The sequence below is a fragment of the Miniopterus natalensis genome, chromosome 2 (genome assembly GCF_054644295.1).
Source record: "Miniopterus natalensis isolate mMinNat1 chromosome 2, mMinNat1.hap1, whole genome shotgun sequence".
Taxonomy (NCBI): domain Eukaryota; kingdom Metazoa; phylum Chordata; class Mammalia; order Chiroptera; family Miniopteridae; genus Miniopterus; species Miniopterus natalensis.
The window spans coordinates 123,250,592-123,322,680 of record NC_142082.1 but is presented as its reverse complement, the minus strand read 5'-3'; the positions used below and the strand labels follow the sequence as shown (position 1 = coordinate 123,322,680).

At 42.1% G+C, this 72,089-nt stretch overlaps 1 protein-coding gene and 1 pseudogene across 1 annotated transcript; one reads left to right on the top strand and one right to left on the bottom strand.

The window, feature by feature from the left end:
• The first annotated feature begins 54,783 nt into the window (after positions 1 to 54,783).
• On the top strand, positions 54,784 to 55,151 carry LOC107526847 (dynein light chain 1, cytoplasmic pseudogene; annotated as a pseudogene).
• A 12,111-nt stretch (positions 55,152 to 67,262) lies between these two features.
• On the bottom strand, positions 67,263 to 69,029 carry PHLDA1 (pleckstrin homology like domain family A member 1). Its single transcript, XM_087814530.1, has 2 exons — positions 68,220 to 69,029; positions 67,263 to 67,793 (listed from the first exon to the last, which is right to left on the bottom strand). Exon 1 carries the CDS (start codon positions 68,942 to 68,944, stop codon positions 68,246 to 68,248), a length of 699 nt encoding a protein of 232 aa, XP_087670656.1. The 5' UTR covers positions 68,945 to 69,029; the 3' UTR covers positions 67,263 to 67,793; positions 68,220 to 68,245.
• Between the last annotated feature and the right edge of the window lie 3,060 nt (positions 69,030 to 72,089).

The following is a 72,089-nucleotide window of genomic DNA, read 5'->3' as shown; positions in this document are numbered from 1 at the left end:
TGTTCTGGTCTCCATTCCCAACAGAAATTTCAACATTCATTCTTTCATTCAACAGATATTTGAGAGGCTGCTATACACTAGATATCATTCTAGGGCCCTGGCCACAGTGAACAAGACAATGGCAAAAAGATTCTTTTACCTTTCTTATTAAAGTAATAAATGCTTATTAGAGAAAAATTATAAAATGGAGATAAACTGAAATAAGATATCACCCATCAAAAAAAAGATACTGTTAACTACATGGGATATATAGTCTCCTTTTCAATCTATTTTCAATGTGTATAAACTTATATGTACATATTATTTTTCCAAAAATATTATACCGTACATAATACTGTGTCATAACTCTTTTCTCACTTGCCATATTGTTAGCCACACTTCCCTATGTTGCAGTTTAATTAAAGGCTAATTTTCTCATTTCAACAGTAGGAGTAGGAGCATTATTTTAGGAAATTCTAACCAGTGGGCTAGACTCAATAGAGGAAGAGAAAAGTAAATGGATCCCCAAGCCATCCATCCCTGAATGGATGAAGCCGGCATTACAGGGTTTCTGGGACCCGAGGGTCCATGACTCACCGTGGGAAAGGGGTAGAGATTTCTCAGAAGAGCTCCATGGGCCATTTTGTGTCCTTATATGGCTTTCCATTTCTGATCATGGCAGCTCGGGGTGTGTCCTTTAGCATGCTAATGTATTACAATGAGTGTCTAATGAGGCTAGGGGTTACCATTAGGTGAAATTAGCTGCCACGTTGGCTTGAGTTGGTCTCTGCCAGTTTTAAACCATAAATCTAATGGGGGTGATGTTACTATCTTCTTGACAGTTCCTGTAGCTTTTATTGATTGCGGCTGTAGAAAAAGTGCTAAACTCCCACAGTTCCCAGTTGACACAGGAAGGCTGGTGTTCCGCATTTGTACAGCTGATAGTACTACAGGCCCTGGCTCATAGCACTGGGTTCACCTGGCCCAGGCAGGAGAGTGACAGCAGTTTCATCAGTGGGTGTAACAACAACACACAGTGTGGAATGCTTGATCTTGCATCAGATTACCTGGGAGGGAGGTCAAAGCTTAACTGGGTGTAGTCAGGACTCTTATGAAGAGCTGCAGGGCAGGTGTGGGCTACTTGGCCCCTGAATAAGTAACATACAATTTCTTTCACAATATGTATCACTGAAAGCCAATCATATTCTTATTATTCAACTTAACACTATGCCTAAATTAAATCTACTGCACTTTGGCTAAGCTGCAAAGCTTAAGGCCTAAGTCTTTAAATAATTTAAGAGAAGTCTGGTGCCCAAAGAAAGAAAGCCTCCTTTCAAGGTGGGATTTGCTTATGGGCACTGGGTCCACACAAAGATGACTGATCCCAGAAACCAACCACAGTATCTTTTTTTTTTCTTTTAAATATGTCTTTACTGATTTCAAAGAGAGGAAGGGAGAGGAAGAGAGAGATAGAAACATCAATGATGAGAGTCATTGATCGGCTGCCTCCTGCACACCCCACACTGGGGATCAAGCCCACAACCCCAGCATGTACCCTGACAGGGAATCGAACCGTGATCTCCTGGATCCTAGGTCGATGCTCAACCACTGAGCCACATCTGGTCGGGCCACAGCATCATTTTTAGTAACTAACTCTTATTCCATTGTGACAGTGTACCATAGTTTATTTTATCAACTGTCTTTTTTTTAAAAAGAAAAATTTGTCTTGTGCTTTTTTTTCTTACGGTAACATTCCTGCAATGAATATCTGATTGCTAAATGTTTGTGCATTTGGTTCATTACAGCCTTTGAATAAATTCTTTCAAGTAGAATTGTCAATTCAAAGGGTATCTACATTTTCATGACTTTGCAGTCAAATCACCAAATTGTTCCCTCAGAGAAGCTGTACCAATCTTTATTCTCACCAGTCTTGCATAGAGGTATTTCCTTTCCTATAACTTTCTTTACATTGGGTATTATTATGAAACAATATGACGTGTGAAAAAATAATCTCACTGCTTTCTTTTTTATTCCTTTATCGCTAATAAAGCTGAAGATATTTTGATACGCTTGCTTGCTGTTCACATCTTTTGTGAAATAGCTATTCATATGTTCCCTAAGTATCCTTTATACACCAAGGACATTAATCCTTTGCATATATTTACTTTGCAGAGAATGAGCTTTTTTCATTTACATACTACGTACACCTTATGATTTTTGTTCTTTTTGCTCTGTAAGCCACTTCAATGATTTTCCCCCTCTATGGCTGCATTTATGACTTTCTTAATCATATGTCAAAAAGACCATATTATTTTGAAGGAGCTTGGTATGCAATCCATGCTGTGGAGTAGTCACAGGGTTATAACAAGCAATCTTTTCTAATTTGTATGTTTCAGTCTTGTGTTTTTTATTTTCTTTTATTGTAGTTGAAATAAGATATTTTACCTTTGTGATTTAGTATACATTCTGTGAGTATATATGTAAATATGCATATCTAAGTATGTAAGTAAACATATAAACATATAGGTATGCAGGTATAGGAGAAACAAGTTTTATTAAACAATAATATCCTTAATACCTGCCTGCAAACTGCTATCTTAGACTAGTTTAGACCCAACTAAATTGATTTCATGAACCATTAAGAAGATCCAGCCTCCAACTGGGGAAACATCCTAATAATTAAAGATGCTTGGGATCTAGGAAGCGGTATAAGCGTAAGTCTTCCCCTAGAAGATTCAGCCTTATGTTTTTGAAGTGCAATTAATTATCAGTAAGAATTATGATTTTCATAGCATTCTTGGGTGCTTACTATATGCTTATTAAGTATTTTATATGCAAACTCTCACAACTTTTCAATAAGGTAGGGATTACTATTCCCATTTTACAGAAGAGGAAACAGGCAGAGATTAAAAACCTGCTCAAGTTCCTATGACTACTGCAAAGAGCCATATTTTGAACTAAGCAGCCAAATTCTAGAAACCTGTTTTCAACTACTCTGGCTTTGCACTCTCTCTGAGACAGCCGATGTGAGTTCAGGGACTCACTAAACCCTAAGGGTAGAAGAAAACTAGTTGCAAAGTTTAGCATCAAAGCTATAGAAACTGATGGTTCTAATAAGCCTGGAAGAGGAAGGAGATGGGGAAACAGTGAGAGGTGAATAAGTTTCCACCATCATAGTAGTAGTGGACAGTCTGCAAAGAGCCTGCTGTGTTCCACAATCTTTTCTCTCCCTGCCTGAGGACAAGTAGAAGAAATGTGAAGCCCATATAAACCAAGTGTGGGAGGAATATTAGGGCATCAGGGCTAGTTACCAGTCAGCACTAGACAGAAATTAGAAATGAAACTTCACCCTAAACACATGCACACAGATATTTGCGTATCCTATTTTTTAAAGAAAATTTTAAAAATCTATAGTCTTTTAAAAATATATATCTTTATGATTTCAGAGAGAGGAAGGGAGAGGGAGAGAGAGAGAAACATCAATGATGAGTCGCTGATCAGCTGCCTCCTGCAGGCCCCCTACCGGGGATCGAGCCCACAACCCAGGGTTTGATTGCCCTGACTGGGAATCAAACAGTGATCTCCTGGATCATAGGTCAATGCTCAACCACTGAGCCACGCCAGCCGGGCAAAAGTCTATAGTTTTTATATTGTAATATACAGTGTGAGGGTGGAGGAAACAGGGGCTGAGCTTGTGAACAGGAACAGCAACAAAGGCTACTCCATGCAAAATTTGCTCTTTATGATGTTCACTGAGGCATCAACACCTTCTTGCTGCCCTGGTGTTAGCAGAGTCCAGAGTCTTAATAGAGAGCCTCCCAGAATTTAGATTTCCCTAGGTCAACTTCAACCCTCTTTTTCTTTCCTCTGACACTTTTCTATTTGTGTTTCAGTTGAAGAATCAGCTTCTTCTACTGAAGGAGGAAGATAGTTTGGCTTAGTGGTGAAAAGGGCTCCACAAAAACAGCAGGAAGCTCTCATCATGCAAGTCTTTAAAAGCTGCCACGGTCATTCAGCCAGCATTAAAAACATCATGACCAGGAATTCCTTTTTTAGATCTAATTTACATCCCTGTTGCTGCAACTTCTAAAGGGTACTTTGGCTTCCCACCTCAGCCCCAGAGTGCTGGGTGCCCAAGGAAAATTTAAACTGTAATTGAGTGCATATCAAGCCTACAGGCAGGTTCATTAATTTGCATACAATGCATGGTGATCACATATGTACAAAGCCTCTTTTTTTTTTCCCCTCACAAATTAGTCCCATAATTAAACTCCTGCTAATAGTAATTGCAAATACTTACTTCATTACTAAATAATTCCTATTCAGAAAAGAAAAATGCAGCTCATTTACTTATTTTATTGTTGCACAGATATGTACAATGGAGCTTTATCTAAAGACACAGGGCATGAGCTCTCGCTGAGATGAATTAGGAACAATGCTTTCAAAGCCTTTGCACCAGAGGAAAATGTGCTTCAGCTGCCCAGGTGTTGCTAGGAGGTGGGAGGACTGGGTTTCCTGGTTGCATATTAACTCTCTGACCTCCACTAGATAGCCAGGTGACAGCTGCAGGGAGGTTTCTTTGAAGTGTGACATTCTTTCGGCACTTCAAAGGGCTTTGGCCCCTGAGGCAGGTATGTTTGCGGGCCACACCTGGTACCTGCCAGCCTCACCAGAGCAGCTGGCCAACAGGAAGCTCCTAAGAATCAGCCCAGGACCGCTCTAAAGAAGTGCATCAACTGATAACGACACCAAAGCACCAAAGCTGAGAGCTAGAGAGTCGGGCGCTGAGATGAATCAAGCTTCGATCCTGGTTCTTTTCTGAGAAAATAATGTCTCCTCCATGCAGGTCAGATCTAAACAGCCCAGGAAGCAGCAAGTATGGCATTTTGACTAGAAAACGTCCTTTGTGGATCTCAAACCTCATTCACACAGGTGAGAAGTCTGAGCAGGGAAGCTTAGTTAAAAGTGAAATGTGAGCAGAATGCTAAGGCAGTAAATGCTGCTGGGAAAGGCGAGTGTGAAACTACCATAATAACTGAAGCCAACTGGCCCACGGGAGCACATTGAGGTCAGATCTAGAAAAGGAAAATAAACCTGACCTCAACCCAAGTTGGTTGAAAAGCATTCAGCACATACATTACGCTCTGGGCCACTGCCCATCACCTAAAGCAATCTCCTTTCAGTGGTCCTACTGAGAAATAACTTACCAAGGCCCTACTATTGTTATGAAGGTGAAGGTGACAAGAACACAATACCCCTCAAAGAACTTCCAGTCTGGTGAAGACTGTCAGCTGCAGACCTTATTGGACATTTGGCTTCTAAAAGCTGACATCCTGTGTTTGAGTCAGAGCCTTTCCATTTGCTCACTGTGAGATACTGGTCAAATGGCCTAGACTCTCCTGTCTCAGTTTCACCCTCAAAGGGTAGTTGAAAGGATTAAATGAGAGAATACATGTGCAATGACTAGGACAGGGCCCGGCACTTAGCAACAGCTCAACAAATATTACCTAATATTTTTAGTGCTTTGCAGAGAAGAAGGTACTAAGGTGGGATATGGCCCCACAAAAACTACCATCCCACTCAGCTTATGGATCACACTGACTGGCAATGAACCTTATCTGTACACATAGCTCGCTCATTTCTGGGGGAAGAGCCTACACCAGTTGCATGTGGTCCAGCAGAGAATGCCGGGAACTGAGTAAGTAACCAGAGTCCCCAGTTTAATTTCCTACTACATCAGTCCTGGAAGCCAGTGCAACAGACCCCACCCTGGTGAGGCCTGGCAGGGAGTTGGGAAGGTGCTTGTTCGAATCCCAGTCCACTGCATGCAGAGTGCTTAGCTCATGGGCTTGTGAGGATTAAATGAGATCATGAATGTGACGTTCTTAGGAGAGTGTCTGGCACATATTAAAGACTCAGTGTTCACTGCTTTTTTTGAATTAGATACAGCCATTGCCCCTGGACAGCAAGTGATTCTTTTCCATCAACGTATCCATTCGCATCTCAGAGCTAGCCCGTCCACATCAGGAAAGATCACTGGCACAAAGTGAGGGGCTTGTTTAGCTTTCAATCCTCACATGCATGAGAGCACTGGAAAGAGCACTGGTTGGAATTCAGGAAGACCTGAGTTTGAATCCTGACTTTACAACATATTAACCAAGTTACTTAACCTCTCTAAGTCTTAGTTTTCCCACCTATAAAATAGAGAGAGGGTTGTAAAAGTTAGGTGTAATGTATGTAAAATACCTAGCCCAGTGCCTGGTTTACCATGACTAATAAGATACGATCATGGCATCAACTTTCTCTGTTGGCTCTCTCTTTGTGCATATTATATATTACCTTTTAGCAAGTGCTTTGTAAGTTGTAAAGGCCCTGAAAGTTGGCAGTAAAAGGAGAATAAAATCACATGACAGACACATCAATTTTCACTGAAAAGAATGAGCTCATATAAGGGCTATAAAGCCCAGTGTGTTAGCATATCATCCATGCTTCCCATAGGTGGGCCATAGGGAAGGTCACAGGGCAGGCCAGCTTGTCAGAATGGAAAAATAGCAGGAATTTAATTAACACACACCCTTCCCTTTTTCCTACTACCTCCCCCCATGACTTTCTTCATCTTCATTACCTTCCAGGCCTCTAACACACACACACACACACACACACACAAAAACCCCTATATTATTGTGTTACCAGTGGAGATGGAGTTCTTGCAATGTCTCAAGGAAAAGAATTTCCTGGGACTCGAACAGGAGGATGAGTAATATTTATTCAGGCGGAAATAAACCCCTGAGTTTCCAATGTCCCATCTCCATCCATCTCACCATGGAAGAAGTCCAATCTCGTCTTCAGCAGGGCCAGAATAAAGGCCACTGCCCACAGTGTCTGCTCCATATTAAAGTCCAATCCAGTCCAGCATCCTGCATGTGGAGTCTGCATAGCCATGGGCCATGCGGCTGCTAAGGCCACATGGCTATGGGGAGAGAATGTGGAGTGCATGGGTGAGTGCGGGTCACTGAGCCAGAGAGCTCAAGAGTGAGCCTCTTTGTTTGCCTGGAATTATGTATTCTCAGGCTTAGGAGGAACCAGAAGCTAGCCATCTTTCTATCTTTCTATCTTCCTTTCCTTTCCCTTCCTTCCTTCCTTCCTTCCTTCCTTCCTTCCTTCCTTCCTTCCTTCCTTCCTTCCCTCTTTCTTTTCTTTCCTTCTTTCTTTCTTTCTTTCTTTCTTTCTTTCTTTCTTTCTTTCTTTCTTTCTTTCTTTCTTTCTTTCTTTCTTTCTTTCTTTCTTTCTTTCTTTTTCTTTTCCTTCCTTCCTTCCTTCCTTCCTTCCTTCCTTCCTTCTCTTTCTCTCTCTCTCTCTCTCTTTCCCTCCTTCCCTCCCTCTCTCTCTCTCTCTCTTTCTTTCTTTCCTTTCTTTCAATACATCTTCTATTGATTTCAGAAAGAGGAAGGGAGAGGGAAAGAGAGAGATAGAAACAACAATGATGAGAGAGTCATTGATCAACTGCCTCCTACACACTTCCTGCTAGGAATCTTGTCTGCAACCTGGGCGTGTGCCCTGACCGGGAATTGAACCACGATCTCCTGGATCCTAGGTCAATGCTCAACCACTGAGCCAGGCTGGCCGTGCCAGAAGCTTTTTCAAAATGACCAATTAACTTCCCAAACTTTCGTGGGCTTCTGATGGGGTTTACCCACTGGCCAACCCATTGTTCCCCAGGCTAGAACAGGCAAGCATCTTTCATGTGTCAGCAGGACTTCTACTGTGCCACTTCTCCTGCGCCTGTCTCCCCCTTCTCCCTCCAATAATCCAGTACCAGATGGGGGAAGGGAGAAGTGTTAAAACCCTTGGAGGCACAATGCTGTGTGAAGCTGTAGCTTCCTGGTGAAGCTTTCCAGGTGCTTCCCTTTGCTTTTTTTCCTTTATTAATATTAACTACCTAATTATGCCGATTATACTTGGACCTAGCTCCCCTCTTCTTTATGCAAAAATAAGTATATATTTATTTATAGCATATATGGCACAGTGTGGTAGAGATGGCCTGAGCTTTGAGGCCAGACACATCTGTGACTTCCCAAATGCCAATCTCCTGTTCAAACTGATCCAGTATTTCTAAGACCCAACCCCAGCTATTTCTACCTTCTTTGCAAAGGCCAAAGCATGTACAGTCTCCCAAACCTCTTAAAATAACCCGTTTGGACTCCACTCCAGCACAATTCTCCTCTATACCAATACTTTTTTCCCTCCCCCACTGAAAAACAACCCCATTCTGTGAGTATGGGAGCTATTAATGTTAATACTGCTGCTACCACTATAATGATAATTTATCTTCATTAAAACATTTTGCTAAGGGCTGTAGATATATTACATGGTTTTATTTCTTCCAACTGTAAAGTATTAGTTTTCCAGTTTTGCAAATAAGAAAACTGAGACTCAGAGTGTTTGGGTAGCTTACCCAAGGCCATAAAGCTAAAATATAGCAGCTCTGGGATTTCAAATAGGTTGGCTCATTCATTCATATATCCATCTATTTAGTCCCTCAACATTCAACAGATAGTTATTGAGTACATGCTTGGTGCCAGGAACAGAGCAAGGTACTGGTATATCAACAAGCGAGATGGATGCCATTCCTGCCCTAGAGAGACCTGCCTTTAGTCTGACACCAAATCCTATTTCTGTTTTTGTTTGTTTGTTTTGTCTTTTAATCCTCACCTGAGGATATCCATTGCTTTTCAGAGAGAGTGGAAGGAGGAGAGAGAGAGAGAGAGAGAGAGAGAGAGAGAGAGAGAGGGAGGGAGGGAGGGAGGGAGAGGGAGAGAGAGAGAGAGAGAGGGAGAGAGAGGGAGAGAGGGAGGGAGGGAGGGAGGGAGGGAGGGAGAGAGAGAGAGAGGGAGAGAGAGAAAGGAAAGAGAGAGAGAGAAGCATCTATGTGAGACACACATGGGTTGGTTGCCGGGGCTAGGGGTGGAGCCTGCAACTGAGGTATGTGCCCTTGACTGGAATCGAACCCAGGACCCCTCAGTCCATAGACCGAACCTCTAACCACTGAGCCAGACTGGCTAGGGCCCAAATCCTATTCTTAATTTTTAGATGTATTGCCTCCCAAATTACAGAGCAAAGAGTTGTCCTGGCACAGTACAGTGTACCCTAAGATGGAAAAGGAGAGAAACAAGATGGCGCGTAGGTAACAGCTGCACCCACCGCCTCCCACAACCACATCAAAATCACAACGAAAATACAGAACCACCGTCACTCAGAACCTCCTGAAATATGGCTGCACAGAAGCCCCGCAACCAGGGAACTGAAGGAACATCAAGACCGGTAGGAGGGGCGGAGACGCGGGCGGATCAGGGCTGAATCGGAGAGACACGGCCGCGGGCCCACACCCGGTGCCGCGGGTTAAACCCGGGAGGGAATCTCGGTGGCGGAGGTTTCCCGGAGGAGTGAGGACAGACCCCCAGCCAGGGCTCCAGGGCCAGGAAGAGACGTCCCCACAACTCCGGGCTGTGAAACCAGCGGGGACTGTCCCTGAGGGTCACGGAGGCTGCGGGAGCCCCAGCAGCTCCTCTTAAAGGGCCCAGCACGGACTCACTCGGACGCTCCCTCTGAGCCCAGCGCCGGGCAGCAGCCTGAAGGGACCTGGGACACTCGGGGAGGAACTAACCTGCCTGGGATCCGGGCGAGAGCTGGAGGGGCGGCTTCCTCCCAGGCAGAAGGGCTGGCACAGGCCACTGCTCCTTTGGTGAGTCCTCCCCGCACACAGCCGGCAGGCAGGCGCCATGTTTGAATCGCCAGCACCTGACTCCCACCTTTGGCCCCGCCCCGTGATTCCCGGAGGCCCCCCCCTCCCCACCTGCAGCTCATCCAGGCCATTTCCAGGGGCTTTTCTGTGCAAGTGGCCTCTCGAGCCTCATACTTAGGACTTTCCTAAAATCTCTCAAACAAGCAGCAGCGGGCCCCATTTGGCTTAATAAGTGGCCCCAGGCCTGGCACTAGCGGCAGCTGCATTGGCTCATAGCTTGGCCTCTCCTGGACACCTCCAAGTCCAGCACAAGTAGCAGCCAATTACGGTTTGCTGTGTAGCTCATGCTGGGTGGCCCTGGGCAAGGCACTGGCACAGGCTGACTTTGCACCTCCTGGGAGGCCCCCCGGTGGTCAGACTCGACCACGCTGGATTACAACCCTACCACATCCATGACTGACACACTCAAGGGGCACACTTGGTGAACACCAAAGCTCCACTGAAGTAAATCCTGATCCATAGGGGTGTCTCTAGCACAGCAGCTCTTAGGTGGTAGTTGCAGCTGGTCCTCACAGCTGATTGGTCAGGGGGTCAATTCCTCCCAGCAACACCAACAGCAACCAAGGCTCAGCTACAACAGGACAGTGCACACAGCCCACACAGGGGAGCACCTAGAAGGCCCACCTCAGGTGACTGGGGAGGCCGAGCCACTGGACCCTACAGGACACCTACTACACAAAGCCACTCTACAAATTCCAGAAGACATAGCAGCTCTACCTAATGCATAGAAACAAACACCTGGAAGCAGCCAAAATACGGCGGCAAAGAAACATGTCACAGAGGAAAGAACAGAAGAAATCTCTAGAAGAGGAACTAAATGAAATAGAGCAAAGCAAGCTAACAGATAGAGAGTTCAGAATTTTGGTTATAAGGATGTTTAAGCATATTATTAGGGAAATAACTGAGAAAATTGATAACATAATAAAGTACCAATTTGAAATGAAGGCTACAGGAACTGAAATGATGAAGAGTTTACAGGGAATCAACAGTAGAGTAGAGGATGCTGAGAATCAAATCAGCAATTTGGAACATGAGGAAACAAAAAACACCCAACCAGAAGAGCAAAAACAAAAAAGAAGCCAGAAATATGAAAATAGTATAAGGAGCTTCTGGGACAACTTTAAGAGGCCCAACATTCATATTATTGGGGTGCCAGAAGGGGAAGACAGAGACCAAGGAATTGAAAACCTATCTGAAAAAATAATTACAGAAAACTTCCCCTACCTGGGAAAGAAATAGACCTACAAGTCCAGGAAGCACAGAAGGTTCCAAACAAGAGGAACCCAAAGACCTCACAGCAAGACACATCATCATTAAAATGCCAAAGGTTAAAGACAAAGAGAGAATCTTAAAAGCAGCAAGAGAAAAGCAATTAGTTACCTACAAGGGAGCACCCATACGACTGTCAGCTGATTTCTCAATAGAAATCTTACAGGCCAGAAGGGAGTGGCAAGAAATATTCAAAGTGATGAAAAACATGGAACTACAACCAAGATTGCTTTACCCAGCAAAGCTATCATTTAGAATTGAAGGTCAGATAAAGAGCTTCACAGATAAGAAAAAGCTAAAGGATTTTATCACCATCAGACCAGCACTACAGGAAAAGTTGAAGGGTCTTCTTTAAGAAGAAGCTAATGAACAAAAGAATCTGACAAACTAAATAGATCCAGAGACACTGACGCATGCAACAGACGATCATATTTCTGAGGAAAGAGGGAAGGGGGGTGGAGGGTGGGAAGAGATTAACCAAAGAAGTTATATCCATATATGCATAACCCATGGACACAGTTAATAACGGGGTGAAGGCCTGGGGAGGAGATGGGAGCAAAGTAGAGGGGGTCAATTGGGGGGCGGAAATGAGACACCTGTAATACTTTCAACAATAACGATAAATTAAAAAAAAAAAAAAAAAGATGGAAAAGGACTCATAACCTGACTTACCTGGAAATTATAGCCTAATATACCAAATCATTACCCTTCACAAGCAAAAGTAAGACCTTCTACATAGTCTGGAAAAATCAGAGTATATTCTGGAGCACCACTCTAAAAGTCTGAGACCTTATATTTCAGTCCTGCTCCATTTGAATACAGCACTAACAGTAGAGGTCTATCAGTGTGTTTCACACACAGTTTGACCACATTCCTTTTTCTTTTTTATTAATTTTTTTTATTTATTGATTTTAGAGAGAGAAAGGAAGGGAGAGAGAGAAACATCAATTTGTTGTTCCACCCATTCATGCATTCATTGATTGACTCCTGCATGTGCCACGACCAGGGATCGAACCCATAACCTTGGTGCATCAGGATGATACTCCAACCAACCGAGCTACCCTGCCAGGGCAACCACACTCCCTTTTCTAGCACAGGCTCCCATCCTGCCTGAGAGAAGGAATTCCTAACAGATACTTCAGTTCACTTTCTTGTCAGGCCAGCTTTGCCTCCTTCTAGGATTGTTTCTGTAAGTCTCTCCCATACACAGCCAGCCTAGACAAGCAGGCTTCTAGTTAGCATTTTGTGTGATTTTAGACACACCAAGAAGCTAACTCTACAGTCTCCTTCTCCAGGATCTCTGCACTGAACATTTCCAGGAGCATAGAGAATATGGTATGGCAGATGCCCCACAAAACACTCAGTTCTTTACATACCCCAAATGCCCCCCAATGCGCCAGCCTTCCCTTCCACATTTGGGGAGAACATTTTAAATGTAAATACTCTTCTAAAAGGTCATATTCACACTGAGTCTATCTTTTTCTGATGACAGTTGGGAGTGGGAGTGGTAGGGAAGTGGAGGTGGAGTCCCTTGCAGCAGCCAGGACTGAAGGAGAACTTGGAACACAGGAAAAAAGTACTGAAGACACCAGGGACAGGCATTTCCCTCATATACCAAATGATTCCTTACACCAAATCTGGGCCTCAGTTTCAAATCACAAGTATCTCAAACCAAGGGTAAAGCAAGTTGAAAAATAAGACCCTGCTTTCTTTCCTTACTCTTCATTCATACCATGTCCCCACAGATAAAAACCTGGCACATTCTAGAAGGGGAAAAAAAAGTTTCCATAATACCAAACCACCATATATATTTCTAGTTTTCAGAAGATTTATTGTAATGTGCTGACGTGCATATCATTTTGAGGCAAACAGCTCAAGTTCCAGAAAAGAGGCGTTCCATGTAAATGTCCTTAAGAAATATAGCCTGCCTTCCACGAGTAGGATGGGTTTCATTTAATATTCATTAAAGTGTGACTTGCTTTCAGCTCATAAATCTTGAAAACAGGTCCTGCCCCACCTCCCCGCCTCCCTGTGTCCTGTTTTCATTGGCTAAGCCATTTTTAATTTCCCTTGACACATTACAGCTTGTGTTTAATATGAGACACAGATAGTTCTGCCAGTGGGGTTTCTGGTTTGGCTTTACAGGAAAATATAGAACAAAAATCCTCAAAGATTTACAACAGGTGGGCAGTTTTCTCTTCATAGTGAAATAGTACATTGTGTAGCAATGACAAGGGAATGACAAAGGTAACACAATGAAATACCCAACCTAGCAGGACAAAAATACAAAACTTGGCTGACTGGCAGTTTCAGAGCAGCTGCCATATTTTAAAGGGTAGGTATAAGCCTCTATAGATGCACTCAGTCTATCTGTCCCCTTTAAAGAAATTGCCAGTGTTAAGAATGTAAACTTGAAAAAGAATGTCCAAATTCACATAATGAAGAGAGTGTGTGACAGAATTTGTGTGTTTGTGCGTGTGTGTGTGTGTCGGGGGAAGGGGGGGTGATAGCAAGGAAATTCTTAACAGACTATTTTGAGAATGTACACCCTTTTATTTGGCTCACATGGCAGGTATGGACTAATAATATTCTATTTGGCCTAAAAACCAACCAAGTCAAGTCTCTATCAAGCCAGAGAGATGGAACAGCCAAGGATTTGAGCATAAAGGATACCATACTACTGTGAGAGCCAGCCTTGACTTGACACATGAGCAATGCCCTAGATGGAACTTAATTTTCAGATAGCTCTTTAAGGGAAATAATTAAAAGAAAGATGATGATGATGATAGCTAAGATTTATCAGCTGCTTAATATGAATTAGGCACTATTCTAAGTGCTTTACTTAAAGTAATATATTTAATCCTGATAACAACCCTATCTCCTTGTACGATGATTATCACCATTATAAAGATGAGGAAACTGAGAATGAGAGAGTTAAGTGACTAGCTCATGGTCACACAATTAGCATGGAATGAGCCAGGATGAAACAGCTAAAGAGGAAAGTTTTTGAATGGGCTCATAACTAGGTACCATGATGAATATTATCTAACTTCTTGTTTAATGTTCTCTGAGGTCAGGTGACAGGAAACACAGGCAATTTGGTAATCAAGAGAATTTCAAAAGGTCTTCAGAAATGTTTAATCTATCCCAAAATTTTCAGTTACTCTGCCCACACTAACCACTAATTACAGAAAGTGCCTAATAAACTTCTCTATGTTGCTGTAACTATTCTCAGCGCTCTAAATGCATCATTCATGTAAGCCTCACATGAACCCAGTGGGGTGGCTGCCGTTACAATCCCATTCACAGAGTGGAAACTGAAGAATGGAGAGGCTGAAGAACTTCCCATGTGTAGACGGCTGGTATGTGGTTTTCCCAGGATTCTAATCTAGGCTCTTCTGGGTTCAGAACTCAGGGAAAGAACACACCTGTTTTATTCACACTTCAGTCACATACCTGGAAAATATGTGTTGATAATCAATAATTGGTGTCCAATAATGTTTGTTGATCTGAGTTAAAATTATTAACAGACATGAACCTGGATATTCAAAGACTATCCTGTTTCCTGATTACACATAAATTTTCATCCCATTTGGAGCTGCAATGTCTCGCCATAAGAGATAATTCTAAGGAGAAAAATCCTATGCTCCTACCCAGCAGGCTGGAACTCTTTGTTCTTTCTGTCTGTTAAAAGCCTATTTACTGTTTCAAAGTCTAGTGTTTCCCTCTCTGGAAAATGTCCCTGATCACTGAGAGGCACAGGTTTAATTTTTCCCTCCTGTGAGTGCTACAAGCAGAGTTCCTCAGATTTTCATGTGGATTCAAACTACCTGGGGAAGTTGTTATGAGACATTCTGATTCCGTAGGGCTGGGATGAGGCCTGAGATTCTATATTTTTAACATCCAGTGATGCCATGTTTGGGTCATGGACCACACTGAGTAGAGCAATGTTCTACATCAGTTCATTGGGTATGAGGGTCGGTTGAGGGCCCCATTCACCTTGCTAGACTGTGAGTTCCTTGTGGGCAGCACCACTCTCTTGTCTTTATGACTAGTACAGAATTCTATTTTCAAGCACTATCAAAATCAGAGGAGCCTACTGACACTCCTCACCACAATCCTATGGAATCTGGAAAACCAACCTCATTATCCTGATAAGGAAACCTCAGGCTTGGAACTTGAACAACTCCCCCAGAGTCACCAGGTCATCCCAAGCTCCTGCCCATGGTCAGATTTCCGGGTTTGATAGGTGCAGATCCTGGATCCTGCCGTGGGAGCCATTCTTAGCAGTATGACACCAGGAAGTGGATGTGGGTGTACATGTTAGGTCCTGTCCCTCCCAAGACACACACACTCCCTTCCTTAAGCACCACTATTCTTCTGAAGCCCCCTGGCTACTCAGGACCCCCATTTCAGCCCCAAATGGGGGTAGAAATAGAGATGGGACTTTACCTCCCAGAGCTGAGTGCCCTGGTTTCTCTTCCTTTAACAAAATTCTCTTGGTTTATTCCTCTGAAAAGCTGCCACAAGGCCATAATACCCTCCCAGGGAACTTAACTTGTATTTTGGTAGGAGCCTTATACAAACATAATATCTCACTCAAAGAAAAAACTCAAAGGTATGGTGTTGGGGGGGGGGGGACTGTTACGTGCTAATGTGTGAGCCTTCTTTCTGGAAAGCTCTTTTCTCTTCAGACATTTGATGAATTCCTACTCATATTTTAGAATTAACCTCACATATCACATATTCTGAAGTTTTCTAGCCTCCAGCTCCCGATCCTTGCCCCACCAAAGAGACAGATCCTCTCCTCCATGGTTCCATTACAACCAGTACATGACTCTACTGCATTACATTATTCTTATTCCACTTTTCCACTTCCATGTAGAAAGACACCAACCCTTCAAAGGCTGTCATTCCTCTGACACATCTGGAGAAATTTGGGGCACAGGCTGTATCCAGCTTCCACACTCCTGCTAGTTTCCCATTGCCTTTGAGGTACCAGGTAACAGTCCTCAATTCCTGACATTTTATTATACAGAACAAAAAGCTCTCTAAATTTCATGCTGTCCTCCTAGACCACAGCTCCACTCTCAGAAGAGAGGAGGTCCACTATTCACAGGGAGGAGTTCAAGTTTAATTTCTGAGAGTAGAGCCATCACACCTGGGTAAATTATGCCAACATCCTGGTATGTGAATATGTGATGGTCATTTTTTGTTCCAATAACAATGTTTTCCTTTTGCCCTTACTTCTTCAATCCCCAGTCCAAACCACGCATAGATCCCTTGCCCAAACTAGACCAGGAGTTACTTGAAAGCAGGGATTGTTCCATAATCATTTTTATATCTCTAGGGACTAATACGGTGTCTGGTACGAAAGTTAGTGAGGAGGAAGAAGACTTGGGCTCCAAACACTTTTGACAACCTCCTTGCCACACCTCTTTGGCAACCAATCCCCCAAGTATGGGTAATTCTGGTCTGCCAGGAATTCTACTTGCCAGACCCTGAAGCAATCTGTGAGGTGAGTTGTGCCAAATTTGAGAGAAGACATATTAAAGCAGGCCTTGACTTCTACCACACTTGGATAATTACATTTAAATTTTGACCGAGATCTTTTTATGTAGTCCAAAATGTATATGTATACAAATCATTAAATCTTATGATTAGACCATATTTTACAACAGTGACATTTGCCCTCATAGTTTTGAATTTCTATCTATGAACAATGGAGCAAGCTTTGGCTTTATAACTTGCATATATGGTACAGCATTTGGTTGGAATAATTATGTTCCCTGTTTAAAACAAATGGAGATAATTTGGGACTAAAGGTCAGAAAGAATGATTTAGTCTTTAGTTTTAGTCAATCTTTAAATCCATTTATTACTGTATATTTAAAACAGCAGGGTATAAAAGTACAATATTTTGCATTGAGAATCTTTACCTCAAATAGAGTTGATATTTTCAATCTAAATTTCCATTAACTACAACTAGGCAGCCTGCTCTTATGAAAACCATGAGCTTTATAGTTCGACAGACCTGGGTTTAAATCCTGCCCTACCACTTCCTCCAAGTGTGACTCTGTACACAGGAGTTCCCCAATACAGATTTCTGGGTCATACCAACTTGAAAATTTCTAATTTAGTAAGTCTAAGAAGGGGCCTAGCAATCTACAGTTTAATTCCTAACTTTCAATTTTGAAATAATTTTAGACTTACCAAAAAGTTGCAAAAATAATACAGAGAGTTCCCATATATCCTTTACCCAGCTTCCCCTAATGTTAACATCTTGCATGACCATAATACAATTATCAAAATTAAAAGATTAACTTCGAGCCCTAGCCAGTTGGTTGGAGCATCATCCCCTACACCGAAAGGTCTTGGGTTTGATTCCCAGTCAGGGCACATACCCAGGTTGCAGGTTCCATCTCTGGTCAGAGTGGGTGCAGGAAGCAACTGATCAATGTTTCTCTCCCTCTCTCTCTCCTTCTCCCTCTAACTTCCTCACTCTAAAATCAATAAATGCATGTCCTCAGATGAGGATTAATAATAATAATAATAACAAATTAACATTGATACTATGCTATGCTTACTTGAAATGATACTTCTTCAGTTTTCAACAGTTTTTCCACTAATATCTCCTTTTGTTTTTCCAGGATCTCTCATCGCACTGAGTTGTCATGTACCTTAGATTCCTCTGAACTGTGACAGTTCCTCAGTCTTTCCTTGACTTTCATGAGCTTGACACTTTTGAAGAGTAGTGGTAGTTAATTTGTAGAATGTTGTTCAATTTGTGTTTGTCTGATGTTTTCTCATGATGAGACTGATGTTATACATTTTTAGCAAGAATACTGCAGAAGTGAAGTTCTCTTCTTAGTGTATCGTATCAGGGGTAAAAGACATCATTATATCTTATTACTGGTGATGTTAACTTTGATTGCTCAACTGAGGCAGTGTCTGCTGGGTTACTATTAATACTATTAATAGTAAAATTACTATTTTTCCTTTTCCAATTAATAAATATATTGAGGAAGATACTTTGAGATTCTGCAAATGTTGTGTTTGTCCTTAAACTTTCACACACTGATACCGGCAATAATTATTACTATGGTATTTTAATGGTGATTTTCTACTTCCCTCATCCCCGCTACATTTATTAATTGGATTTTTTTTAAAATCTTTACCTGAGGACATGATTAGAGAGAAGAAGGTAGAGAAGGAGGAAGGGAGAGGGAGAGGGAGCGGGAGGGGGAGGGGGAGAGAGAGAAAAACATCGATGGGTTGCCTTGCCACAACCAGGGATTGAATTCACAACCCAGTATGTGCCCTGATCAGCTTATAATGCCTACTGAACCAGCAACGTTTCAGTGCACAGGACAATGCTCAACCAACTGAACCACTCCAGCAGGCAGCTGGAATCTTTTTCTATGGAAGAACTATTCCTTCTCCTCAAGGTATTTATTTATTCAATTATTTAATGATATTGATATGGACTCATGGATATTTATTTTTTTCTGAGTTTTAATCCAATGCTCTCATTATTTAATTTGCTGTTCAAGATAATCTAATTTTTTAAAGCTGGTAAGGGAACCATTGACTTGGCTTCTCTGTTTCCTCATCTGTAAAATATAGATAATAATAATGCTGTTTTCCAAGGTTTTTTGAGGATTAATAATGTCATGCATATAAAGCCCTCAGTTCATTGCTTAGCATACAGTAGACTCTCAATATATACTAGCCATATTGTCACTATAGCCATTACGTAAATACATGTGTCAAGTACAAAGACAGCCAGTGGCACAGTGAAGTTTGTTCAGTTGTGGAGCAGATGCCGGGAAGACAAATCAGCAGGAATTTCATTTTGGAATCAGAATAGGACCAGCTGCTACTAACCAGCCACTGATGTTGGGCAAATCATTTCCCCACCTGGAGCTGATGCCTTGTGGATACACATTGGAGGTCCTACCCAGTTCTAACACTATGTAATACCAAACTACCTCAGATATATGGAAATATTTGGTAACTAGCACAAAGTCAGAAAATAAATCAATACTGTTCCTACAATGACTTGGAGAAGGGACTTATTCACAAAAACATAATCCAAAAATTTGCTGTCAATGTAGAAACAGCACGGAAAATGACACATGTGGCTACTTTTCATCAGGCTCATGTGCCATTTCCCAGTAAAATCCTCATTATTTCTCAGCATCTGAGTGCTACGTATGGCTTTTCTAAAAAAATTACTCTTATGGTGACAAATGTAAGCAACTGCTTTTCATAGCACTTGTAATTACATAATTATGTTTTAAAAGTTCATTGAAAAAAAAGGAAAACTTAAAATGAAAAGAACTGTGTTGTTCAATTGCATATCACCAGGCTCTATGACACTGCCTGGCACTTAGTGTGAGCTCAAAAAATGTTGGTTGATTAAATGAATGATCAAGAATGAACAACTTCAACGTACATATTACAAAGGAGGAAAAAGACTTTCATAAGAGGATAACAGCAGTGTGTCACTTCAGAGGCATTGTAGAGCAGAGCCCGGGTCAGGAAGAGTATGAGAAATTGTTCCTCATTGTGCACAGGTTAAAAGGTCTCAGACGTGCCCAAGTGGGAGCTGCCACCACTGCTCTCTCTCCAACTTCCTCCTCTGAAAAAATGCCCTTTAACACTGGGCACTAAACCTCATGTGGTACATGAAAGTCAATGGCACAAGGTCCTGGCGTCTGTGGCAGGCTCTGAGCTTCGTTCAGGTTCCACATTTAGTGTGACTCAGATGTTACACCCTCCCAAAGTTAAGGACATGGATTTGGACAATACATAAGCACTTCTGAAAATAACTTTAACATGCTCTGTTAATACCACCTCCAGACATACTGCCAAATTAAATCCTGTCTTGTCTCTTTTCCCAGCACCTGCTCTCCTCTCGTGGGGGAACACTGGCTACAGAAACCATACTGGGGAACTTCCTTATAGGCAAGACGTCAAGTCCTTGTGGTGCTTCAGCCACCAGTTCTTGGATAAGGTCCAGGATGGAATGAGAATTTCACCAAATTGTACTCTACAGCGAGTCACAGTGCAGCACAGTGGATGTGTCTGGAATAGTTTCACTCCATGCTGTCTTTGCCACCTTCTGCTTAGGTTCTCTCACATTGAGCTTATAATGCCTACTACAGCTACGGGCACCAGGTCACAGAGGCCAGACTTGTGATGTCAGGGAAGTGGCGTTGGATCAAACATGAGCTTCACAGACTGACTGTCCTTTCCCCCAGCCCTGATGCAGCCACCCGAAGTCCTTTATCATATAGGTTCGCAAGCTAAGAGCCAATGTTCTTAAGAAGAAAAATGTTTGGGACCTTGAACTCATTACTACCAATAAACCCAAGACATTTTCATTATGTCTAATAGAAATGGAAGTGCTTGAACAATGGTTGCCAAGGGTACGTTAAGGTCATCAAGCAAATGAAATGAGAGGCAAATTGATGAAGGAGGAGAACTTGGCTTTGGAGTCAGACCTTTGGATTGATTCCATTTCTATGTGATCCTGAATAGATACTTAACCTCTCTGCAACTCAGTAGCCTTCGTTACCAAATGGGGACAATAAATAACTATCCCATAGTGTTGTCAGTATTTAATAAGATAATAAACTCAAAAGCGCCTGGCACAACTTAGGGGAGAAATAAATATCAGTTTTCTTTCCCCTCACCCACAAACCTGCCTGAACCAATCAAGGACGTACAGGAAGACAGGATAGTAAAAATGGTTAAGAATCAGGATTTAAGCCTTATTTGCACTTTATCTATTTTTCTAGCTCAGCAGGGAATATGCTAGACCAAAGAAGGTCAAAGAATCCTTGGGAGGAGTTGAAATGATGAATGTGATGAAGTATTCCAAATGGCCTGCATGTTCTCACAGTAGGAAGTAAAGGGGGATAGTCCAGGACCAGTAAATGGGTCCTTTTCATGCCCAAGATCTGCAGGTTTTAGAACTTTCTGGGCTGTTTCTCAGGGAAATTAAAAAGGAAGAATGGTGTGAGGAGAGAAAGAGTGTTCCTATTTCCCATCACAAAACTATTTAACTCTACGTGCAGCTTAGGAAACCCAAAACGCAGAAGAGAGACCACTGAAAGTTTCGTGCTTATTTCACTTCTAAGCTGTCATTATTTCAAACAGGTGTCTTAGCAGGAGTATTGTTAGTTCACAACATGGTAAACACAGATAAGCAGTTCTGTGGGATTTTGGGGTGGGGGGTAGAACAGTACACATAAACAACTCCAGCCCAATGTCATCCTGTAGTCATTACTCAATACAAATGAGTTAGATAATGCCATCAGCAGCAGATAGAAGTGATATTGCTTTAGAAAATAATAACCTGGCATAAATAGGTGGTCAGAAAAGCAAGGAAGTGATGACCACAAAAGTCAGGATAGTGGTTACTTCTGGAAGGGAGGGAGAGGATGTGGCCTCCAAGGTAAACAAAGGAGGGGCTTCTGGGCTGGCAATGTGCCCTGTCTTGATTGAGGGGTGTTGACTTGGTAATTATTCATCATACTATACATTTATGTTTTGTGTTTGTATATTCTATTTCATAATTTTTAAAGGGTTAAAAAAGAAAGGAAATAATATCCCTCTCTTCCTTGAACAAAAAACACTTTACTTCAGAACTAGCTCTAGCTTTTAAACATATTTCTCAGCTGACATCCATGCTCCTCCCATAGATTGTTCCCTGGGAGAAAATGAGGAGGGTGGATCATTGAGGAGACAGGAGTAGACTGCTGTCAACACTACAGTATAGATGATACCCCAGAGATTGTTTTAAAACTGGAGGATGTTTGGAGTATAGTTTTAAGAATCCATTTACTCTAGAGTCAGAGTTCAGTGGGTCTCCACAAGAGACCAGAAAGTTCTCCAAGACGTAGGCAGCATTCACAAATCAGAGTGGTCAGACACAAAGAAAGTGGATGCAAAGGAGCTGATGAAGTCATCAGGAAAAATAAAAAAGTGTTAAGGAGATATTAAGAACTCATTTCTTCCAATTCAGGGCATAGTGGAGCCTCGGGGCCTCTGTGTGAAGAAAATCCCTCCTGTGTTTAGCATCTGGGTGACTCACCCACAAAACCATCTACGGCCTGCGTGCAGCAAGAAGGAAATGAATCATGGAAGCTTTTGACCTTTGCCCTTGTCATTGCTGTACAGGGAAACCACCCACAGACAGTCTTTACAGAGCTGGAGACAGGGCACTCAAACAAAGCACACACAAAAATGATGTAAATCCACTGGCAGAGGCGAGGAGAAGCAGGTCAGGAGAATGCAGCTCTGGGGTTAAGAATACAGGATAAGCATTGATTTTATGATACAGAAAACTTAGCAGTTGAATTGGCATCAAGCACAACTTGGCAGTGTCCACTGGCCTGTAGTCTTAAGCAGTTATCTGAGCTCCTTGCACCGTTCGCTAGGGTGGGGGGAGAGGGAGCAGCACAGAGAACAGTGACCTGATGCCTCTTGGAATCTTCATGTTATGTTTGGTATTTGGAGAATTTGTTTGGCTTGCTTAGAGGAGTCGGCCAAGCTCATGCGAGCATGAAAGTTGGAAAGAATTTGATGGAACCATTTACATTTAAGAAGATGGAAGACAATGTCTGCATTTGGAAAAGGCAATGAGTTTACAATAATGGGTTGAGGAGTCCTAACACAATCTGAAGAATTATTTACAGCCATGGTCCAATACTTCAAGTCGTGATTTCAGTTTTAAATAAAATCAGAATGTCTTCACAGTGCTAACCTGAAAGCTAAATATAGTTCATTCTAAAACATGTCAGAGTAAAAGGAAACCATAGAGAGGAGATGAAGGAAAACCTCTAATTGGCTACATTACTGAAAAACTGCATTCGGTGATCGGGCATGGAAGTGAGGTTGCTCTCAGCCTCTCCCCTCATCCATCAATGGCGAGGGAATAGATGACTACCTACTGAGCTGCAGAATTCAAAGGCATTTTCTTACCCTCTGAGGTGAGCTTTTAAATGCAATTTATTTCCTCATATAGCTCTACAAATGGTAGCACAGCTTGCTATATATCTTATTATAAAAAAATATACCATCCCTCAAAAAACATCTCCTAGGCCTTTATTGGGATGAACTTGGCTAAGAAATCTTGCCTTTGCTGGTTAGGAGAGTGGGAATTGGGCTTTCATATGCCACACAGCTAACTCAGAGCTCAGATCTGTGCTTGATAACTCAAGGTGATAAAGGATAATGAATATCAGACAACTTTCTAGTCATAACTCAAAAAGACAGCTTGGAGCTGACCTTAGAACCTTTCTTTCCCTTCCACCCTCACTTCTACTCTGACCTATTCACATTCTCTCTTCTTACCCACCATAAAATCTAATTATTAAATTAGAGAAAGGAGATTAGTCATTTCCAGGTCCACAAGCAGGACTTGTTGGCCCGCACCCTATTATTGCCCTCAACCTTTAAGATGGAAATCGAAGTGATTCAGTTCCCTCTTACAGCCCGAGATTACAGTACAATCCTTTGAACACTGTTAAATGATTTACATACAATGGGTATCAGGTAGTCCCCGTATTATCTTCCCACTCCTTTCGTGAACTTCCATCTTCATTTCTACCAGTATTTTCAACTAATGAACTAGTGTCTTTTCTACAACAACAATAATAATTTTTTTAAAACAGCTACCATCTATTCAATACTTACATATGCCAGGTACTCTGCTAAATATTTTACAGACATTAATCCTTTTGATCTTCATAGTAAGCATATTTTATGGGTGCTATTTTCATCCATACTTTATAGATGGGAAACCACAAGTTAGGGAGATTGTGTGACTTGCCCAAAATCAAGCCAAAAGGTGAAGGAACTAGGTTAAGCCCAGAGTTATTCAACTCTAGAATCTGAGCTCTTCACCACCACACCATGGTCCCTAGGAGGCTGGGAGCAGGGGAAGAATCAAGTCAAGTCAATTTGTTGCCACACTGATTTTGGTCACCTTTTCCTTATATTCAGGTAGGTAATCTTTGCAGGCAGTAGAAGGGAAACACAATAAAGTCTTATTTGCATGTAGACATCTACCTGTCCTCTGTAAATTTTCTGTATTTACTTCTCATGTGTAAGAAATTACATGGAAGAAACTTAGCAGCAGAATTCCTAGCAATTTCTAGCCTGATTTCCCTATTCTTTGATAATGGGGACTTTGACCTTTCTGAAAAGATGATCTTTCAACCTCGACTAATAAAAGTCCCATAAGAAACACCTCATCAAGCACACATGGAAAGAGGCCAATTGAGTTCAGTTTCTCATTTGGAATTCATCTTCTGACCTTCTGAGAACAACAGTAAAGATAAATCACTCTCTCATCTTCTGCCTCCATTTTTAACATGAGCCAACCTATCAACAACGCATTAGAATTATAACAATCACTGCGTAGCAATCACCGAAGAGTTAGACGTGTGTCTTTAATAAGTGGTGTTCCCAAAGCTTGTTATTTAGTAGGTATTTAGTCTATTGCTGATGAACAAAATAGTTGGTTTCTGATTCAGAACCTCATTATGCTCAAAACAATATTTTTTAAAAATCAGCAGCTTAGTCCTGGCTGGGTAGCTCAGTTGGTTGGAGCATCATCCCAATGTGCCAAGGTTATGGGTTTGATCCCTAGTCAGGGCACATACAGGAGTCAACCAGTGGGTGCATGGATGGATGGAACAACAGATCAGTGATCCTCTTTCTCCCCTTCCTCTCTCTCTCTCTAAAACCAGTTTTTTAAAAATTAGCAGTTTAGCCCGGTCGGGCGTGGCTCAGCGGTTGAGCATCGACCTAGGATCCAGGCGATCATGGTTCGATTCCCAGTCAGGGCATATACCCAGGTTGCGGGCTGGAGCCGATCAATGACTCTCTCATCATTGATGTTTCTCTCTCTCTTTTCCTCTCTCTGAAATCAATAAAGATATATTAAAAAAGAAATATATTTTAAAATATTAGCAGTTTAGCCCAGCCGGGCGTGGCTCAGCAGTTGAGCGTTGACCTAGGATCCAGGCGATCATGGTTCGATTCCCAGTCAGGGCATATACCCAGGTTGCGGGCTGGAGCCGATCAATGACTCTCTCATCATTGATGTTTCTATCTCTCTCTCTTCCTCTCCTTTCCTCTCTCTGAAATCAATAAAGATATATATTTTTAAAAAAGGAAAGAAAAAAAAAAGAAAAATTCAGTCTAAACCTGGTTTCCCACAGTTTGTAGAACTAACTTGGGCAAGTTATTTAATCTCTCTGAGGATCAGTCTCATTTGCCTGGCCAATGCAGCTCAGTGGTTGAGCGTTGACCCATGAACCAAGAGGTCCCCAGTTCAATTCCCAGTCAGGGCACATGCCCAGATTACAAGCTCAGTCCCCAGTAGGGGATGTGCAGGAGGCAGCCAATCGATGTTTCCCTCTCACATTGATGCCTGTCTCTGTCTCTCTCTCTCTAAAAATCAATCAATCAATAAAATGGGTTGTGAGAACTGAATGTATCTTCTATATAAAAGACTAGCAGAATGTCTGGCACAGAATAGGAGCTAGATAATGGCGGAAAGAAAAGAAAAAGAAAAAGGAAAAGGAAAAGGAAAAGGAAAAGGAAAAGGAAAAGGAAAAGGAAAAGGAAAAGGAAAAGGAAAAGGAAAAGGAAAGGAAAGGAAAGGAAAGGAAAGGAAAGGAAAGGAAAGGAAAGGAAAGGAAGAAAGAAAAATTAACATTGCACTTTTCTAATCAACCAATTTGATAACTGTAGGTGCCAAAGAGAGGATGGCCTACACAAAACAAGGCCAAGGCCAGCAGCACAATAAAGATTCACCACAAAATACAGGCTACAGAGCAGATTTTGCTATAAGAAAGGTCTTTTTAGGACCCATCCAAAGGAGGCTTAGTGATTATTGAGACACTTCTTTCCAAGGAAACTTGCCCATATTACATTTCCCATGGACCCAAAAGGGAAAGCCCATTTGAGACACCAGAGGATGAAGATGAAAACTCACCCTTAACTGAGCAGTAGAGTGGAAATTTGCCAAGATATCAACAATAACTGACATCAAAGAAAAAGGCTTTTGAATTCAAACCCAGCTAATTGGCAGAAAGAGAGGGTCAGACAAAGGGAGCCTGGGTACCATGTGGAACTAGAGTCTGAGTTCGACTTAACCCAGGGTCACCAAACAACTTCAACCACGTGACTTGAACCCTGTAGCTCCCCTACACCCAGATCTCTGGATCAAATAACTTCTTCCCAAAATAAAGCCGGTGGGAAACTTTCAGTGGAGTTTGATGATCTTGAAACAAAATATTAACGGCAATCGTTATATAGCTTATCCCAGCTGGCAGTCTTATCATGTAAGACTCACCAAAACTTGCCCAAATTGAATTCCATTATTAACGATGTAGAACTGATTTCTGAATGAAACTAAGAAAACTTCAAGTAACATAATGAAGTTTAAAAAAAAAAAAAAAAAGCCTTCATTCTGAGCCTTACTGATTAGGGTCAGATGGAATAAAAATGCAAACCAAACCTTAGTACATAACAAGCCATAAGAAATAAAGTAGGGGCGTGGAACAGAGGGAGTAAGCGACAAGACAAGGCAAAGAGAAAATTGCCAAGTTCTCACAGAATCTACGGTGAATGGGAGCAGAAAACAGAGAAGCTGACAGGAAAATATTTCAAGAAGGAAACTGTGGGAAAATGGGAAAGTGACTTGAGGAGGAGCCAAGTTTTAGAGAGATGAAATGATAGCGTCTGCTGGCAGCCTCAGGTCTGGGAGGAAGTAGCAGGAGGGTCCTTAAGACCCTGAAGAAAGGAGAGGGCTCTGGACCCAAGGCAAGAGGCTGTGCGGTGTGAGCGTCAGATGGAAAGAGCTCGTTCACATCACAGTGACGGACTAAAGACTGTGGCTGTGAACAATAAACAGAATGATAAGGATTTGTTTCACCCCTCTACAGAGATTTTTTTTTTCTTCTGAGATAATCTGTAGAGAGATGCCATATATTTTTCTCACGGCTCTGTACCGAGGGGAAATGGCAAGAAAGGGTTAACCTGTCCACATTACAGAAGACCGAGGGAGGGTAACTGAGAGGTGGTGGCATTCAGTGACTCAGCTAGGTCTTGGCAGCTGGAAGCATGGAGACGTGACATCCAGCTCAGCTCTTCCATCTGTCATCTGAGGGCTCTGATAGCCTGTATGCCCCTGGGATTTAAGAGATTGCCACGCACTGGCACCTGCCCCTAGTTATCAGCTCACTGAGACAGTCACAATCCTCAAAGAAGGCCCCAAAAGCAGGGCTATGGACATCCCCTTTTTCTATACAGTTTCTCGCCCATTCCTCACCCTCGCTCTCATTTCCCTTTTTCACTCGGGTGAAAGGATACAATTTCAGGTTTCGCTATTTGAAAAGGCATTAACTGCTGACCTGACATTGCTGCTTGATATCTCACAGAGATGATCAGACATCTCTGACTGAACACACCCGAAATAAACTCATAGTTCTCCCTGCCCCTGCACCCAAAACTCCTGCTCCACCTGAAGTTTCCTCCTTTCATTAAATGGCAGCAGCATCCGTCTTTGGCCCCTTCTCTTTTGCTTGCACCCTATGTCCAGGCCATCAGCAAGTGCTAATGGTTTACCATTAGACTATACCCAGACCCTCACCACTCCTCACCACGTCCATTCTCTCACCTGGATTTCTGCAAGAGCCTTCTAACTGATCTCTGTGCTTCGGCCCTTGTCCTCCAACAAATAACACAGCAGACTGACTGGCACTTTTTAACTTGAAGAAAAGTCATAGCACCTCTCTACGTGGACCCTCAGTCTCAGTTGGAATAAAAGCTCAAGTTCTTAGCCCACTCTGGCCCCTCATGCCTCTCTTCCCCTGTTTCTACTTTGCCTTCCTCATTCCACTCCACCCAATGGCCTCCTTTCTCTCCTTCAGATATACTAGGTATACCTAGAGTTGCCAGAATTAGAAAATAAAAATACAGTATACTGGTTTTTGTTGTTGGTTTTTTGTGGGGTTTTTTTGTTTGTTTTTTGTATAAGTGTGCCCCAAATACTGCATGGCACATACTTAGATTTTAAAAGTATGTGTTGTTTAACAGAAAGTCATACTTCCTATATGTTTTCTGGCAAGGCCAGGTGTACCCCAACTCAAGCCCTTTGTACTACTTGTCCCTGCTGCCTGGATACCCTTCTCTGATATTTGTGTGACTCATTCCCTCACCTTCAATCTTTTGCTCAAATGTCACCTTGGAGAGAAAGGCCCTAGTCACATGGAAAATTATAATCTGGTTCTTCCTATTGTCTTTCTCTTTATTTTTTTCTAAAACTTATGTATTGTTGGTCTCTCCCAACTAGGATGTAAACTTCATGAGTACAGGGCTGGTTTTTGTTGTTCTGCTGTGTTCACTGCTGTACCCTCGGCACCTAGAACCTCAGACAACCAGTTAATCATCAATGGATGCTTGCTGAATGAATGAATGAATGAATGAATGAATGAATGAATGAATGAACCTTTCAAAGCCGTTGATAATAAAATGGCCAACAAACTGTCTCTGATTCAAGGTTTTCTACCCTCTACTCTCCATCTATTTTGAAATTACTAAAAAAAGTGCACCTCACTCCCACCAGAGCAACCCCAAATAAAGCACCTTTCTTGGCTCCCCACAACAGGAATATCTCATGTGATATTGATTTTAAATACGAAAACTCCAAACTTCACAAAATGTGCATAATTCATTCTCTGACTTTCCTTAGTGCTTTACAGCATACAAAATACTTTCATCACATGACCCCTTTGGGAGGCCTTAAATTCAATAGAACCAGACTCACAAGGACCATAGTTTCACAATGGAAAAATCTGGTTTCCATCACAATAATTACATTTTCAAAAACAGTAATATCCAACCCAACCCAAAATAATTCAGCACAATCCCTGCCACACTCACCCTGCTGAAAATGTCCTCTTTAGATTCCAGCTGAAACTGACAATATTGTGATATATAACTTGTGAAAGTATATTAGCAGAGTGATAACTCATTGACTTTGTATGTATATATGTGTGCATGTTGCATGCATGTGGCTATTTTAAGAGACCACCAGCCTGCATCATTGACCCTGAATAATGCAAGCCAGATTCATTAAAAGCACACCTGGAAATATTGCTGTTCAGCTCCAGGCCACTGCAGTAAGACATCACGATACAGTCACTCATAACCTTTCTGCTGGTGGACGGTCTTGCCTTCAGTGTGTGAAAAAGGCAACACCTATGCAGCACGTAAGAATAAAGCACAGTAGAAAGAGAGGTATGCCTGTATTGAACATGTGACAGTTTTATAATCACCAAAGTCTCTTTGGTGTTTATATTAGAGCATGAGAAAAGTATACATTACTAAGTGCCTCAGAGTGAGCCAATGTACAAGTCCTTTAATTTTCGATTAGAGGAAAAAAGCCATCTAGAAACTTGACTCATTGACATACTGTAAGCCAGGTTCCTTGAATCCTTCTGGAAAAGGCTGCTGAACGCAGGTGCACCTTGGACTGTTCATGCAGCCGTGGTTCTTATCTATGCATTGGAATCACTTGGGGAGCATATCTAATATAACTGATCTGTGATGTAGCCTGGACCCAGGGGTTTTAAGCGCTCCCCAAGGTGAGTCTAATAAACAGCCAATGTTGGAGAACTACTATTTTAAAGTTTCCCAGAACTGCACAGTTTTCAATTTTCAGTAAAGAAGCCACATTTTCCAGATTTTCAAAGCTTCTCTCCAGATTATAGTGAAATAGATGAGTTTAAAAGAAAAAGAAAAATCCTCTCTGAGTTTATCTACAATCAGTGTGTACTGTCCAAGGGAAAAAATATCCATGCTTTAATATAAACAAAGGAAGTTTCAGTTCAGCAGCCTGGGAAACTCCCCGATTTAACATAGCCCTTCAACGGTTCTCACATGGCATAACTGCAGCAGCAGGAAAAATAACTGACAATATGCTCTTTATTCACACCAAACACGCCAGTGGACTTCAAAAGAAAAATCAACATTTACAGTTTAATTACTGTTTATTCTCTGTATTCAAATCAGCTTTCTTTGGCTGCCCCCTTCTAAATGCTCAGAAGGGGATTTAATCATCTGATCTAATTCTTCCAAAGAATAGAAAGTTATCATTATGATAGCATGATGAAAAAAATAATTAAACAAATGCAAAAGAAATTGTATAAAAGATAACCACACTGGGTATTTTTTAAAACCTCTGTAAGATAAAACAGTTCATTTTTAAAGACAATAATTTAGGGGTTAAAAAGGCTGATTCCTATTTTTTAACTGAATTTTAACTTATTATGTCTATGCTAGCAGAAGCATCAATGAAAAATATCTGGCCCTGGCCAGTGTGGTTCAGTTGGTTGAGTATCATCCCGTGAACTGGGAGGTCGCCCGCTCAATTCCTGGTCAGGGCACACGCCCAGGTTGGGGGTTCTATTCCCAGCAGGGTGCATGTGGGAGGCAGGAAACCGATGGGTGTTTCTCTCTCTCTCCCTCCCTCCCTCTCCCTTCCTCTCTCTTTAAAAAAAAAAAAAAAAAATTTAAAGGAAAATATCTATGCCTAAAGTCAATGTACTACCATCTACACCAGTGCTATCCAATAGAAATATAATGCAAGCCACTTAGGTAACTGAATTGTCTAGCAGATGTATTAAAAAGTGAACAAGGCCTGGCCCATGTGGCACAGTGGCTGAGCATTGTCCCAGGAACCAAGCTTTCACCGGTTAGATTCCTGGTCAGGGCACATGTCCGGGTTTGGGGCTCGATCCCCAGTAGGGGGTGTGCAGGAGGCAGCTGATTGATGATGTTTCTCTCTCATGCATCTTTCTATCTTTCTCCTCTTCCTTCCCCTCTCTCTAAAAAAAAATCACTAAACAAAAGTGAACGGAAACAGGTGAAATTAATTTTAATAATTTATTTAGCTTTAACCCAGTATATTCAAAATATTATCATTTCAACAAAATCAATATAAAAAGTAATCAATAAGATACTCTACTTTTTTGGTACTAAAACTGTAGAGTCCAATGTGTATTTTACATTCACAGCACATTTCAGTGCAGACTAGCCACTTTTCAGGTGCTCAGTAGCGACGTGTGGATAGTTGCTACCATATTGGAGAGTGCAGATCTACAGCAGCGCAGTAGCCTGAAAATTAAAGTGGATGTCTTCCCTTCTGATCTTGATGTTTTGGCAAAGCACCTTTTGCTGTGCTAAACAGAAAGCTGGGCTTCATGACAAAGGACACACGTTGCGCACTTTCTACAATTTACATTTTGTGTGTGGCTTTGCTAGAAATGGAAACTATAGTTTGGTCCTTTCCTGCAGTATCATAATTCATGTTAGCTTTTCATTAGCTAAAGAGGCAGAATCTGATTGAGCCTGGCTCTCACTGACCCTTGAAAATTAATAGCAATTTTCTCTACCATAGGACCTATCTGTGTAGACACAGTTGTTTTAACACCTTCCCTCCCTTTGTTAGTCATACTTGTTGATTACACTTGAGTGGATCACTCTACCTTTATAAACTGCAGTATTTGAAAAATGCTTCAGAAGCACCCATGAAGTAGGAGCAAACATTTTTCAAATACTGGGATTTGCAATTTTATTACAAGATCCTGACAACGGAGTCAGCCTCCCAAACAGTGCAAGGGACTACCATTGTAGACAGTATTTGTACAATGCCGGAGACACTTAAGCTTATTCTTAACTTTCAATGACCTATCCAACAGGACTTGTTCAAATTTAACCTAAGTCAACTTCCCATAATATCTAGAAGAGACCCAAGCAATCTTTATCTAAGCCTCTCTCCACATACTCTTTGAAGTTACATTATTTCTTAATCACCCTTCATCCATTGGTAAACACTCTGCCTTCTCCAAATCAAACACGGTCTCCATGTTCTCCAGCAAGTGGGTGATGTGAGGAGAAAAAAGGAAGCATTTATATTTATTCCACAAGTCAATACATCATGACCTTCACTTCAGCCATTAAGCAAATCAAATCAGATAACTAGAAATGGTATGGAGTTTGTCCCAGGAATAGATTTGAAGAACCTGGTTATCACTTTTGCCATTTACTAAGGTCACTGGAGTGTACTCCTTGCGTGCTGTGCAAATATAAATTGCCTTTTTGCAATGGCTTCATTTTTCCATGCATGAAGCTGTGCATTTTAAAGAATCTTTGCACATAGCAGAGCCATTATAAAAGGGATGTGGAATTCTGAAGGCTGAAGGACCTACCCTTTCCTCTTTTCTGAAGAATACAAACTCACCGTTGAAAATGGATTTATATTTTGATATATGTAATGTACAGGGTGTGGCAAAAGTAGGTTTACGGCTGTTTGCATGGAAAAGAATACAATAATTGATAAATAATAATACAAGAATAAACTCTGTGTTTTACTTACTCACAACTGTAAAGCTACTTTGCCCCACCCTGTATGTAAAACCAGAATAAGAATCTGCCGTGGATGCCGATTACTTACACACCAAACCCGAGCTCCTCCACAGTTGGACCTCACACAACCTGCCATGCTGTCTCACTGGTACTTGTTTTTTTATAACCTTCCCTCCAATCAGGATGGTTTCTCTCCTATCCCTAACTCAACCCTCTGACCCCCTTTACCTCCACCACATACTTATGCCTGCCTGCATGCCTGTACCCACAGTATTCCACATACCTGGAAGACCCTCAACCCACAAATGAAGCCATGAATACATCTCAGTGAAAGTGCTGCACTTTCTGCCCTATCACTTCCAGGTTTGGGTTTGCAAGGCTAAAGTTCCCAAGGCTCTTTTATCTCCCATCCTAGTAACCACTTCTTGACTTGATATTGTAATCTAATTAGCTAGGATTCCCACAGGAATACTTGACTGAATTGGAAGGAACACTTTTTCATTTCAACTATATTTTATAAAAGGATCTGTCTGTCCAAGGAAAAAACCAATTGCATACACACGTATTTTTTATGTGAAATGCCTGAGGGGGGATTATTGTGATCAAATATACATAACATAAAATGTACCATTTTAACCATTTCTGAGTGCACAGTTCAGTGGTATTAAGTATAATCATTGTTGTGAAACAACCACCATCCATCTCGTTTTCTCAGATTGTACTTATTAAATAATAATTCCCCATTCCTCCCATTCTACTTTCTGTCACATAAATTTAACTACTCTAGGTACCTTATGTAAGTGGAATCATATATTTGTCCATCTCTGTCTGGCTTATTTCACTTGGCATAATATCCTCAAGTTTTCATTCATGTTGTAGCATGTAGCAGAGTTTCTTTCCTTTTTAAGGCTGAGTAATATTCCATTGTCAGAATACAGCACATTTTGTTTACTTTTTCATCCATCATTGGGCATTTGGGTTATTTCCATCCTTTGACTCTTGTGAATAATGTTGCTATGAATATGGGTATACAAGTATCTATGCAAGTCTCTACTTTCAATTCTTTTGTATATATACCAAGAAGTGAAATTACTGGATCATATAATAATTTTATGTTTTATTTTTTTAAGAAACTGCCATACCGTTTTCCAGAGTGGCTGCACTATTTCACATTCCCACCAGTATATGTGTATATTTTTAATTTATAGCAAAATATAGAGAAATAGAAATGTAGGACTTCATTCATTGACGCTTTACTGATTTCAATCACTCTTTAATTTCATTCTTTTTTAGCAAAAAAAAGAATTTTTTGCTAAAAAACAAAACTTCGCCACCAATCGTGAATCTTTCGCAGAACTTTAGCTCTTTCACAGAACACACACAACTTTGGTGTTGAAGGGGCTCAGGGTATATTAGCATCAAATACTCTTGCAAGCATTTTTCTTTGGCTTTTACTTTTTTTTTTAATTTTCACTGGAAGATATGTCTTCATTGATTTTTTTAGAGAGAGAAGAAGGGAAAGGAAGAATGAGAGAGAGACATTAATGTGAGAGAAACAGATTTGTTGTCTCCTGTACCCATCCCAACCAGGGATCAAACCCACAACCTAGGTATGTGCCCTCACCAGGAATCAAGGCTGCAACCTTCTGGTGTACTGGACGACACTCCAGCCAACTGAACCACCTGGCCAGGGCTTTTGCTTTTTTTTTTAATAGCAGAAAGCAACTTTATCTGAGACAAACTTCAAAGTAAATGGCTCATTTTCCCTTTGAAGTTTCCTCTTAACAACCTCTGCTTCCCACTTCCCTCACAGCAAAGTAGAATTCCTATAATTCATTTTTTTAAAAATCAAGAATAATAGCAGCTTGCTATTAAAAGTTCACAAATAGGCCTTTTGAAAATTTGGAGAGTATTCTATTTCCCTACCCCGCTATCTCCCATTCTGATCAGTCTTGCCTCTGCTAACAATGAATTGAATTTAGTTTTAAATCCTAGCCACACTGACTGCTTTTCACTCAGCTGTGGTACAAGGCTGCATGTTACTGAAATCCCACTGGGTGACAAGTTAATTTCTTAAATTAACTAAGGTCGCCCAGCCAGCGTGGCTCAGTGGTTGAGCATCGACCTAGGATCCAGAAGATCAAGGTTCAATTCCCGGTCAGGGCACATGCCTGAGTTGGGGGCTCAATCCTTGGGGGGGGGGGGGGCATGCAGGAAGCAGCCGATCAATCACTCTCTCATCATTGAAGTTTCTATCTCTCTCCCTCTCCCTCTCTCTGAAATCAATAAAGACATTTTAAAAAACCAGCAACAAATACTAAGGGAGCTTTTAAATACCTATCCTACCTAATCACTTCTCATTTTACTTATTTCTCCTTTGGTTCATTTTTTTTTTTAATATATCTTTATTGATTTCAGAGAGAGGAAAGGAGAGGGAGAGAGAGAGGTAGAAACATCAATGATGAGAGAGTCATTGATCAGCTGCCTCCCGCACACCCCTGACTGGAGATTGAGCCCGAAACCCGGGCATGTGCCCTAACTAGGAATCAAACCCCAGTCGCCTGGATCCTGGGTCGATGCTCAACTGCTGAGCCACGCCCGGCCAGGCTAGTTCATATTTTAAAATTAGTTTTTTATTATTATTATTTCAAGGCTTTCCATGACAGGTAGCAATTCTATTCTGTATTATTATTTGTGTGTTTTTATTTTGTCTTTCCATGCAGGTTCTAGATCTGTTTCTTTTTATTCCCTATCTACACCTTTACACAGCGTTCCTTACTCCTTTGAGCCAGAGAAAATGCTTGTGTGACTGTTTAATTGCCTGAGGTTTACAGTGGCTCATGTTATGGGTTCTCAAAACATTAAGCAACAGTCTCTTTCTCCATAGGTTCCAGTGACTCATACTTGAATTTCACACTTTCTTCAAATATCCTGACTGGCTAATTCCAGTATCTAACTGGTGAACTGGTGATCACTCAGAGAGACAAAGCAAGGACGCAGATGAAGTGTGCTTCTTGCTCCCTTACACCTTGGGTGTGCTGCATTCCTGAAATTATTCAAATAGATGTTAACTGTCTCGAAATCACCAGACAACAAGCGACCATTAAATGAACAGCCAGTAATTCTGTAGGGAGGGGCCCGTTTTCAACAAGTCCACTTTGTGGGCAGGAAAAGAGGGAGCAAATGCCGAAGCACATACAACTTAAGTGAATGGAAACTGTGTATGCTTACGTGGCATAATCTATTTGCCCTCAGTGTGGAAATGTTCTCTTTGCTCATGGATGATGATGATAGCAACAATGACAACAAGTGACAACAGTGACCATGGCAATTACTGAGCCCTGAATTTGTACCAAGCAATTTGTTAAATCTCTTCTATACAATGCTTCTGCAAGTCAGGTATTAGAATGCCTATTTTACAGGTGAGGTTATTTATATTCAATACCATGTCCGCTTACTTAGGAGCTGTCCTGGTCTTTAATCCTAAATCCACTGGACTCCAAAGTCTGTGCCACATATTTCATCAGTCAGACTATGTCAGAGGGGCACGGAGAATGTGCTCTAACTTATACTGTTTCTTGGATGAAACATCAGCACTGGTCTTGTAGCCTTGAAAATTCTATTTAGTGGCCTATATCTCAAGGGTTTGTCTGAAGTACCATGAGAACATCATCTAACCCTAACATGACTACATAATTTACCATCCAAACCAAGTCCCTATTGTTTAGAATTAATTAAACCAACTTGGCTCACCAGGAAAACAAGCATTAACTAGAACTGTCCAAGACAAACTAAGATCTTTCTACATATTAGGTTGTCTTAATTAATTCAGCTATTTCTGATAGCAACACCATAAATTAAGTGACCAACTATTTGAAGTATTAAGTAGCTCAAGTATTTTTAAAGCTAGGTCAATTGAACTATAATTTGCATACAGTAAAAATTGACTTAATTAGGTATATGGTTCAATGAATTTGAACAATCATAATGAGTTGTGTAACCATCATCAAAATCAAGAAATAGAATATTTCACTGCAAAATTTATAGTTAATCCTCTCCCTAAACCCAGCCTGTCCCTATAGTGTTGCTTTTCCATGTGTTATATTAAAGGACTCCTATAATGTAGCCTTTGAGTCTGGTTTCTGTCAGCATAATATACTTGCAGGGATTGGTAGTCCATTCTTTCTTCTTGAGTAATTTCCATAAAATGGATGTACTATAATTTGTTCATTTATTCATCAGTGCATAGACATTTGGATTGTCTCCAATTTTGGCTGATTATGAATAAAACTATGTAGCAAACATTTATACATAGGTTTCCGTGTAGACATGTCATCATATGTCATCATAGATATTGTATAATACCTAGGAGCGAGAATACTGGATTATATAGTAAGTGTAGGTTAATTTATAAGAAACTGCCAACCAGTTTTTCAGGTGATTGTTCATTTTTGCATTCCCACCAGCAGTGTATGAGACTCCCATTAACTCTACATTCTTGTCAGCACTCAGTATTTCAGGGTTTGGTTTTTTTAAAGCCATTCTAAAAGTATCTCATCGTGGTTTTATTGTCACTTCTCTAATGACTATGATGTGATATCTTTTCATGTGCTTATTTGTCTTCTGTCTCTCTTCATTGGTGAAACATCAGTTTAATTCTTTAACCCATTTTTATTGGACAATTTTATTATTTATTCTCTTACTATTAAGTAGTGAAAGTTTTTCATATATTTTGGATAGCTTAAGTATGTTTTGAGGTTAAAAATGTATGATGTGATCTACTTCACAACAATGTAAATATACTTAATACTACTGAACTGTATACTTATAAAAATGGTTAAGATGGTAAAATTTACAGTACGTGTTTTTTAAAAACAATTTCAAAAATGTATGGTGGCTGAAGTCTCTCTTGAAGTCAGATCACAATGTATGATTTTCCGGGAAATCATTCAAGAAGTCAGTTGCTAATATTCCTTCCTACACTAGGGATAAATGTCTCCGACTCTAGTAAGGCCAGAGATCCTGTCCAGGCCCAGCCAAGATGAGCTGTTCTTGGAGATCTGAGGTGCTTGGTGCAAGGCATCGTGGGATATTCAAGATTGCTGGTACAAGCAATGTGTGATATACAAGATTCTTGGTGTGAGACACTGTGAGATATCCAAATCCTTTATTTTCATTTTTAAACAATATGAAGTTTCCTCAAAAAGTGAAGAATAGGGTTACCATACGATCCAGCAACCCCTCTTCTCGGTCCCCACCAGAAAAATCTGAAAACATTTATTCCTAAAGATATATGAACACCTATGTTCATTGAAGTGTTACTTTCAGTGCCTAAGAGATGGCAACAACTAAAATGTCCTCAATAAATTATTGGATAAAGAAGATGTGGACATGTATGCAATAAAATACTATTCATCCATAAGAAAAGATGTAATACTGCCATTTCCCACAACATGGATAGAGCTTGAAAATATTAAACTAAGGGATATAAGTCAGACAGAAAAATTCAAGAACCATATGATTTCACTCATATGTGGGATATAAAACCAAAAGGAACAAGTGAAAAAACAAGATAAAAAAAGAAACAAAAATTCTTAGACATAGACAACAGTCTGGTTGCTACCAGAGGGAAAAGAGGAGGGGAGGTAGTAACGGGGAAAGGGGGTCAAAGAGATGGTGATGGAAGATTTGACTTTTGGTGGTAAACACACAATGCAATATACAAATAATGTATCATAGAATTGTGCACTTGAAGTCTAAGTCTATATAATTTTATTAACCAATGTCACCCCAATAAATTTAATTTACTTTTTTTTAAGTAGAACTTTATTTCTAGCTGGGATAATAGGACATAGAAACAAAACAATACCAAGTTGCACACAATTAGTGCTAAATGAGTATTGCAGACAATAGGAGTTCCAGAAGTCCAGAGTAGCACTAGGGACCCCAATGGGCTTCATAAAAACTCTAAAAGTGGGCACATTTGGGAGGCAGTGAATAGAAAAAAGTTTGCTGGGTGGGACTCAGGGAGCTCAGATACTGTGCCTGAGAAAAGTATTATTTACCACATAGGGTTGCTAATAGTGATTTAACGTATATAAAGTTCCCTGTGGCTGGCACTTAATAAATGCCCTCAGAATGCTGGCTATCATTTCATAATTTCTTACAACCCTGTAGATATTATTTCATCTTTTTAAACTTTTTATTTTGAACTAATTTTAGGCTTACTTAAATGTCATAAAAAAATGTCCGGAGAATTTCCTATTTCCCTCTCACCCTGCTTCCCTAATGTTAACATCTTACATAACCATAGTATAATTATTAAAGACAGGAAATTAACATTGGTGCAATATTAATAACTAAAAAACCATACCATATGCAAATTTCACCAAATTCTCTACTAATGTCTTTTTTTCTGGCCCAGGGTCAACCCAGGATTCCAGCTTGCATTTCATTGTCATGTCCCTTTAGTCTCCTCCTGTGCCTGCTCCTCAGACTTCCCTATCATTCATGACCTAGACACTTCTGAAGAGTACTTGTCAGTTATTTTGTAGAATGTCTCTCGATTTGGGTGTATCTGGTGTTTTCTCATGATTAGAATGAACTTATACGTTTGGAGCAAGCATACTAGAAAAATGCTGTCATGTCCCTCTCAGTGCATTGTATTAGTTATTATCTCAATTTTCGAGGTGAAGATCTGAGGCTCAGAGGAGGGTACACAGTTGGTGAGTTGCAAAACCCATGTGTGAAAACAGGAGTTTGCCTTGGACACTGTCACTCGCTGCCTCTGTTCAGGACTAGTGTGAGAAACATTTGAAAAGGAATTTTGTGGAAGCCAGTGTGGGAGCTTTCGAATGCCAAGCAGATGAATTAGGCTCTATTCTGCAGAGGTCAGGTAACTGTCAAAAGATCCTGAGTAGGGAGGTAAGATGTCAAAAGCAGTGTTTGAGGAGATTAACCTGACCACAGTATAAAAAATGGATTAGCTAAAGGAGGAGCTAGTGGCAGGTGAATCAATAAGGCCATATCTAATGAGACAGCCCAAGCACAGGTGAAAAACACCCACCAGGTTTTCTCCATGTGTGGCAGGAGCAGCCACATCAGCACAATACCTGGGCCACACAAGAAATTTCCATTGAAGCAGAATCTCTGACTATGAGCCCAAGTATTTACATTTTAAACATGTTCTCCAGGTAATTCTTATACATCTTAAGTGATTTAAATAATTGCAGATATAAGGAAACACAACATCAGCTAAATCAGCGACTAGCAAACTTTTTCTGTGAAGGGCCAGACAATAAATATTTTAGGATTTGCAGGCCATACAACCTTGGTCATCTCGACCACCTACATGAGTTGCAGGGCCCAGTGAAAACTGAAAACGTGGGGTCCCTTGTTCAAAATTATTAATAACTTCAAGATGGCTGCAGCGGAGCACTAAACCAAGCCTGGGACCCTGTGTCAATGCACAAACTGCAGGCCTGTGAAGCTAGACCTGCCCTGTCTGCCACCACTGTTTGACTCTGCACCGTTACCCGGCCATGGTAACACAGAAAAAGCCATAGCAGCAAGTGAATGAATGGGCAGGTGGCAGCAGGATTTGATCCAGGGCTGTAGCCTGCCAACCTCTGAGCTGAATTATCTTCTAGCATATCAGCATGCTCACTAGTCAGAAAGCTAATGAAAAGCTAATAAAAAATAGAAAAAAACTGAAATTGCATATTTACTGAATAAGCACAATGTCATACAAGGGTTAAATTAGCTAGGTAAATCTTCAAGTGAATTTTATTTGTATTGATACTCTTACTTAATGCAGAAAAATGAACACAATGCATGAATGGAGAAAGAAACGGGGTGCTTAGACACCAAAAAAACACCCAGCAGTTCAGGACTTTCAGGATAGGAAGGGGACCAAAGTTTTGCCCCCCTTAAAATTGCCTTTTGGGATGTTGATTTTGAGCTGGCTATTAAAAAACAAATGACTCAGAAGCAACTTTTAACCCTCCCCCTTTCCTGCCTAAAGTATGACAAATAGAAAGGCTCCAAACAGGGCCCTGTCGACCGAATCACTCCACTGTAACCTACTGTTTCTGGGTTCCCTAGCAAGAATTTGCTTGCCACATGAGTTCTACTGTCCCTCAACTATCTATAAATTGCCTATTTCCTTTATAATCTCAGACCCCTGCCCCTCCTTTCTCTTTTGTCCATAATGGCATATAAACCTCAATTACGCAAGGCGATTAGGGCCTCATTTTTATATGGCACTCCCAAATGTGTATTCATATAATAAACTTAGGATTTTCTCCTGTTAATCTATCTCTGTTAATATGATTATTAGCCCAGCTAGGAGAATTTAGAAGATGAGAGAAAAAAATATTTGTCTAGCCCCCACAGACATAAGCCTTGTTTCTAGTTTATCACGTATATGCCACAACTCAGTTAAAATCTACTTCAATAAAATCTATGATTTGTTAAATTCTACAAGATTATCCAAAAAAGCAAAGACAGTTTTTGTGTTTGAGTCCAAAATCAGATTATAGCAATACAGGCTTTTCTGTCCAAATAACCTAAGAACAATTTAGAATCCATTTAAAATTGGGAAAGAAATAGCAACTTCCAACTGGAATATCCAATCAGCATTTTCCTTGATGCAACAGTCCGATTATAGCATTATATGCATCCTACTGTGTCTGATTTCATATTAATATCTCCTACCATGAAGCATGTCAGGCCTCAGCCTCTCTCTCCACTAATAAAATTAGAACCATTTTAAAAACCAGGATGATATATCTAAACTCAATCATGTATACGAAAAATGACTAGCTCAGATACATAGTAGGTGCTCAAAAAATGTTTGCTGTATACTCTCTTTAATGACAAAACCACACAAACCAAGAACTAAAAGGAAAACATCATCAATTTATCAGAGGAGGAAAAAAATGCTGGCATTTTTTCCAGCCTTAATTGTTCTGGTGCCCGTGGCCATGACTGTTTTAGTAAAACATATGCTGCACAGCTGCAAATGCAAACCTGATTACCTCTAAATTAATAACATGTAGGAGGCAACACTTGCAGCTGTGAGAGAGAAAGAGCCAAAGAGAACCCCCGTGCAATACAATCTCCCTAACAGTTGTAACTGTTTATTAGAAATATCTTTGAATAATCATAATAAAAATCCCAGAGGAGAAAGGAAGGACAACAAATACAATAACACTCACCATTGCTATTTCTTTGCTCTTGACCAGCCACTTGGGATAACTTTCATCTGAGGCCTGTTGGTTTCCTCTCTTGAGCCTCTGGGCTCTGAGGGCATGGAGTCTTTCAGCTGCTAAAGAAATCACAAAGGAGAGACTGCAAGTACCTTGTGGCATTTAAGGAGATAGCATCTCCAGTCTATACACCTCATGTCAAACATGGGAAGTTGGAGAAGAAAAATCACAGCTGGGAATTCCTGCTTAAGGTTCATTTTTCAAGAGCAAAACTAATGTACCATGTAATGGGAGGACTGAGGGAGTGGGGTGGGAAAGCTTCAGGCAAAGTGTATGTACACTCCTCAGGAGACAGCATTTCTTTCAACATGCACCAAGGGGGAGGAAAAGAAAGGAGTTTGTAGGTAATTTAGGGTCTGAAAAATCTTGGATTTGGCCTGAATAAAGGCTAATACCTAAGTTATAAAGATCACTTAGCACTTTCATCAATAAGAGTGTTGTTAAGCTCAGGTTCAAGTAATCCTGATGTTCCCCATCCTGTGTAAGATCTTCAAGGGATCTGAAAAACATATAGCATCCCCATGCTTGACCTAGAAGCTTTAGTTCCATTTTCGTTAGGGAAGCAAGACACGTTATTATGAAATCAGTGATTAAATACTAACTGATTTGGTAAAGATTGTAATACTATGGGATTGAAAAAATGAAGAGTAGTGGACAAGTTATAACTATAAATTAATGACTTCTTCACCTCTCTGAATTCAGATTCCTCAGAGAATATAAATTAATACAATAATGCTGATCTCATAGGGTTGTTATAAATGAGATTATAAAATGGCCCGGCACACAGTAGGCCGCAGGTATTAGTTAAATCTGAATCTAAATACAATTGTGGATAGTCTAGTAGGGAGTAATATGAGTCTGCAAACAAGGTACTTTTATATGGCAGCAAAGAGACTGGGCTGAAAGAAGCAAAGGATTTTTGTTAGGCTATACCATGAGGTTCAAGGAGCCAGGTAGAGTGGTCTGTAGTTTATCATGAAGGCAGTAGAACTCATTGTTAGTGTTTGAGCTGGTGTAGCAGAGGCTGCCAGCTCTTCTCCCAACTTGATGGTTTCTTCATCTCCTTGGACACAGCTAGACCACATTCCTAGACTCCCTTGCAGCTAGCTGTGGCCATGTGATGGAGAACAAGCCAATAAAACATGGGTAGAAATAATGTGTTCCACTCCAAGTCTTAGCTCATAAAAACCTTGTAGACACATTCTTTCTTGCACTTTTCCCCTTCTAGCTGACTTGGACAGCACCTCCATAGGAACCTTGAAAGTCATGTGTCAGAGGTGCCAGAACCCCTGTCTACTGAAGTCCCTCACTGACTTTGTAAAGCAAAGACCTACCTCCAATCTGGAAACATCCTGGATGGTTACAAAAAAATTTTTTTCATTGTGCTGATACTTTTAGGTCTTTTTGTCACCATAGTTTAAAATAACAATCCTAGCTAAACCAACTAGGGAGCCACATAAGGAAAGCAGTGCTTTAACAAAATGACATACCTGACGTTAAAGAATAATAAAATAAGAACTATCATTTATTGAGTACCTAGTAAATGCTTTATATGGTGATGATGATGATGACAGTAATAACAAACACATAATGTTTACTATGTGCCAGTAATGTTCTAAGCACTTTATGTATATTATGTCTATTAGTATGTATATACTAATTTTAATTCTCTGATCTCTATTAGGTGAGTACTACTATTATCCACATTATACACATTTCACAGATGGATAAACTGAGTCATAAAGTATTCAAATAACTTGCCCAAGATCACAAAGCTGTATATAAGATCTCATTTGGTTCTTTCAACAACTAACTCTATGAGGTAGATATTATCATCCCCATTTTGCAGATGAGAAGACAGACTGAAAAGACCAAAACATATCTGAGGACACAGTGGCAGGAAATTGGAGGTGCTGTGCTTGGCACCCAGGAACTTTCAGAGCCTGTATCCTTTCACCCTGCCACATATCTCCCAGACTTCTCTGAAGTCAAGAAATCAACTTGGAGTCTTCCTGAGAACTGAAGAGGCTAGAAAGAAGGCTTTATTTATACTTCATTGTCAGAGCTAATTATTCAGTGGGTTAATCTACCTCTCCATCTTTCATTAGACTTAATACTGCTTTTCAGTAAAACAAATAACAAGCTTAGATTTTGCCAATCCCTGGGAATCCCATGCATGTTACATTTCCTGAAGGTACCAAAGGCTTCTTGTATCTTTCTCCTATGAGAATGGCTATAATGGGTTTGGGGGCCTCCTCAGGCAACAATAGAGTAATGGTTTGATTAACAAATCTTTATGAAGCTACTTTATAGTAAGTTGCATGTTTTTTTAATTTGAAAGAAAATTGGTGCTAACAACACAAGAGAATATTACAGCCAGGCAGAATAAAAATGTTCCCCAACATCCACCCTTCCCAGGATGAAGAGACACAATACAAGGCACAGGTGGAAGGTTTGTCTTCTGGCACCTCCTCTGCAGCAACCATCACTCTCCACCTAGATCCCCACCCCTTGTCCTATATTTAAGTCAGGATGGATCGAAGTCATTCATTTTCAGTCACACAGATTGATTACACAGTAATCTGAATGCATTTCAATCTATTACTTCAACAACATTCATATTTTATAAGGTGTTTATCTATGTCTAATTTGAGGGCAAAATCCATGGCTCACAATGAACTGAATTTCATGTAGTCTCCCAAGGGTAGAGAGCTAATTATCTGGAAAGCTTCTACTAGACCCTTCAAGAAACATTTACTTGCCAGTGAGTTCATTTGGAGCAGAGACTGTATCTTACTCAAGTGTTTATCACAGGCCTAATCAAAGTTCCTGGCAAGTACAAAATATTCAATAAATGTTTGTTGAATAAATAAAATATTGAAAAATATTTATTTAATATGTATTAATCAATAAATGAAAGAGATAGGTGATGAGCTAGAAGCACACAACAGTGGTTTCCTGTCCCTCGAGTACTCTTAAACATACACATGCACAGAGACAAATACGCAAATACACTCAAATACCACATGCACACACACACAAGTACACACACAAACACACACACATCACTACTCACACAGTTTCCTAAGGATTGGCTGAGGAATAGCTACGAGGGACACTACTTGTGATAAGTGGTGACAAGAGCCACTAGTCCTTCTCACTGAATTCCTTCAGAGGCAGCCAGAACTGGAACCCTCCCCTTCCACCACCACCACCCCCAAGTAGGATCTGGGCAGGGCTCCTTCCTGCATTTCCCTGAGCCTCAAGTCAGCTCCAGCCCTCCTGCTCTTCAAGACTCTCAGGCATAGATTTTTTTTTTTTTACTGCATTTAAATTCCCTTCAATTAGCACTGGAAGTCTTTCTAACCCTTACTTTTGTCATCCTAAATTAAATACCATACTGCCACCTTCTCTCCTAACCTCACCTCTGGTAACAGAGTCTCTAACGAGATGTTGTACAAAAACTCCGTGGTAGCCTTCACGATGAAACTAATGATGCCCCACATAAGTAAATACAACAAGAGCAATAGGTGGCACGTTTTAAGCCTGTACTAGGTGCCAAGGCTACACATGCACCTCCTTGTTAAATCCTCTCAACAATTCTTTGAGGGAGGTATCATTGTTATTATTATTATCCCTGTTTCAGATGAGAGACTGAGTCTTAGAGTCATTAAAATGCCCATAGTCACACAGGGAATTTGATAACAAAGCCAATGTTCTTACTTCCAATATACCAGCTCCTCTGAACAGGCTAATCATCTGGGGTCACAGAGCAAATATTGGAAAGACCGTAGTTTGAATCCTGATTGTGTGTCACTGTGTGTTTCAGGCAAGTTCCTTGACCTCTCTGTTTCCTCATCTGTAAAGTACAGATAACAATAATTTACAGATTTATTGTGAGAATTAAAAGAGGTAACACGCATGAAGCACCTTACCATAGTGTCTGGCACCAGGAATGGATCAATAAAACCTTTATTTTTCCCACCCCACTGCTTTTAGTCCTTAGTCTGTGATGATGTCAGAGAAAAATGTGTTAAATCCTCTGTCTGAATCCCAACACAAGTAGATCACTTCAAGCTGCTAGCCAGATAATTTAAAAACAAAACCAAAATTCCTGCCCCCCAGGGAAGCATAGGGCAGGTAATCTCTATCAGACACTCTCTGGAAAAGCTGAGGGAACTGTGGTGTGCGTCCTGCACAAACACAGCCCTCCATGCTGGTTGGTTAGGCCCCATGCAGAGATTTTATTCAGCTGGGCACTCCTACACTGCTCAAACAGAACAGAGACATTCTGTGTGAGAATCATCAAAGTTACTGATTCCTCCAACAAAATAGATTGACACGTGTATTAAAAGCTAATAATTTTACACTTTATATGTAAATGGCTTAAATGCTCCAATCAAAAGACCCTGGGTAGCTGAATAGATAAGAAAACAAGATCCATATGTGCTGTCTACAAGAGACACTTCAGAATGAAAGACACACACAGACTAAAAGTAAAGGGATGGAAAAAGATATTTTATATAAATGGAAATGAAAAAAGAAAAGCTGGAGTAGCAATACTTATATCAGACAAAATAAACTTTAAGAAGTATGGAGTTTCTGGGAGAAACAAGATGGTGCGTAGGTAACAGCTGCACCCGCCGCCTCCCGCAACCACATCAAAATCACAACTAAACTACAGAACCACCGTCACTCAGAGCCTCCTGAGATCTGGCTGCACAGAAGCCCCACAGCCAGGGAGCTGAAGGAGCATCGAGACCGGGAGGAGGGGCGGAGACGCGGGCGGGTCGGGGCTGAATCGCAGAGACACGGCCACGGGCCTACACCCGGTGCCGCGGTTGAAACCCGGGAGGGAATCTCGGCGGTGGGGGTTTCCTGGAGGAGGGAGGGGTCCCAACCCCACAGCAGGCCCCCAGCCCAGGGCTCCAGGGCCAGGAAGACACATCCCCATAACTCCAGGCTGTGAAACCAGCGGGGACTGTCCCTGAGGGTCGCGGAGGCTGTGGGAGCCCCAGCAGCTCCTCTAAAGGGCCCGGCACGGACTCACTCGGACGCTCCCTCTGAGCCCAGCGCCGGGCAGCAGCCTGAAAGGACCTGGGACACTCGGGGAGGAACTAACCTGCCTGGGATCCGGGCGAGAGGTGGAAGGGCGGCTTTCTCCCAGGCAGAAGGGCTGGCAGAGGCCATGGCTCCTGTGGCGAGTCCTCCCCGCACACAGCCGAGAGGCAGGCAGGCGCCATGTTTGAATCGCCAGCACCTGACTCTCACCTTTGGCCCCGCCCCGTGATTCCCGAGGCCCCGCCCCTCCCCACCTGCAGTTCATCCAGGCCATTTCCAGGGGCTTTTCTGTGCAAGTGGCCTCTCGAGCCTCAGGCTTAGGACTTTCCTAAAATCTCTCAAACAAGCAGCAGCGGGCCCCATATGGCTTGATAAGCGGCCCCAGGCCTGGAGCTAGCGGCAGCTGCATTGGCTCATAGCTTGGCCTCTCCTGGACACCTCCAAGCCCAGCACAAGCAGCAGCCAACTACGGTTTGCTGTGTAGCTCCTGCTGGGTGGCCCTGGGCAAGGCACTGGCACAGGCTGACTTTGCACCTCCCGGGAGGCCTCAGAGACAGTGCACCTGGTGGTCAGACTCGACCACGCTGGATTACAACCCTACCACATCCATGAGTGACACTCAAGGGGCACACCTGGTGAACACCAAAGCCCCACTGAAGTAAATCCTGCTCCATACGGGTGTCTCCAGCACAGCAGCTCTCTGGCTGTAGTCGCAGCTGGTCCTCACAGCTGATTGGCCGGGAGGTCAATTCCTCCCAGCAACACCAACAGCAACCAAGGCTCAACTACAACAGGACAGTGCACACAGCCCACACAGGGGAGCACCTAGAAGGCCCAGCTCAGGTGACTGGGGAGGCTGAACCACTGGACCCTACAGGACACTACTACACAAAGTCACTCTACAAATTCCAGGAGACATAGCAGCTCTACTTAATACATAGAAACAAACACCTGGAAGCAGCCAAAATGTGGAGGCAAAGAAACATGTCACAAAGGAAAGAACAGAAGAAATCTCTAGAAGAGGAACTAAATGAAATAGAGCAAAGCAAGCTAACAGATAGAGAGTTCAGAATTTTGGTTATAAGGATGTTTAAGCATATTATTAGGGAAATAACTGAGAAAATTGATAACATAATAAAGTACCAATTTGAAATGAAGGCTACAGGAACTGAAATGATGAAGAGTTTACAGGGAATCAACAGTAGAGTAGAGGATGCTGAGAATCAAATCAGCAATTTGGAACATGAGGAAACAAAAAACACCCAACCAGAAGAGCAAAAACAAAAAAGAAGCCAGAAATATGAAAATAGTATAAGGAGATTCTGGGACAACTTTAAGAGGCCCAACATTCATATTATTGGGGTGCCAGAAGGGGAAGACAGAGACCAAGGAATTGAAAACCTATCTGAAAAAATAATTACAGAAAACTTCCCCTACCTGGGAAAGAAATAGACTTACAAGTCCAGGAAGCACAGAAGGTCCCAAACAAGAGGAACCCAAAGAGGCCCACAGCAAGACACATCATCATTAAAATGCCAAAGGTTAAAGACAAAGAGAGAATCTTAAAAGCAGCAAGAGAAAAGCAATTAGTTACCTACAAGGGAGCACCCATACGACTGTCAGCTGATTTCTCAATAGAAATCTTACAAGCCAGAAGGGAGTGGCAAGAAATATTCAAAGTGATGAAAAACATGGAACTACAACCAAGATTGCTCTACCCAGCAAAGCTATCATTTAGAATTGAAGGTCAAATAAAGAGCTTCACAGAGAAGAAAAAGCTAAAGGAGTTCATCACCACCCGACCAGCACTACAGGAAAAGTTGAAGGGTCTTCTTTAAGAAGAAGGTAATGAACAAAAGAATCTGATGAACTAAATAGATCCAGAGACACTGACGCAGGCAATAGACGATCATATTTCAGAGGAAAGAGGGAAGGGGGGTGGAGGGTGGGAAGAGATTAACCAAAGAAGTTATATGCATAACCCATGGACACAGTTAATAACGGGGTGAAGGCCTGGGAAGGGGGGGAGCAAAGTGGAAGGGATCAATTGGGGGGGAAAATGGGACACCTGTAATACTCTCAACAATAAAGATAAATTAAAGAAAAAAAAAAGTATGGAGTTTCTGTTTTGGAAGGTGAGAAAAGTTCTAGAGATGGATGGTGGTGATGGTTGCAAAACAATGTGAATGTACTTAATGCTAGTGAACTGTGCTCTTATAAATGGGTTAAAGTGGTAAATTTCATGTTACGTATATTTTCCTACAACTGAAAAAAATAATAAAAATTAAAAAACAATATTAGCAAAAACATTCTAATATTTAAGAAGTTATTGGAAAATAAAATATATTTCAAGCCCAACCTAAAAAAAAAGTTTGAAAAGGATTTTAAAGTCCTTATAGATATGATCTAGAACAGCAGATGTTTGCTTTCTGCTTACTAAGGAGCCTGTAAATTTAGGATAAATGTAAGGTGGCATAAGAGAGTTGTATCTATATAGAAACAGCCTAGGAAGATTAATCCCACAGTAAAATACTTAAAATAGTTGATACTTAACACTTGGGTTTAAATTACTTTACTATTTAACTAAAAGTAGGCATTTTGTTTTGCTTTGTTTTGGTGGTTGGTTTGTTTTTACCCCAAGGTTTTTATTAGAGCCTATGGAATCAACTGTCTCAGTTTCTTAATACCATGCAGAAGTTTAGAAACAGTAAGGATTAACACCTGCTGAAATACGATATTATTTCTTGGCTCCAGTACAGATTGCTTGCGAAATATAATGAGTGAATTTCAGGTAAGCAAATGCAAACAGAAGTGTCAGCCTATTCAAACCTCCCTTCCCTGGCTGAGATTCATATTTAACTAAATTGACATATAGCAGCACTCCACTGTATTAAGAATTATGCTCTTTTAAAATCTTCTATAGAATGGTGACCACAAACTGTGTGTATTCACAATATTTAACTCAGTGTCCAGCATGTGGTAAGCACTCACTCGCTACTTTACAATAATTGCAGAAGTACTAGAAGGGGTCATAATAATAGTATGTAGTATCTATCTTCTATGTACCAGGCACTAAAATACGTTCATTTATATGCATTAATAATTTCAAAATAAGGCCTGTCCATGAAGCAGGAACTATCATTCCCATTTTACAGAGGAGCAAAGAGCTTCAGTAAGGTATCAAGTCTGCTGTGTGGTAGAGCTGAGTATTGACTCTAGGATTGTCTAATTCCAAAACCCATGCATGCCTGCTCTGTGAGACCAAGCTGTGCTGAGCAGGATAACTGGGAAATTAACAAGGTTGTATCGAGACCGTGACCACCAGAAAGCTACCCTGTGCTACATGCAAGGAGATCCAATAACCTGGTCACCTTGGCCTCCTCATTTCCTTTTCTTCATGTCCCTGCCATCTCCTTTCTCCCCAACCCCAAGAAAATCTGGCTGAGAGATGGAACCCACCAGAAAGGAGTGTTGTGGGGGCTGGAGGTAGGGTTTAGACATGGCCCTGAGTAGTAGAAGATGTATGCTTTCTTGGTCAAAGTCAGAATGCCTGGCATAGGGGTGCTATGAGTTGAAGAGCCAGGCAGGCATTCTTCTGTTTGCTGACATGCTGGTGCTGGTGTGCATAGATCGCTATTCTTTGAAGCTCTTCTGCTCTGTTTACAGTTATGTCCTAGTCATTAGTCAACAGGAACTTTGGGAGAGAGAGTTCTGGGAATACTTCCTGTCAGGTTTTTCCCAGCCTTTCTTTGGAATGTCTCTGCAGTCCACTCCGTAACCCTGGGGGTGGTCCAACGTGCCCAAAGGGATTGTGCCTTATGTTGCTCCAAAGGATTCCCAGCACTCGACCTCAAAAATAGCTCAGGGCTCAATAAGACCTTGTTGAAACAATCCCTGTTTTTGCTTAAAAACACAAGTCTGGCCTGGTCTCTGCAAGTCACCCTTAAAGAATGATTTCGCTACTTACTTTTTCAATTATATGTCACTGTAGGGTACTAATCTGTATGCTTATTTTGGCAACTCTGGGAAACGGAACAGGTTACTAGGATTCATCTGTCTGTGTGAGGATCCCCTGAGCCTTCCAAAAGAAACAGCAAAGGGATTGGGTCTGGACAATCAGACACCTGGGACACTGGGATTAGCACTTCCAAGTGAGGAGGGGAGGCAAATGCTGCCCTGGTTTCCTGGAGGAGCAGAGGGAGAGGTAAGAAAGGTGAACTGACTGTCAGGGGCCACGGAAGGAAAGGCAGCTAGGGACAGGTTGTGTGGGGCCCCACACTGATGGACACTTTCAAATATCACACACGCTGGGATCTCAAATGACATCGGGCCCAGGCCCAGGGGAGCCTTTCTAAGTTCCTCAGTGGACTACAGGGCTTTCTGAGACCCTGGAGTTGAGCCTTCCGTTCCTAGAAAGAAAGCCCAGACAGCTCATTAGATGCTTCCTGTTGACCTTTTAGTCAAAGCTATTATCAGCCATGGCTACTGCCTGACCTCTGTCACAGCCATCTCAGCTTGTCCCTCCAAGGCCTTTTAGGAGCCAAGCTTTCGAGTCTGGAGTTTTGAATTTACACTGGACACCAAGCAACCAGCGAGCTGTCTAGACCTTCTAGGAAAGGAGGTGAGGAGGCAAAGGTGAGTGGTGGGGGGCTCAAACCAAAAACTACTGTCATTGCTGCCCGAGTCACAATAATCTCTATGATCAGGGGTCTGGGGACATTCAGATTTCTTAACAATACAGGAGAGTGATGCGGACTGGGTCAGCAGCTTCCCCTTTCTGCCACCTGTGCTTACTTCTTCCAACAGGCTCACACAAGCCCCAGCCTTTGCCCAGCCATTTGTGATTCTGATTCTCCACTGGACCACATTTCCATCTTCAGCTTCTCCCCTTTGCTGGTGACATGCTGTCGCACCCTGACTCTGTGTGCTCACTACCGAGGAAGTTAGAGCTGCTCCGCTCCTGGAAACTTGGCCCTCTTGAGTGCCAGGCATCCATGAGAGAAGCCTCCTTCTAGAAAGTACCTATGGGCACCATCATGTTAAGTAGTCAGACATGCACTGAGAACTGGGGCAAGGTGGGGAAGGGGAGGCACAAACTGTGGACAGGAGTCAAAGATGAAGGCCCCCTCCACATCATGGGCAGATCATCCAGATGTCCAGTGCGAGGGCCTGGCAGAGATGCCGTTACAGGCAGACTGAGGTGGGGATGCAGAAACACAATTCTTGGAAAGATGCTCACCTACTTTAGAAGGCACAGAAAGAACCAAGCCAAAATGTGAGAGCTTCTTCATTACCCTTCAAGGCTATTTGTCCTTAATCTTCTCTTTGTAAGAGCTGGGGCTGGCTCTGCACTCAAAAATCTCTCCCCTTTCTGCTTCCTGGAAAACTCGCTTATATCTCTACCCTTTCTATAACTTCTACATCCCTTAGAAAACTGGTCCTTCTAGGAAAATGCCACACACACACACACACCCCTCAACCTGCCATCTCACCTACTTCACACACTTGAAAATTCTCTACCTCCTTCCAATGTGAGATGGACGGGCTCCCGATGATAAGGAGGAGCCCCTCAAGCCTAAGGAGCAACCTGGATTCTGAAGCCTCACCTAAGCCCTCCCTCTGCAGACTCGGGGCAGCTGTTTCAGGCCTCTGCAGTCTCCAAAGGCAACTGAAACACAAGCTGGAAGGAGAAGGGCCTCTTGACCTAATGGTGGCACCGCCTTCATTTCCTGGGGCCCTGAGGATTAGGGCTGAACACAGTAATTCCCAAGGAAGATAAAGAAGCCAGAGGAAACCAACTTACCGCTGAGTCTCACAATGATATCATTGCCACCAAAGCACCGCCCGGCGTTGGGACATAGGCGAATGAATGAGTCAGAGGAGGGGCTGCAGGTGGGCGTCAGGCAGCATCACTTCTGCCATGCCACAAATACCCTTAAAATGCTTATTTTTTTAAAAAGGGGAGAAGCAAGAGGCCCAGAGAGGCTTTAATAAATTACCAAAAATAAAATAATAAAATTGAGGGATGGTGAGAACGGGGTGAAGGCTGAGTGGTAAGTGAGTCAGCTCTTGAGCCTAGACTTTAGCTCCTTTCTGCTGTGTTCTGCGCATGTGCCCTCACCCGCTAGACGGGCAGTCCCCCACCAAGCCTTCGCATTCACCATGATTCATGTGTTTTCTTTGGTTGAGGCCAATGGTTCAACCTTGGCATGGTGGGGGGTCTCTGAGATGACGAACTGTTCTCATTAATTCCCTAGCAAGTGATGCTTCCTGTTGCAGTCGGGAGACAGGGCTTCCATTCCATTCCTTATAAAGGCATGTGTTTTTCTTGAATAAATGCTAAATAAAACGAGTCTTTATGTTTTTTTCCCTTGATCTACAACCCCATTATTCCATAAATAAAATGATGCCTTCAAAGTACACAGACTGCTTTGCAGGGTGGTCTGGAGAGACAACCGCAGACTGTGTGATGGCCTACGACACCACGCTCTTCTCTGGAAAGTCATACGGGCCACACGGCTGCCCTCTGCCAGGCCGCTAGACGCAGACAAAGGTTAGCCCAGTAACGCTTGGTCTCCCCTGCTCCTGCTAACTGCGGGGCTGGAAGTCAGCTTCCCATTGTGGAAGGAGTAGGGCCTCTAGAGGCTCTCAGAGCTGCGTGGTTGCCTTTTGATCTTGGGAACTTATTGAACTTCTGTGAGCTTTTCTTTTCATATCAGAAAAAGGGAGACAACACCACCTACTTTGTAGCACTGTTATAATCAAGGACCCGTCATTAAGCAAATGCTCGAAAACAATAGTAACTATAATAGTTAAATTTTTATTATTACCTCAATCACTGTTCTCTCAGGTTACATTATTGAAGTAAAACTGCTCATTGGAGTGTTCAGGTTATAGAGGGTTTAGCTTAAATAAACATTCTGCCAAGTCTTTCAGAAGTACCATTTTCATTTCCATCCATGGTGTAGAAAATAATTCTTTATCATGTAGAATACATTTGAACCTTAGAGAATAATTGGGTACTTGGACCATTTAGCATCTTTCATCACTCTGGTTAGTATTTCTTACTGTACGGTTGGGTTTTCACTGCATAAGAGTTGGAGGGGGATGAGTTAAAGTTATATTGGGCTGTCAAAATAACAAAAACAAAACAAACTCTGCGAATTAGCAGGTCTTGTAGTTTCTTTCTTTCTCCTACAGGAAGGAGATGGGGGAAAGCACAGAATAAGAACAGATGCTTTTGAAAGCTGAGGGAGATTTTTGCTGTCTGTGGCTCCAGTGAATTGGAATGAAGAGGTCATGCCATGGGGATGCTCCTTAGCAGACACTGGAGACAAGCTCTTCCTAGGTTTTTGCCTGAATAGACACAGGCTTCCCAGCAAGGAAAGACGTCTTTACTGTTGTATCTAAACTTGCTAAATGATCTGAAGAGACCTTTTTTTTTTCATCTGTTGATAGCCGTAAATCCCTTCCTTTCTCATCTTCTCTCAAATCCCAATACAGAGAGAGGTGACATAAAACTTCTCTTTCTCTCTCTCTCTCTCATTTGGATATAAAGTACACATTAAGCATTAACTACTAAAAGGAAGTGCCAGGATAGGTTAATGACATTTACCGATCACATTTGTTGGTCATCTCCTACTTACTATACAAAGTGTTTGTACATATACTATACATTTTAATCATCACAATAGCTCTACGGGACATATGTCCTAATTCCCATTTTACACGTAAGAAAACTGAAGTTCAGAATGGTAGGTGACGTGTGCAAAGGCAGAGCTAAGACTCAAACCCAAGACCTCTGAAATTAAAAGTCTGTACTCTCCAAAGAAAGGCAACTGAGTCTAGAATAACTAATAATTGTAAAATATTATAATTAAAAGTGAGCCACTGAAGACATATCTTTACTTTAAAAAGGAGGAGCAGCTGTGCCATGGTTTTTGTAGCTATGGCTTCTCCCATTGGTCTGAGCCTTGCCAGCCTCCCCACCCCACCTCTCAGGAGACCCTGCTCCACTAGAACCGTGTGTGACCAAAAGGTGGCGATCAAAAATGGTGATATGTCAGAGGAGACGCAACAGGGCTCTGTGGAATGTGCTACTCAGGCGTTGGAGAAGCATAACATAGAGAAGGACATTGTGGCCCATATTAAGAAGGACTTTGATAAGAGGTACAACCCCACCTGGCACAGCATCATGGGGGAGAACTTTAGTAGTTGCATGACACATGAAACCAAACACTTCATCTACTGCTACCTGGGCCAAGTGGCCATTCTTATGTTCAAATCTGGTTAAAAGCATGGACTGGATCACACACCCAGTGATTCATCCAAAAGCAAGGATTGCAGCCTAAATTCCAAATACCAGAGACTGAAATCTTCAGCCTTACTTAAAGGAACACCTTGATCCTTTTTTGGTTTTGTTTTTCTAATCCTCACCCAAGGACATGCTGAGAGAGGAGGGGAGAGAGAGAGAGAGAGAGAGAGAGAGAGAGAGAGAGAGAGAGAGAGAGAGAGAGAAAGAGGTCCACCAGAGAGGGGACCAAACCCAGGTATTCCCATGACCTGGAATCGAACCAGCAACCTTTCCAGGCACAGGACAAGGCTCAACCAACTGAGCCACCCCAGCTGGGCAGAACACCTTGATTTTGAACTTTCATTGGATTGTTTTGTACAGGGCATTCTCTATATTCATTTGTTGTGGTTATAAAACAATTAGCGCAATAGCCTACATTGTATTTATTTTCTATTCCATATCTCTCTGCCCCATGTTTTTCCTCCTCAAAATCCATTCCCTTCCGCCACCCCCCCCCCCCAAATAAATCTGTTGGAGAAAAAAAATTAAATTAAAATAAAGAAGATGAAACTAAAGTCCAAAGGGGCAAAATCATTTGCTTAGGATCACACAGCGCATCAGCAGCAAAGCCAAGTCTAGAACCCAAGAATCTTTCCACTATTCTTTGATGACCCTTGAAGGAACTCCCTAAAGAATAAGTTCTTAGGATAAACACTAAGGTGCTCCTCTTGTTGAATGTGAATGAAAAGCTTTCAGTTTTTTTCTCTATTTCCCTGATTTGGATCTCATCATGGAATCTATGAATGGTAATCGACCTGATTTCTCTGAACAGACTGGGTGCTGCAAATACACCAAGAGCAATTGATGGAGACTCTAGCTTTAGTGTTCCAGATTCCTCTGAGAACCTGAGATCTTCTTCATATCCCTCCTATGTCTATATGACTCTCACATGAAGGCATGAAAAGCAACTATCATCTCTGTTTTAAAAATTAGTTGTGTTCTATTGAAATTGTTCAAATGTAAAAAAACAACAACAATTTCACATCATTGCAACAGTACCATATTTAAAAGGAAAATGTTAAGACCTTAGTAAGAAGTATGAAAATATTTGTAAGACTCTAAGTTAATGTTTCTAAGCATCTTCCCATCTCTGTGAGAAGTTTGTCTTGTATTTCCATGCCAGCTCACGAGTGTAGTATGCATAGAGGTTAGACTCAAAGGCTGTGGAGTTAGATGCCTGGATGACAACCTTAGTTCCTAGCCCCACCATTTGCTGGCAAATTTCTTCAACTCCTAATCCTCAATTTCTCATCTACTGATTGAAGAAAATATATGGCAGAGACTGCTTGTTTTCTCCCCAATAACAATTCTCCCCTATTTCTTAGCTAATAGAACCCTGATTTTATTTGGGATGGAGTATATGTCTGGCCTTGTTGCACCGTTGGGTAAAAAATAAGATATAACTGGAAGTCATCATGTGAGGGCTCCAAAATTTCTCCAAAAAGAATTACTGATCTAGAAAGTTGTTCCCTTTTGCTCTACTCCCAGTTCCTCTTTTTTTCTGTCTGGAACTCAGATAAGTATCTGGAACTCTGCAGCCGTCTTGGAGCATGAGGATCCAAGCCCTGTACCAAAGGTGGTAGAAGAGAAATATAAAAGGAGCCTGGGTCCACGGTGACCAAAAAGACACCATACCAACCTGAACCACCCAGCTCCGGAATTTTTTTACATAAAAGTAGAGTAAGTTGTTGTTGTTGTTGTAAAATTGTGCACCTGAAACCTGTATAATTTCGTTAGCCAGTGTCACCCCAATAAAGTTAATTTTAAAAAGCAATTTTTTATTTTAATATACTTATTTGGAATTAACTATTATATACACTCAAATCTAATGCTGACTGGAATACGAATATCAAAGATCTTATAATAAGTAATTAAGATAATTCATTTAAAACATGTTTAGGGCCTGGCATTTAGTAAGCCCTCAATAAATGTTAGTTGCTGCTACTGCTATTATTTTTTTAATATGTTTTTATTGATTTTTAGAGAGAGAGGAAAGGAGACGGATAGAGAGAGAGAAACTTCGATGAGAAAGAAACATCATCAATTGGCTGCCTCCTGCACGGCCCCCAGCAGGGATCGAGCTCGAAACCCAGGCACGTGCCCTGGCTGGGAACCAAACCGTGACCTCTTAGTTCCTGGGTCGGCACTCAACCACTAAGCCACACTGGCCGGGCACAGCTACCGCTATTATTAACATTGTTAACTGTTACGATTAGTATTACACCACCAACAGTGTTATGTCTTATCTTCCCCATGCTTCCCATATAAGTTCCTTGAGAGCAAACTTTGTATTTTACTCCTTTTTGTAGGCCTGCCACTGCACCCTGTACATAATTTTTTAAAGATATCTTCTACTTACAGGGAAAGTAATTTTAAGTTTATTTTTAGTTAAATCTGCTAATTAGAATCAAATTAATAAATCATTGATAATAAAACCTGGAGAAATAAAACCAATTTTTACATAGGTGTTTGTATTTCCTAATTCTTGTTTTAAAGTATATATTGCTTTATTTATATGTGAATTAGCAACCAATTTGGTTAATTTATATTGTTAATAAAACATTATCTTTTTTTACAAAAAAACATGGAAAGTCTGGCCTCTGGACCCGAAAACCATCTGCCACACCCATCACCAAGCTCTAGCTGTCCTGTTTTATTACGGTGCCTATCCTTCACTGAGCACTTACTATGAACCAGGTACCGGGCTGAGCACTTTCTGTACCTTGCCTGAATTCATCATTAATATCAATTTGTGGGAGAGCTATGGTTACTTCCAACACTTTTTGTAGAGTTAGGGCCTAGAAAGATATATTCTAATGAATGTCAGTTTTTCAAACTCAAGCCAAATGACAGAAAATATTTCTTAAGAGATTTGAGCCTATAGAAAATTAACAGTTTTGCTTTATTCTATGTTTATTTCCTTTTTCAGAGACTCAGAGAAGAAACAAAGTCTTAAAAAGAGAAAAGAAAGCTTAATTATTCATTTCCCATTTTCTCTAAAATAATCTCCTTTAAAAAATAAACATAAAAATGATGTTCTTAACCACCAGTTAGAAAAAAAATGAGTGTGGATTGAGGAAGTCTTTAGAAATACTTTTCTGCCTCCTTCTCATCCCCCATTTTTGGGGCAAGATCCCCACTTCCGAGGCCTGCCTGGATCACCCTCCACTGTGCCCATCAGCAGGGAATCCTCTTGCCCACCCCACAACTCACACCCTTGTATTTCATACCTGATTCTTCCCATATTTCTAATTCACAAGCTTTGTCTCTCAGTCTTACTCTACATGTTCATTTCTGCGCAATAAGTTTGGAGAATAGTGATTTTGTATGTCAAATTAAATGCATACAAATAAGAGTCTACGCAGCTTAGCACACCAGCATTGTCACGAGTTTGTTTAGGGGCACTGAGAACCGGCTAAGCCCACAAAAGCTGCTCTGTGGACTATTTTACACAGTTATTTGGTTCAACTGGGTATTGTTTTTTAAAGCCACATTGAAATCAAAGTGTTTTCCCAGGCTCTTGGCGTGCCCGGGTCAAGAATGCTGACAATCTCCTGTCAGAGAGAGGCTGTCAGCATCACCCCCTATCAGGCCTCCCAGTCATCGCTTGAAGAGCAAGCAGGCAACCCGCTGCCTTGTGACAAGCGCTGTGACTCCGAGGGAGCCAAGTGCTATGAATGAAGCCCTGTAAAAGGTCATTTTATGTAAGAGGAAAGAATGGCGTCACCCAGGGCGCATACATAATTTTGAATTAAAAACTTGTTTACTGGATGCTGGAGTACAAGTACTTACTAGGGATCCCTCTCCTCCCCACCTCACCCCCACCCCCATCCTCTCATTAAAAGGTACGAGTCCTGAAATCTCCAAATTGCTTGGTTTGGGGTAGTGAATGTCCTGGGTAGGGGATGAACTGTTATTTTTGACTGGATTTTGAGCTTTGTGGATTATAGTCACCTAGTTCCCTGGAAGTGGAGTGACAAGTTTGACCACCCCAACTGTGGGATATGGTGGTTGCCAATGAGTCCATTACCCTGGACACACCTTCTTCAGAGAGTATCTCTCCTGACACACAGAGAGGCGAGAAAAGCCAGTCAGCTACCTCCTTAAGCAACTGTATAAACATTCAAATCACTTCAACATTTTTCAGCTCCAGAGATAATTTCAAGACCTTGGGGTGGGGATGGGGGCAGTTAGTAACACCGGAAACATTCCATGAATATTTTAAGAGTTGTGTGATAAAATAAATTCCAAACAGCTTTTAACTCAGTTTCTAAATAAATATTTTCAATTAATTTTCAAAAAAGGATATTCTAACAGCCATATTTTAAAATATGTTAGTTTCAAAATATGTATCTGCTTTCTTCTGTGAATTTTCTGCTTGCTTAAGGTTTTTGTTTAACCACATGGATGATATTTGGAAGGTCGAAGTCAGAACTCATTTTTGAAAACTGTAGAATTAAAGTTTATTTTCAATATTTATAAACCCCTTGAGACAGTTTATATAATTTAAATAAAAATGTACATCTTTGTACCTTTGGAAGGGTGGAGGGGAGGTGATATCTGAAATTCTCAAGTAATTATTGCAAGAATGACACCTTGAATTTACAAAGTAGTGGGACAATGGAAAGAGCACTAATTAACAATCAAGGGAGCTGGGTTTGGTTTATAATCCTGTCCCTGACTAATTGGCTGTGTCCATGGGCAGCTTACTGGCCCCTCCTGGGTTCATTTCCTTCCTCTGCAAAAAGGGGAGGGATGAAGGCGACTTTGTCTAAACTCCTAAAATTCCATTTTTGGCTCTGGTCTCAAACTCACCATTTATACTGATAGAGGGGAGGTTTTATTGCCTACTATTCTGAAGAAGGCAAATACAAATCAGGGCCCACCAGCTTGAGACAGCCATGCAGCTCAGGTCTTCCAGCAGCTACCTGGCACTTTTTATAGGCATCAGGAACTTCATGAGAACCTCCGGCAATCATTACAATTATTCTTTGTGAGCCAGTGCATTGTGGCAAGGAACAGATTCACCCTCACACCTGCAACCATAACTCATATACCGATCACTACCTTAATAGTCTCCCGTGCTGTCAGAAACTGAAAGAGTAAGTTACTACGGTATTCTTCCACTAAGACTGAGCTATTCCCTCCAGCGGCGGTGTCGAAACAGGGCAACAGGCCATTACAAAGGGACTTGGCACCACCACAGACCACTGCTTTGTAACAGGGGTTTAGGCCGGCTGGGGCCAACCCTCAAAGCAGGATGCTCAAAGCTCTGGGGAAGCCAGCTCTGCCCAGTGCTGTCTCAAACCCTTCAGATGTCAGGTTCTGCAACAAAAACTCACCAACTCATCTCCATGAGCCATGAAAGTTACTAGCAAGAAAAGTGAATACATAAATACACCCCCCCACACACGCACCCCACACAAATGTATGTATTGGGGGTTGCTTGGAAGGATCATTACAGGCAGGTATGTTTACAAACTGCAGCTGAGCTTAGTAGGAATAAACATTTTTTCAGCAGCTAAATAGTAGAAAGAGAGTATGTCTAAAACTATTGCAAGTTTGGCTTCTTCGTGCTTAGTCACAAAGCCAGGCTGCTCTCTCGAGGCGGTGAGTCAGCCCTGACAGAGCAAGCCACGCCACTCGGAGGGGTGGCGACCGCCAAGTACAAAACACTTGCAAAATAACTGAGCTGTTGGCTCCGGCAGGAACCGAGCTGCATATGAGTTCTCAGCTTCAGGAGAAAGCCGGTGGACGACCGTGACGTAATTAGAGCTTTGAAACACCTCAAGAGTCATTTCCCGTTTCTTTCCGTGCAGCAGTTGAACACTCATCAGTGACTTTGGAAGCACAGGATATCTGGTCTTAAAGGCCAGCAGGGCATGGCTGCTCAGCCTGGTATAAAGGGCTTTGGTGGGGTTTGAGAGTATGCAGCATCACCACGTGGACTATTTTTTTCAAGTTTTCATATCCAGAGTTCAACTAAGTATCAAATGCTTCAGGTTAATGCCCTGGCAGGGAGCAAGCCACTCCCACATCTAACATATCTCAGCAGTTAATTCTGACTCTGCAGCAAAGGGTAGAAAAGTGGAGCTCTCTGTCTTCAAGCTCTAAAAATCCCTTCAAAACAAAAGATAAAATCAGATTCAGAACAACCCTCAGACCAAGGAGATGTGCCTGCGTCAACAGTCCACTCCAGGTCATCTAAATCTCCAAAGTCTTCTTGCCCCAGCCTATGCCATCTTTGATAACCAGACTCACTCTGCAGGCAAGTAAGGCCAGGGCTCTAGAACACCCATCTCATGGGATTTACTTGCCTTTCCATGTGGTGAGGGTTTCCAACAAGGTCTTTGAGAAACAAGCAAAGCAAGGAAGAAGACTTCGATGAATAGATAGATTCATGTGATCAGTGAGTTCATTAATCAGGTTTGCCTGTGTCAGTAATTTTGGAGAGTTGCAATGTTGTGTTCATATGATTCTTTCCACTTAATATAAATATAAATTTGGCTTGAGTTCTACAAAAAACTAGGAATTACTTAATGCTATTTTTAGTTGCAAAAATATCCTGTTTTTAAATCCAAATTATTTGGATTGAAATATACATTATATCTATATTTATATAGGTATAATGGAAATAGAAACATCTAATCCTTCTTAAAATGGTCTCTAGATCATATTTTCCTTTACATAATGCTTTACTACAAGTAGAGTTGGTTAGACAGTGGCTCTGGAACTCACACTCCTGCAGATTTCACTGCCACTTCATAGTATATCTATCATAGCTCCTCAAGGGTGGGGCTAATATTCCCACTCACAGGTGAGCGGACTAAAGCTCAGAAAGATTAAATGTACTGCCTAATGTCACAAGGCTAATCAGAGTCAGAACCAGAACCCAAGTCCATCCATGAATCCAAGTCCATCCATGCTCTTTTGAATATAATGTATGCAAGAAGGTATTATTACCGCAGTATTGATAACAGCATAAACACAGACACTCACTAGATGACAACAGACAAATGAAATAATACATCAACTCAGTAGGATATTATGCTGTCATTAAAATTATGACTTTAGATAGTAACAAGGAAGATGATAGCTACTGTGTATTGAATGCTTACTCTATGAAAGGAAGAGCAACAGTCCTTTGTGTGAATTATCTGATTTTGAGTTCACAACTGCATGAGACAGGTGCTATCACTGTCTGTATATTACATGTGAAACTGAGGCTAAAATAAATTAAATCACTTGCCCAAGGGAACTCAGCTAAAAAGAACAAGATTATCTGACTCAACCTTAGCACTACGGACATTTTGGGCTGAATAATTTTTTGTTGTAGAGGAATGTCCTGTGCATTGTAGGATATTTAGCAGTACCTCTGACCTATATCACTAGCTGTGAAAATGAAAAGTGTCTCCAGCTTGTCCAATGTCTCCTGAGGGACAAAATCACTCCAGGTTGAGAGCAATACTCTAAAGCACAGACTTAACCACTAGGCTCTACACCTCCTTCCGTCATCACCAGCCCTCCTACAGAAACATGGTTTCCTACAGAAGCATATTTTTTTTTCACACGCGCATAGTCACAGACAGGATTCCTTGAGAAACAGGTTCTGAGACTCTGAGATTTGACTGCAGGAGGTTTGAGTGGGAAGAGGGGGAGAAAGGGCAGTGTTCTTGGGAACCTCACCTGTAAGGAAGCCAGGGAAACAGACCTGGGCGGAGGGAGAGTTGAACTGCCAGTTCATTATTGAGACAGGCCTCTGCCAATTCTACAGGGAGCTCTGGAGCTAGAATGGCCCTTACAGTTGTCCTGATTGAGACAACAGGGCCTGGTCTTTTCTTTTCTTTTTTAATTATTTTTATTTATAGATTTGAGAGAGAGCAATTTGTTGTCCCACCCATGTGCCCTGACTGGGGATTGAACCCACAATTTTGGCATTACAGGACAACACTCTAACCAACTGAGCTACCCACCCAGGGTTCATTTCTTCTTAAAAAAACAAAACAAAACAAAAAAACAACAAAAAGTCCTGCTTAAAACAGTACAGTAATAAAGCTGTCAATGTAAGACTATGCTAAGGGATATAAATTTGCCTTCAAACTTTCTATTTTAAAGTTTTTTGAGATTTAAAGGTCTTTAGATGCCAGTGGAGATTGTAAGAGTAAAGTTATGCTATTTTTCTTTAAAACATTAGGCCTCTCTTCTGCTCTCAACATAAAACAGGAAGCTAAAGGGCTTGTCTGTTGTAAAGCCCATGAACAATCTGAGCATAGACCATTTTTGAGGTTGGAAATTTATTTTTAAAAACAATACCTGGGCGTTGTGAATATAGCATATAAAAATCCACTCAGATCTTTTGGGCTTTACAACAGACAAGCCCTTTAGAACCCTTTTCCCATAGGAATGCATAGTGTCCATGCCCCATGAGCAAGGCCTTCAAAAGGTCCACAGGTCGGTCATCTCATTCAATACTTTATTTGAAATGGAATGCATTTTTAAAATATGAAAAATAAATCACATCTCTCCAAATCATATAAGAGACATATTTACACATATTATGACCAAGAATGTGATGGTAAAGTATTTGGTACATGGTGATACTTGTTTTTCAGAAGCTGGCATTTGCATATTCTGAAACTAAGCAGAAAGCTGACAGTGGAATGTAACAGACAATCATTTTATCTTTCTTCTCAAAATAAATACAGTGATCTGGAAGAACCACCTATTATTAAAATCTGCTTCCTCACTACCCAGCTGATAGCCAGAGGCCAGCTTCAGAGCAGATAGGAGTAGGCCGCTCCAGCTTTTCCGCAGATGCTTCTAATGACCAGTCTTTCTGCTTCCTTCCCTGGACAGTGATGCCCTAAGAGAACCCTGTTGGATCCTATCCTCCATTTGGCAGATGTCCAGCCAATGAAGTCGCAGATTACTTTGTCATCCAATGTTGTGTAAATCTAGGTTGGCTGTACAATATGCAGATCAAAAAGTCACCCTTCAAATTGTGTCCAAACTTTAGAAGTAGTTCTTAAAAAACCAATCCAACACAATTTCACAATTAATACATCTTAGATTGCTTTGGGTAAATTGGTATATTTCTCTTGAGAGAACCACTGATGGATTCGATGTCAAGCTCTGTAATTTCCAAATTTCAATCTTATTCTGCTCAAGGCATTTTATTGGTAAAGCAAAAAGGAGTTTCACATTTACCACAAAATAAAAGAGAGAGAAAAGGAATGCGCACAGGCCCATCCTCATCAGGCAAAGCTCTACGTTCTGTGGGATTGCTCTAGTTGCACGTCAGTCTTAGACCCCTCTTCTAAACCTGCCATGAACATGATAATGTAAACACTTGGAGACAAGCTAAAACCAAGTCACTTTCCCTGGGGACAGAAAACAAGTGATGTGTTTGAACTCCCACACTGGCAACAAACTTGTAGCGTCAGATTTAAAATGAGGAATCTTTAAGAAAAATAGCTATGTGAGGGCAGAAAAGTGATTTTTTTTTTTTTTTAAAAGGGCTTTGAACTTAAGCCAGACTTCCTAACAGTGTTTACGTATCAGGGAAACTCTTTTAAGCAACGAGTTGGTTTTTTTCCTACCTCCATTTGAGAAAATGTTAAGTGAAATTATAAAGTTGGTTTGATTTCTATATGAGAAAATGCCAGCTTCCTCTCTGAGGGAAATGTTCATTTTGAAAGGGCCCTTTATGGCCATTTACTCTGACCTCAGCAACCCCTGTAGGGCATAAACAGATCTGTGATTTCCGCTCAGAAAGTATGCTTAAGGAGCTTCGCCGTGTCATGTTGTGTAGCCTGTCCCAGTATTAGTTGTTCTCAGGGAATGAAATGAGCGTAAAGGAAGCACAGTGTGAGGCAAGAGAAGCCACCTCCTGGGTGCTGGGAAGTTACACATTTTTTCCTTCTTTCATTCATTTGTCCCAACAAATAGCTACTGAGCTATGTATGAGGCTTGGCGCCAACAGAAGTTCAAAGACAAAAGTTCAGTTTCCAGATGGGACATTTCTTTTAATTTTCCAACTTTTCACATTTTATGTTTATTTAAGGGGTGGGTTTTCCCTTGGACCTGCCCTTTCCTTATTCCTTTACTTGGGATGAAAGGAGCACTTATATCTTTTTCCATGAAGGAGATTGGTTAGGCCTTGTAATACCTCACGTGGTTTATATCACTTTTGTATAGGTAGAATAGAACCACTGACACATTCAATGACTTGCATTTGTATTTTGTTTTGTTGAGCTTTGTTAAGCATAGTTGTTTCTTTGTACTGGAAGAATCATTCAACCATAATAATTTCAAAGTGTCAAAACACAAAAACCATCCTACTCCTCTCCTTTCTCATTTCTCAGGCTTCACAGTTAAATGCTAAGAGACCTTCAGACTAGAGAGCTACTAAGAGGCTCTCAACATAAATATCACATTGGACCAAGGACTAAGGGTTATGGAAAGACAGGACAAGGAACCATGACTCTGGTGGCTGCAGTAAGAATCGTAGACATTGGGGCGGGGGGAGGGAATCCACCAGCCGGTACTTAGCCTATATATAAGCTAACAACTTACATGAATCTTAATTTTAAAAGTACTTGGTATACATTTTATCTTTTTTATAGCACAAGAATTTGAAAGAAAAATCCTTCTATCTGGAAAAAAGCTGTGTTTTAATAGGGGTTATATGATCTACATATATTAAAACACCAGTACAACAAGGCAGTATCTAAAAAGTACAGCAGTGGTCCCAAAGCTGAACCAAACTGCTTAAGAACTCATTTAGATCTGGCTTTCTGAGCTGCCCATATTTGTGTGTGTGTACATATATGATTTTTTAAATCTTTGCAGCATATTTTCACAGCAGCAACTTAAACAGCCACTGGAAGAGGCATTCTGCTTAAGTTCTGTTTGCCATTTGCTCAAATTTTAGTTTACCCCTGCAACTTTTTGGATTATAGTTATGAGCTCAGAATTCCATCATTTAAATATTGCACTAACAAAGTAATTTGACCATGAAACTCCTTTCTGGATGGAGGGAGCAAAGACATCTCTAATATAAAATTCTGTTTTCATCTCTTGACTACATAACTTAGCATCAGGCTAATACTGACCTTTCCAATTTGGATGCTAGAAAAATACTGATCAAGACTTTGTGAAAGACAATGGAAAACAGAGACCCGTTAGTAAAGCCATACAGATAGGAAGTGAGTTTCAGCCCCAAGAGGATTTTGTGTCTCTATGGCTCTCTTTAAACTGAAGTAGCATCTGCCCTTGTGGATTTTGACCATCCCTTTGATTTAACACAGAAGAGGGTTTGTTCTACCTTTAAAAGCTCATCTCCGCGCCCCCTCCTGCCCAATAACGCCTCGTGAACAAGTGGCTGCTGAAACAAGACTGGGGTTGTTTTCCTACTGAAAATCCGGTGTTTATCCAGTCCTTCCTTTTTCAATTTCTGAGTTTAGTTAACCTAACAACAAAACATATAACCCTTCAATTTTGCAAAGAGCAATAAAAAAAGCAAAAGAGTTGGTTTCTCTGATCAACATTATTTTCAGTAAGAAAACAAAAAGTTATGACTCTTAGTTCTTTGAAATAGTTATAAACTGTCTTTTTAAACTCTAAGATTCTAGGGTATGCTTCTAGAATAGAGTAAGAAAATGTGGTTCAAGTAAAGTGTGCAAAGCCCTTGGAGAAGGGTCATCTCCAGTGTGGACAGAACACAAAAATGTTCTCTCCCACAAGTGGAATGATTCCCTTTTCCCCACTATGTTTTTTGAAATGAAACACCTAATGCATTTATACTCAGAAACCATAGAAATCTCCGTATTAAACCCTTCAGATGACATAAGCAAGGTTTTTCCTAAAGTAGACCCAGCCCTACCACACCTTCAAGATCATCCTGCCATCAGCTGGGCTAGGTTTTAAATATTTTGAATTAGATATCACTATTACTTATTTCCTTTTAGAAAGACAATTAGATTTTCATAATTACACAATTCTGAACACTTAGCCTCTTTAAACTTCAATTCTATACAACATATATGTCTAAGAAAAAAACCTCAAAAAAAAAGTTGTATCACAGAGTTTAATTTCAACCACCTGGCATAACAGTGAGTCAGGGTTCTGAAAATGCCCTAGGAAGAGTGAATGAATGAATTCCCCTACACCACCCTTTCTTTCCTTTCCAAGATTAGAACTTACTAGGGAATAGGTTTTTGAAAATAAACTTCCTTTTTTTTTTTTTTTTTTTTGGAAAATGGCCTACATTCAGAAATGTCTTAGAACAAATATTTTTTAAAAAACAAAACTAATAAATAATCATAAACCAAAATACATTAAAATAAAATTACAGTACATATCGCTCCTAGAAGGTCCACCATACTGGAAGGTCCTTTCAAAGGTTCATAAATAAAGCCCTCTGGACTTGAAATCCTTTCCTGCACTGTGATGAAGAAGGGTATGCAGAAAACTAAGAGGAATCACAAGTTATCAAGTCGGGTGATGTCCAAACTACTCCGTCGGGTGCGGGGCAGGGAGACTTGTTTTCCATCCCAGTGAAGACAATAGAAAGGTGCTGTCCCGCTTCCTCAAGTCCTCAAAACCTGGAAAGAAAGGGCACAGAGTGAAGCAGGGGGCAGGTTCCCGCAAGGCGCAGCTCTCGCCGCGCGTCAGGCGCACGGAGCGTGCTCGCTGAGACGACGCCAGGGCCGCTCCCTCAGGTGCCCGGGCCCGGAAAAGGCCCCGCGCTGTCGCGGGGGTGCCCGGCGCCGAACGCGCGCGGGGGAGGGGTCCCGGGGGGCCGCCCGCCGGGCGCCCCCTGCCTAGCCCGAGCCCCCCACCCTCCCCCTCCGCCTGGCCTCTCCTGGCTCCAGCTCGCTCGTCTGCTTTTCACCTACCCAGAAACTTGAAATAACTTCTCATTCTTCCACCCGAGGGCCGAGCCCGGGAACACCTTTCCAGCTCCTCCCCGCAGCCCCGCGACCCGATCCCCGCCCGGCCCTCGGTCGCCTTAGCTGCCGGGACCTTACCTCGCCTTGCCCGAGTGCTGCCCCCTTCAGGCAGAGTTGGAGGTGCTGCGGAGAAACCGGTGGCCCAGCGGCTGCGAAAGCTGTGGTGGGTGCGGGAGTGGGTGCGGGTGCGGGTGCGGGTGCGCATGAGGATACGCGTGAAGCGGCTGGGGCTGGGGCTGGGGCTGGGGCTTGGGTTGGGGTTGCGGCTGGGATTGGGGCTGGGGCGGGGGCTGGGGCTGGGGCTGGGGCTGCGGCTGGGGCTGCGGCTGCGGGGGCTGCTGCTGGACCAGGTGCTGCTGCTTCTGCCGCGTGGACTTGACCGCCAGGATGGCCTGACGGTTCTTGTACTGCACCATCTGCAGCGTGATCTCCGCGTTCCAGCCTTGGTCCTGAGGGCACCGAAAGTCGATCTCCTTGCCCTCGGCCATCACCACAGTGAAGTACATGTACTTGCCCTTGCGCTCCACGCAATCCACGGTCTTCATGTTGGAAAAGTGCAATTCCTTGAGCTTGACCGGCGGCTCGAGGCCGGCCACGGCGGGGCCTCCGGGCTGAGCCTGCTCGGCCGGCCCCTGCCCGGGCTGTTGCTGGTGCTGCTGGTGTTGGAGCTGCTTGGGCGGGATGAGCAAGAGCCCCTCCTCTGTGAGGATGCAGCACTTTTTCTTCCAGAGCTGCAGCAACCCGTCGCTTCGCTTCTCCAACACACCCTCTTTCAGCGCCTTGCAGCCGCTGCTCTCCAACATCTTCCCGGCATAGAAGGGGGCCCCGCGCGGCTCGGCCTCCCTAGTTCCAGCCGCCCGGGCCGGGGGCCGCAGCAGCGGCCGCGCTCCGTCCTCGCCCCGGCAGCTCCCGCGGCCGCCGGCCCGCAGCGCGCAGAGGAGGCTGAGGCGCAGCAGGCGGAGCGGCGGCGGCTCGGGGTCCCGGCAGGGGGGCCGCGGGGTCCTGGTGCGCCACAAGGTTCCGGAGCTGCGAGCCGCCGCGCCGCCGCCGTCTCGTCGGGAGCGCTCACCGAAGGGCACTGGCCGGCCCCCCTCGCGGCGCTTTTGAATGGGCCATCGCCCCCACCCCCGAGTGACACCCAGCGGAAAAGGCGGCTCTTGGCGCCCGCGCCGCGGGGGAAAGCCCGGCTCCGGAGGCGCTCGGCCGGCGCACGCCTCATTAACTCGGGGCCGCCCCGAGCCCGCCGCGTCCACGCCCCCGCGCCCTGGCTCCGCCTCTCCGCCGCCCACTCGCTTCCGCGCCCCTTCCCGAGGGTGACGGCGGAGCCCCGAGCCCCGGAAACTCTCTTTCTTCGCCGGGGGCGACAGTCGAGGGCGCCCCAGCTGCCCGGCGACAAATGCCGTCGTCCAGAGGTGCGCGGAGAGGCCGTCCCCGCCGTCCCGCCTCTCCCGCCGACAGCCTCGGAAACGAAGACGGGGCTGCGAGGTGGGGACGGCCCCCGGACGGCGCCTGGAGCGCCTGCCTCTCTCCGCGCCCTCGGGGACCAGCCCCGGCTCCGGAATCCCGCAGAGCCAGAGTCCCGGCCTGGGCGAGCGAGGAGGCGGGGCTGAGGCTCTCCGGCCGGGGAGTCCGCGCACCTGTGCCCTCCCGCGACCCTACCCTACGTGACCATCTCGGGGGGCCGAGAGAACTGGGTGTCTTTGCACTCAGTCGCTCTGGGTCATTAAGTCGGTCTTACGCGGACAGAGAGGGCGATTGGTAAAGCAATAGCGCTACCGCCCGTCCCGTTTGGAAGGGGTCGAGGAAGGCGACCTCAGGTGGCATCTCCCGGGCCTTCCCCGACCGGGAGCGCGGGCACCGGCCGATCTTCCCCTGCGCGCAAGCTCTCCGGCGCCCTTCCTGACCCAGCCTACATCATCTCCCAGCAGTAACTCCACTCCAGCTGCAAATCCGGGGAATGTCCCGCGCGGAGAGGCTCCACACTTCAGGGCACAGTTTAGCCTTTCAGAGAGCAGACTGGCCTCCCTGGATCCCTCTTTACAAATGCCTGCGGGCCGCATCTCTGTTTTGTGACCTTACTTATCTGTGACCTGGGGAAGGTAACGCAGCCCCTGCTCTTAGCTCTCTCCTCCACATTCAAACAATTTCTATAGAAATTCTGAGAAACAAAGCGGAATAAAGGGCATAAACAGAAAGCAAACCTCTCGGTGGGGAAATTCATCCGTTAAGTAAACAGAGAACCCCAACTATGTACTGACCTTGAGGATATGAAGAAGAATCGCAGTAAGAAGAGATAAGCCAGGGGTGGACGAGTCAGAATGGGCCCAGGTAGGAAGAAAGGCTCCTGCGTGTGCCAAGAAGGAAGAAGGGAGAGCTTAGCTCATCTGCTAGTTTCTTATGGGTGGAACAAATAACTTAATAGGGAAAGAAGTGAGAAATGAGCTTGGAGAGCTGAGCAAGAGTCAAATCCTTTGTGCTATGATAAGAAATTCGAACTTAACCCCAAGGTAACGGAGAACAAAGGATAATTTTTAAACTGGAGGATCCTGAATCTTAATCTAAGGAACAATGTTTTAGCAAATGGGACAATTCCTGGCACAATCCTGAGTCCCATTGAATTGTAGTTGATGAGTTCTCAGAACCTTCTCATTGTTAATGGATTAGCAGTCTTTTAAAGAAAAGGCAATTATTAAAATTACATAAAGATTTTTAGTAAGATTATGTAAAAATAAAAAAGATAAATAATTCTGTATAGCAGTAACAAACACTACACTTCACATCTCGGTTCTTCCCTTGCCCTTGTAAGACAAGTGAGCATTCCTGAGAATTTCTACATGACCAGCTGTTCATCTTTTTAACAGAATGCCATTCTTCAGCTCATTTGGAAAGGATACTTCCTTTAAGTGTGTAATTCAGAGTTCCTGAGAGCAGGTGTATTTGAGAAGGACATTTCATATAAAAAAAAAAAAAGATATAAAATAAACTTAATTGGGTAAACAATTAGATGTAATCTGAAAGCCCAAGTCATTTTCTTAGGAGAAACTGAATATATTTGGTGTTACCTAACCTGCAGTTTATCAAGATGCAACAAATATATTCTATCTAAAATACTTCAGAATGTTTGAACAAGCACAATTTTCAAAAGCACTTATTTTATCATAAATAGACAGTTGGATATTTCACAACTTAGTGACTTTGTAACCAGCTCAGAAGTAAGTACATGTTCTCTCTGACCACAGTACATTGATTACTGGAAATCTCAGTAGTATAGGAATCTTGTAGATCATTGACAGGTGTGTTGTTGTTTTTTTAATATGTTTTTATTGATTTGAGAAAGATGGATGAGAAACATCAACATGGATCGGCTGCCTCCTCCACGCCCCCTGGTGGGGATTGAGCCCAAAATCCCGGCATGTGCCCTGAAGGGGAATGGAACTAGTGACCTTTTGGTGCATGGTTTGACACTCAACCACTGCGCAACACCCGCTGGGCAGTTGACAGCTTTGATCCTAATTTATTTCAACAGTCACCACCAAATCACAAAAATGGTCATATGGGCAATGAAACAAATTCACAATAAAATGAATTATAGGAAATGTTTCCAAAACCTATGAAAGTTAGTAAAACTTAGAAAGCTAGCTAACAAAATCTTTGCTTTGATTAACACATTTGAAGTGGCTAATTCAAATTATATGTTCATGGCTGGCGGCATCAGCTTGTCTATCAGTAGCATCTGACACAGCTGATCATTTTCTCCCCTTCAATACAGTTCTTCACTTGGCTTCAAGGACATTACTCTTAGTTTTCCTTTTACCGCCCTGGTCACTGTCTGTCTCCTGTACAAGGTCTTCCCCTTCCTCCCAATCTTTTCCTATTAGAGCGCCCCAGAGCTCAATCCTTGGTTCTCTCTCTATACTCACTCCCTTGTTGATCTCATATAGTTTCATC

Bases quoted from the DNA above. Each gene is read 5' to 3' on its own strand.
- PHLDA1 (XM_087814530.1), bottom strand. From the start codon at position 68,944: ATGTTGGAGAGCAGCGGCTGCAAGGCGCTGAAAGAGGGTGTGTTGGAG.